This window comes from Nymphalis io, chromosome 13 (genome assembly GCF_905147045.1).
Source record: "Nymphalis io chromosome 13, ilAglIoxx1.1, whole genome shotgun sequence".
Classification (NCBI taxonomy): Eukaryota; Metazoa; Arthropoda; class Insecta; order Lepidoptera; family Nymphalidae; genus Nymphalis; species Nymphalis io.
In genome coordinates, this window is record NC_065900.1 from 11,328,336 (window position 1) to 11,386,419 (window position 58,084).

Consider the following 58,084-nt stretch of genomic DNA (forward strand, 5'->3'; position numbering starts at 1 on the left):
GTGTAATTACAGGCACAAGGGACATAACATCTTAGTTCCCGAGGTTGGTGGCGCATTGGCGATGTAAGCGATGGTTAACATTTCTTACAATGACAATGTCTATGAGCGTTGGTGACCACTTACCATCAGGTGGCCCTTATGCTTTTCCGCCAAACTATACCATAAAAAAAAACCTTTTTCTATGTTCTTTAATTTATCTTAAATCAAACCAAATCAATTTTTTTTGTTAAGGTAGACTTTTTTAAGCTATTTTGAATTGTCATGAAACAGGATATAGTTAATGAAAAGCTACCACAGATTCGTAAAGTAGATTCTACCAAACAGGCAAGAAACTCAGTAGTTTATTTTTTCTCTGATTAATTTCATATATTTCGGTGTACCGTGTATTGTGTTACGAGAAAGAAATTTTCGTATTTTAAGGTCGGAGTAATCTAAAACAAAGCAAGTTGCTCGTACATTGTCTTTTAAAGATACAATGCCTTAAATTATTTTCCATTTATGAATTGTATGTATATACAATATTATAGTTTAAGAAAGAACTACTAATTATTATTAAAATATATAATGCATACATATATAATGTTTAATTAAACTTAGTATGTATATTATTTGGTAGTGGTATATAATCCATTTCCATCCATTATCCAAGTAGCATTGCGATGAGATTATCAGGCCATCTTTTCCTCTCCCCTCCTATGCGATTTTTTAATATTTTCAGTCACAAAACTGCTTAAATATTTTCCATCCACCTTTTATATATGGAACCGCTTATATACTTGGATCTTACTTAACTTTCCAGAATTTTCTTAAATGCTATATATAGTCACAGAGCTGCTTATTTACTTCCATCTGACATTTACATATGAAACCGCTTATATACTTGGATCTTACTTCACTTTGCTGAATTTTCCTGGTAATACATGCGCACTTGATTATTAATCTATATGTCTATAGGGTATCAAAATGTTCTTAATTGACGAAGTGTAACCTTGCTTCACTTTTTATAGCATTGATAATTATCGGAGCTCCACGATTCGATATTAGTTTTAAAAATCTATAAAATTTACATTCACACATACAAAATTTTTAATAAGTTTTTCAATACTACTATTGTATATTTCCAAACCAATTAAATTATTATTAAAAGCATTTTATTTTTAAATTAAGAACGAGGAAACAATTGAATGAATGCTAATGATAACCAGAATTATAATTAAAATATATATAATCCGTGAACAATATCCTAGTGAGATCCAGCACTAAATCGTTTTAATATAAATTTCTCTGGATATGTTTAGTGGGCGGATAATCAATTAAGCCGCGGGTCACTTATAGTACTTTCTATTTTACGAGAAATGTATTTCTCTACCTAAAAATTCCAAGTGATTGATGTCCTTAAAATAAATTCTTTATTATATGAATTTGTACGTATAAATTTAATAGCGGATACTTATCTACTTTAAGCATCTTTGCACTGTCTCATATTAAAACTATTAAAATCATATTTGATAAGTTACGACATGAAGAACTAGTGAAAACTAGCGACTCTACCTAAGAGCCAGTCGAATAATTCATCAAAATAGCAGTACATAGTAGAGACCGGAACGTGATAGAAGCACTTTGAACATCGAAACCTTAACAATGCTGCGTCCACAATCTTTGAACAATTAAAGATTGGGGTATTTGTTCATCAGAATGCATCCAGATGTTTTTGCGTGATTTTGTAACAAATATCCAAATTCACAAAAGTTTACTTTATTTATAATATTAAACAAACTAACCGAGAGTAAGTTCTATTCCACAGCATATTTGACTCATAAAATAAATTGTCATTGAAAGTGTAAGTGTTATAATGTTTAATATTTATGAATACTTGAGATGAAATCAAAAATATATAATATGTATATTTTAAGCATAATTTATTCCACTAGTAGCATGATTTTTTTAAATCTCGTTGAGGTAGACAACCTTGTTACTATTTATTTTATCCCGAATTATCAATTATGAGTGAGCCATCGCATAAGCTCAAGGAATATACATTTCTAGCAGAATTATTCACACACAAAAGCATCTTGAGCAGCTATGGCCAAAATCAGTAGAAAGACATTATAATCATCTTTTCGGCAAATAACAATATACTCCTCTACTGTCCTTTACCTCCAGGCTGACTCCAATACAAATAAAAATAAAAATATTTTTTTTTTTTATAAAATAGGAAGACGGACGAGCATATGGGCCACCTGATGGTAAGTGGTCACCAAACGCCCTTAGACATTGGCATTGTAAGAAATGTCAACCATCGCTTACATAGCCAATGCGCCACCAACCTTGGGAACTAAGATTTTATGTCCCTTGTGCCTGTAATTACACTGGCTCACTCACCCTTCAAACCGGAACACAACAATAATAAGTACTGCTGTTTTGCGGTAGAATAATTGTAAACAAATACGAATCCTAACCGACGATCGCGTGCTTAAGCCCGGGCAAGCTACGCTAAATTGACATGTACTTAATTTGTTTTTATAATTCATGTCGTGCTTGACGGCGAAGGTAAACACCACGAGGAAACCTGCATGTGTCTAATATAACTGAATTTCTGCCACATGTGCTTCTAATAACTCGCAGCGTGGTCAAATGCGCTCTAAACCTGCTTCTCGTAGGAAGACCTTAGCCTAGCAGTGGGACATTCACAAGCTGTTATTTTAAGCAAACATTGTTGAATGAAAGACAAAAAACCGCTGAGTCATTTAGCTGGTCCTTCTTGGAGATCAGAAGTATCTTATCAAATCGATGGTAGATTTTTGACAGTTAATAAGTATGTGTGATGTTATTTTAAATAAACTAATCTTTGACTCACTTACCTACTATATTTTTACTGGATCACGATTTGCCTGTATGTGGGACCACCCAAGGCACGAGCCTTACCACCAAAAATATTAAACAATATGTACAGACAAACACCTTTATATCATACGTACGTTGACAGTTATCTGAATAGCGTCTTAATAAAGTCGGCGTTTTAATTTTAGCACCGAAACTTTATTGGTCCTTAGTTGTAATAAAAAGTATGTACTGAGCTAAAGAGGCGCCTAGCACTCATTTAATTTATCCAACTTTTATAATGTGAATCGTTTTCCCTTACAATAGACCATAGGAAAATGACGCGTATGATAATATGAGCCGTCAAGCTTAAAACAACATCGACTGTACGTACACCATTTATTAACCAAAAAAAATTTTTTTTAACGAACTCATTTTGTACACATATTATTATAACTATGGGTCTGAGACTGCCTCGTTGGTCTAGTGGCTTGATGTAAGGCCGCAGAATCAGAGGTCCTGGTTTCAATTCCCAGGTCGGGCCAATAAAAATTTATTGGGTTTTTCTGTCAGAAAATTCTCAGTGGCAGCCCGGAGTCTGGAAGTTGGAAGTGTGTACACTCCCGTGCCTCGGAAAGCACGTAAAGCCGTTGGTCCTACGCCTGAACTCTTTCCGGTCGTGCCGGATCGATGTCCCATCGGATTATGAGAGTTAGGGAATAGAGAGTGCACTTGTGTTTCCGCACACACTTGTGCACTATAATTTGTCCTGCGTAGTTGGCTAATCTCTCTTGAGATTGGCAGCCGTGGCCGAAATCGGTCTGGAGGACATTATTATTATTATTATAACTATACTGTATATTACTAAGGGCTATGTATCTATGTAATTGTAGACTTTAAGTAAATTTCAAGGCAGTTCAAATACACTTTTATTTCATATAAGTAAGGATTCAAATGGATATAATAAAAAAGGCTTTTTTTTAATTTTCTACGACAAATTGTTGGTCGATTCTTTGATATCATCGACTTTATATACATAACTGAATCCATTATAACTAAAAAAATCAAAATATGTATTAGTTCTACTTTTATTATAAACAGTTGTTATGATTATATGATTGTTATAATTCTTGTTTGTTTGCTTTTTGTTACAAATAATATTTTAAATAGAGTTTATATAAACTGGAGACTAACTTTTTTTTTTTAATTAACTAATTTATATATATGTATATATATATATATATACATTGAATTAACTATAGTTAGATAACAGTCTAAAAATATCTAACTGCTGCTGCTGATATAAGTCTTCTTGTCTCATGTATCTCCTGTGGAAATATTATTTCCAACATACGTAGATTGTTCACGATGTTACCTTTAGTTTTAAGCATAAGATAAATTATAAACACAACTGAAGTACTTAAAAACTCAGTACTACAGTACAGGGCTATTAATACTCATTTATTAACTAATTTCCTTAAAAAATCTTTCTTATTTAATAAAACATTCATTCATTGAAGTCTTAAAATGAGAATATATTTAATATTGTTATCACAGATAAAGCAATAACAAGATCCTTTCGCAATCCGTTCGTTAATATTCAATATTTTGAGTTACTCTGTTTCAAACTTTGAAATAACAAATAAAGGAAATTATTACATTTATAGTTTCGCTTGTAATAATATACATTCAGTTTTAAAGGTTAAGAATTTAACGGCTTGAGTTCAGTTCAAGAAGGATTTTTATAAAGTCATTTTTAACATTAAATTAAATATAACTATTAAAACAAATATAAACTACGGGACATTTGAGAAAATCAATAGTTTTTCTTCAATGAAATACATAGCTTATTATATACAATGAAATATATATGTTCATGAAAATTTATTTTTCGTTTACACTTTCGTATGTATGTAATTTATTATTTATAAGTATTAACATCAATTACGATAGTGAATCCGATTGAATTCTATCACAGTCAAAAGGCAATTATATCGTGGAATAAACAGAGTTAATATTTTATATTATTATTATTAGAAGGATATATTATTAGAAGTTCCAATAAAAGTGGCTGTAAAGTTAAGAGAAAACCGAAAAAGATGATTTTTTTTTATATTCGCCGGGAGGGCAAATGACTCTACTCAACCTGATGGTAATTGGTAGTAGAGTCCAAACGCGACGACGGCCGTTACAGACGGGAAAAACGTTCTGCACTAGCCACCTTCGCCTTGCCGGCCCGCAAAATGCCTCTTCACGCCTCGTTTGAAGGAACCCGGGTTATAAGTGGAGGGGAACACGTGAGCTGGTAAGGAATTCCATTTTTCGGAAGTGCGACAAAGAAAGGAGTTGCCAAATTTCTTTGTTCGCGATGGAATTGATGTCACAGTTAGGCGGTGACATCGAGAACCAGCTCGCGTGGACTTAAGAAGGAAGGGGGAAGCAGGAATTAAAGAGAATAATTCCTCAGAGCACTCGCCGTGATACAGTCGATAGAAAGCGCTCAGTGCTGCTATCTCAAGGATGACAACAAGGATGACAAAAAGGGAATAAAGAGAAGAACTTATCATGTAATTCTTATTCAAATAAGTATTAAATAAGTAATGACAGCAAAATTCTAACTAACGTAACGTAAGCTAACGTCATAGACTAAAAAAATCATATACAAGTAAAGTTTACTCTTTTTAGCGTTGGGCATATATCTTCTCTCTGCTTTGTACTATATATATATATATATATATATATATATATATATATATATATATATATATATATATATATATATATATAGTATATATATATATATATATATATATTTGTTAAAATTTGTATCTTATATGAGATTTTTTATTATTTTAATATTTTTTGTATATGTCGTAACTGTTTTTCTTCCTTAGAGTAAATAAATAAAAAATAAATTAAGCTAAAAAAATGCCATTTTTAATAGTTGACTCTCAACAAACTGTCGATGATATTTGAAGCGGTGACTGTGTTGTATATATATGAGACTGTATATATACGTGAAATTGCTGTAATTAATATCAAAATCAACAAACGTATCAACTATTTGCATTTGCTTTGTAATGTTTCATTAGTGTTGTTCAGTAACGCGAGAAATTAACGACACGGTGCACGCTCTAAGGGACAAACGCTAACTGTTATTATTTTCAAAATTTACAGCCTCACAGGGTTTATTGTTGGTATCGTTTTATTTGAATATATGTTGTTGTTGGTTTTTCGCTTTTTTATGATTTTTAATTAACGAATAATTTCAAAATTCCCACTTAATTAATCATTATCATAGTGAGCTTTATTAAATGTTGCCTTATTATTTTTATTTCAGCGTAATATTATTCCTAGGTGATAATTCTAATAATATTTTGGTATTATTTCATTTCACATGTATTAAGTATTTTAAATATTATAATTACTAGTCGTTTACTTTAAATACTATAATTACTAGTCAATGTGGCATATCACACGATATTTCATGATCGTGTTCCGTCTTTAGTTTATTATGTATTAATTTTAAAAAAGTGTTAATACATGTATTTATTTATTTACTTTGAACTTAGCTAACTTTTCATGTTTATTTCATATAAAAATGTTACGCCCCTTAACAATGGCATCATATTATTATTTTTGAACTTAAGCTTAGTTAATTAAATTAAAAAAATATACATAGTTTGTTATCCTACTACACAGTGCACAGTGCACTTTACTCTCTGATGACTTGAAACAGTTTAAAAGCAAAGTAAAATATAATAAAAAGTTTTATTTACATAAAACCTCTTTTAAATGATTAATCACTTTAATCTGTGCTCAAAGTTATTCAGTGCACATCGTCTTAGTGCACGTCAGGCGACCTTTTTTCATATGTGTTATTTCAAATAACGCATATTATACTATGTCTGAAAGGCATTGTTTAAATTTCGAAGTGTAAACGAAATTTTTGTTAACGAAAAATGCTTATGAGTATGTCTTTTATTTTGTTAAGTTTTAATACATTACAACGTCAAGTGTGTCATCATTTATTATTTCCCATTTATTTTCAACTTCTTGTAATATTCTATAGATATTAAAAAATCTAAATATACTATGTACAATTAAAAAAAAATATACAAATCGGCCTTATAATTTTTGGGAAAGTGGGATTTATTCTAATTCATTTCATACTTAGAGTGGGGTAGAACGTCGTGAGGAAACCTGCATGTGTTAGACAAAATTTCACCTCATGTGCGACCACCGCGTATTGAAGCAGCGTGGTGGAAGCTTCTAGTCTAAAGAACGGTAAGAGCTTATTCCATATTACCAGAGTAGAGGACATTCTTGTTCAGCAGTGGGTCATTTACATTGATACGTTACGTATTTATATAATTTAATATAAGACATACTTTTGAATTACATTATTTTCGAAATAATTTTTCATATATCTTTTTATATTTTTGAATTAAAAGGAACATAAATCCTTTTATTTACGGGTCTTATCTTTAAAGTCTTGGAATTTCTTGAAAAAAAAACTGGGTGATCTATAGAAAAACTTAAAGGTTAGAAATGTATTTTTAAAATGATACAAACTTCATAGAAAAATGTTTTCCTTTGCTTTGAATTTATTTAAAATGATATAATCTTAAGTTTGATAATAAACTATGCAGTCTTTAAAAAGTCCCACACAAAGTCACAAGTACAGTGTAAGTCAGATGAACACTGTCGACTTTTAATAGGATATCCAAGTATTTCAATAATATTACGGACGTATTTAAAGCTATGTCACATATAGAAGTCGTTAGTGCGTGGTCAACCTAACGCTTTGACGCGTATATAAGGCGGGAAATGGCTCCGGCTTAAGTAGATACCTGTGTGCCGTTGACAGTGGTGGCCGAAAAGGATTAAAACTTGAAGTGAGTTTAAAATTTCGATATTTTTAAATATTACTACATTTAATTATTTATATTACACTCTTAATTTCTTTTTTTTTTTTTTTTTTGTTATTTTTATAATTCCTTAAAAACTTTTTATACCGTAAAGCTAATTATATATGTAGATTTTTCTATGTATATTCTCTTAAAACATTATGAATCATGTATGAAGGGTTAAAACCGAATTATATTTATATTTACTAAAAGTTGGAAGCTAAAGGAGTAGACGCGTATATGTTAAAAACGGAATTTTCAAATTCATTATAATAAAGATGATTTTGAAACATAAATAAAAGATTAGTATTAATTTGAGAAAATTAACGAAAACTTAAATACACATTCAAAAACTTATTATTGACTTGATATTTATTTTAAAATTAAAACAATATTGAGATATCTATAACAAATTTAATTAAATTTTTAACGGGTTCTTTTATTGTTTAATATAGGTAGGCAACATATCCTATGATAAGATTTTTAAAAGTAAATGCAATATTGAAAAGTATATTATTATTTTTTCATTATTTATTAAAATTATTAAGTAAAATTTTTAATAAATGTCTTCAAATCCAGAGTAAAAAGGTTTCTTCTTCAAGCGTGCTACATCCTAGACCGTGTCGATGCTTAACATCAGGCAAGTCAACGGTCAAACGTTGGCCTATTAAGTGAAAAAAAAATAACATCCACAAACTGCACTATTACGTAATATGATAATTTTTTAAATAATTGTTTTACTAATATTAATATAGTGCGAAATTTTGTACTTATGTTAATCAATGTCGGATACAATTGCATGATATAAATAAAAGCTTAGAAGTCGATTGTAGCGGTCTAAACTTGCAAATGAATTGTAAGCCATTCAACCTACCTTGTAATCTAATACTTCACTAAAAGTAAATATGAAATAAAAGCCTATCTTTTTAAACTTTATGTCATTTTCCTTACTTTGGCAAACTAACTAAAAAAAAACTAATTATTTAAAAAATTATAATAATCTTATATATGATTTTAATAATCTTGTTTTGAATATAATTTAAAAAAATAGTTCATGAACACTCGATGAAAGTAAATTTTTAAAAATCACTAATATAAGGAGATATAATTTATTCTTGCAAATTTCGAGTGGTAAGTAATTGTTATGGTTTTTTGTATGAAAAATTGCGATCGCTATACAAGCTATACTTAGTATTGATGCGTTCCGATTTGAAAGATGAGTGAGCCAGTGTAACTACATTTGTGTGCATGAACATGTCTGTTTGTCCTTAGTCTGGGTGTAATTATCTATATAAGTATGTATTTATAAAAGAAAAGTAGTATATGTAGTATATCAGTTGTCTGGTTTCCATAGCACAAGCTTTGTACAAGCTTAATTTGCGATCAGATGGCCGTGTGTGAAAAAAGTCCCAGGATATTATTATTATTATTATTACTACAGGCACAAGGAACATAACATCTTAATTCCCAAAATTGGTGGCGATTTATAAGGGATGGTTAACATTTCTCGCACCACCAATGTCTATGGGCGGTCGTGACTACTTATCATCAGGTGGTCCGTTTGCTTGCCACCTACATATAACATATATAGGTATGCCACATGAGAAAAGTATATAGAAGTTTGTATATAGAAGCCAGCTCCCTGTACATAAAGACCTGCTAGCTGCCATTTGTTTTCTGTTTCATCTCACAAGAACGTACAAGTACATAAGAATATTAAAATCATTCAAGCGATAGTTTCGTTTACGAATATATCTTTTTAATTACGATTCGAAAGCTTGTAAGAGCTTTCTTGAATTCATTTTAATTTTCCAATTTCAATATTACTGCGCACTTTTGATTGCATAAATCAAATTATATCCATATATGGCGTAAAATTCATTTCCAAATATGCTACTCACGGATTAAAAAAAGCTAATGTCAAAACGAGATGAATGACGCCGGCGAGTGATCTATGTTCTTACGGGCACTTTAAATTATTGGCAATAAAATAATTACTTTTATATCATAAAAAGTTTAATAAAATTGCTTCAAACAATATCGTTGTAATGTAAATATTATATAGATATTTTATATACAATACACAACAAGGTACAATTTTATATAAATCTGTTATATAGCGACAATAAATAAGTTAAATTTGAATTAACAAATTTTATTATATATTTATTGCATTAATATCAGGAATGTGCGTTGGTATTATTATCTAAAAAATTTATTATATACATAAAGTTTGTACAGATATTTTTATAAAATAGAAAATTATAATAAAAAGAACAAAATACACATTACAAATTTAAAGCAGAAACACGCCGTCTAAAAGAATGTCCTGTAGCATTGTCCCCAAGACGCTGGCACTGTTGCCTCTCTGCACCGCTAGACTCAGCCTTTGGGCTAAATAAGCGCCAGCTCTTGGGTCACCAGAAGTGTGGACCAGTTTCTTAGAAATATCTTTTATGATTTTTATAGGACGACCACGGATATAATATTATTATTTAAAAAATATAAAATGTTGAAAAAGTAATCTGTTAAATATCGTATGAAATGTAAAATAATAGAAATACTCAGTATATCCATCCAGACAGATACAATTTCGAGGATAAAAAAGAAAAATAAAATTGTAGTCATTTAATCTATGCTCTAATGACATTTACATACTATATTTGATATTATGCATTTGCACCTATTAGGAATGCAATCATCGATGCAATTTTATTACTTTCGCCATAATTATGTAGCTATTATGAATAATATCTAGATACAGCTATTAATAGTAAAAGCTACATATCTAGCGCTTATGTACAATCGCTAAATAATTACATTGTTTTAGCTTATATATAAAATATTATAATTATTATTTAATAAATTTTCACACGTCGACTAAAGAGAGCTAATCAGCTTGAAGGCTTAATTGCCTTTGTAGTAGTGTACCGTTAGCAGATAAATTAATAAACAAATACTTTTTATATTTTATTATTTTTACTGCGTAGTCATCCTCATCATTGCTTTAATGCAATAAATCATTTATGTCAATGATAATTCGTTCTGATATTGTGTACAAAGCCTCGTGTGTAACCTCAACGTACTTTTTCTGTTCAATAGCATGAAGACAAACATTTATCCATACATCTACACTCTATATTTATGGTATTAAATTTTCCCTCAGCTAATGTCATTACAGCATTTATATTGTCATTCTTATAGCCACTTGAATTATCATTTTCTTCCATATCATGAACTAATTAGTAAAAAAAAAACACAATGACACTTCTAATGCTACTTATGCAAGCGTTCGAGACACGTGGTTGCTAGCACAAACTAGATTGTTCCGGTTTTAGTGACTATATTTTACACTACAAAAAAATAAAATTACAAAATAGAAAATAAATTTTGAGAGACACCAGTTCAAGTTATTTTAATAAATTCCTTACATTACATTTATTTTTGTAACTATTATAATACATTGGCTGTAACAATTACACTCAAACAACACCGCTTTTCGTTTTGATTTGGGACATTTTTATTTCTCTATTGGGAACAATATTCCGAGTTAAGAGTATTTTTACATGTTGGACAAGGAATTAGTACTTCAACTCCGAATACTTTGATTAAAATTCGTACAAATAACCAAAAAGCGAGTAATTCTTTAAGTTTTGCTATTTAATAAATTTAATATTTAAGTTAAAACAACCAATAATATATAATGCATATTACTCAAACATTTTATTCAAGTAAGGCATAATTAATGTTCATGTAGAATCCTTACTAAAACATGTTATAAATAAGGAAATGAGTATGTATGTTTGTTACGTTTTCACGTCTTAACTACTCAACCGATCATCATGAAGTTTTGCATTTATGTTTTTAGGGGGTATAATCAGTAGAGGGCTGAATCCAATCAATTTTTCAATTTATTCATCGTACAGTTCTATTAAAATAAAGAAGAAATTAAACCCTATCAAAATAAATAAAGCATTTATATAAAACTACCTTTATTCATTTCAGTAGTTTAAGATGATGATGATGACTTTCTCTTGATTATAAAAGAGATAAGCCCACTGGTAAGGACATATTATAGAACACGAGTGTGTGCGTAAACACAGATGCACTTTCAATTTCCTTATGTTCATAATCATTTTTTGATTTGATTATGACCGCAATCCGACACAACCAGAGAGATTTCAGGAGCAGGGTAACGGCTTAACGTGCTTTCCAAGGCACGAGATTGTACACCCTTCTAACATTAAGACTTGGAGTTGCTACTGAGAATTTTCGCCTGAAAAATCCAATAAGTATTTTTTTTTAATTTAAAAAAAAATATTACGATAATATATTCAACTTATTCAACGCCAACAGCTTACCCGATTCTCATGAAATTTGACACGCGATTAACATTTGACGATGAGAGGATAAATTACTATTAATTCTGATCCAATATTTAGTACAAGCCATAATAGATAGAGAATACTACATATATATGTACGCAAGGGTTATATATATTTGACTGCCTCGTTGGTCTACTGCCATACATATACATACATATAAGGCCGTAGACCCGGAGGTCCTGGGTTCAAATCCCAGGTCAGATCAATAAAAAAATATTGAGTTTTTCTATCGAAAATTCTCAGTAGCAGCCCGGAATCTGGAAATTGGAAGTGTGGACACTCCCGTGCCTCGGAAAGAACGTAAAGTAAAGTAACGTAAAGCCGTTGGTCCTGCGCCTGAACTCTTTCCGGTCATGTCGGATTGCCGTCTCATCGGATTATGAGAGTTAGGGAATAAATGTGTACCTGTGTTTGCGCACACACTTGTGCACAATAATATGTCCTAAACAGTTGGCTTATCTCTCTCGAGATTGGCCACCGTAGCCGAAATCGATCTAGAGGACATATCGATCTAGAAGAGATATATATATATATATATATTATATATATATATATATATATATATATATATATATTATATATATATATATATATAGATATATATATATATATATATATAGATATATATATTATATATATATATATAGATATATATATATAAATATATATATATATATATCTTCGTTTGGAGAATAATGTACTCGTACATTTAATTTCTTAAACACTAATCAAAGTAACTAACGATTAAATTCTAAACGACCATTGGTTGCCCATTACGTCATCGGCTAAATTATCAATTGGGCTAAGGCCTCCTCTTCTTCTTGAGGATAAGGTCTAGAGCTTATTCCACTACGCTGCTCCAATGCGGGTTGGTGGAGTAAACTTGTGGCAGATTTGTATCCGACACATAAAGATTTCCTCACGATGTTTTTTCTTCACCGCCGATCATGAAATGAAGTTTATACAACATAATATGTTTATACACAAATTAAGCACATGAAAGTACAGCGGTGCTTGCCTGTGTTGAACCCACAATCTACGGCTAATATTCACGTATTCTAGCTACTGAACCATCTCATCTCTTTATATTCGTAGGAACAAGTCTTTGATAAAAGCTATTATTAATAAAAGGATAATTATACTAATGTAATAAACAAATATAAAACACTGATAAATTACTAAAATACAATTTAAATACTTGTCTTTAAATATATTTTCGTATTGTTATGTTTTCCTCTTACTTTTAAGTTGTTGGATCATTGCTTCCATCACTTGCTTTAAGATTTAATTATATGTATTACCTAAAATCCAATACGCTTCGTATGTTTTTCAAATAATTGTATACGCCTACAAATATAGCTAAAATATTAAGTGATTTTAAAATCATCAATTGTCTATTCGTTACGAAAAAAGGAACTACTTTTTTATTCTCTTAGTTTTGAGCCCAGGATCTAAATATGTGCAGATCTAGAAATTAGCCACTAGACTAAGCATTATACTTGTTATATTGGAAGCGTATTGTGTGTTGTCAGCATGTATTGTTCAACGTTCAGAAACGCTATTAATCGACTGGTAGGCGCTTTATCATTATGATGTACGCTTTAAGAGATAACACATTTCTAAGCACAGCAGTCCGATGACAGTAATATTTTATTCGTTTACATAATCCGTTTGAAAACTAAACTTACACTGTAAAGACTAACAAAATTTTCGATAAATTAATAAAAAAAATTCACTAACGGAAAATAAGTCGCTGTATTCGTCGAAATATCGTCAAATCTTACGACCAAAGATGTTAAATTGAGAATAGTTATTCTTAAAATGATATATTTTATTTAATAGAGTAATGATCTGATTATTATCATTAAATATATATAGAAGAAAGAAATATACATTAAAAAATCATACTTGTACAAAAAATTAAATCATTCAAATTTTATTTGTTTTTAATGAAATTAAATTTTCACCGAGCTTAAATAAGCTAAATCTGATTTGTTAAAACTTAAAAGCAATTTCTAATCCTGGCCAGTTAAATTTCTAAATCATCGAAGTTGTTCTTAATAAAGAAACATATTATAATTTTTTTATTACAAAATTTCATTGATCGTCAACCCTCCAGATCGGAGTTTCTACAAAGGAGCCTGAAAGAATTAATAACAAAAAGGATTATCCATTGGCAGAAATACATTGCTTATAAAAATAAACATAATATATTTCAATCAGCTTCAAGATTAGGGTCTTTAAAACACGTTTATGTTAAAGGACAAACATAGAAACAAATCATGTTTTTATGACATAAAGTTTCATTACATGGGTTAATGGTTTAGAAACGCATAGCGGACAAAGATACAAATATTCATTATTATTAAGAAAAATACGAAGATATTTTGTTAGACATGTTTTTGTCATAAATTATGACAAAAGTTTAAACTATTCGTGTAGAGAATATTTTTTTTAGATAACATAAGGAAGTATTTACAATCTGTAAAATCATTCGAAACTTAATGCCTTAAGTTTTTCACTATAATTTACTGGCAGTAAATTATAGTGTATATAATTTACTAATGTATATAATTTACTGCCAGTAAATTATAGTGTAATGTTAAAAAATATTTTTTAAATGTGTGTTAACTATAAAAAGTATAACATTTAATGGTATCTCCATTAAATATCCCATCATAATCGAATAAGTCAATCTTTATACATATATTTAAATACTAAAAAAAGGTGTAAACTTTAAAAAAAGCTGACATGGCCCAGGGGTTAGAACGCGTAAATCGTAACGGATGATCGTGGGTTCATACCGGGGAAGCACCACTGAATTTCCATGTGCTTGATTTGTGTTTATAATTTATCTCATGCTTGACGGTGAAGGAAAACATTGTGAGGAAACCTGCATATGTTTAATTTCACTGAAAATTCTGCCACATATGTATTCCACCAACCCGCGTTGGAACAGCGTCGTGGAATAAGCTCCATACCTTCTCTCAAAGAAGGGGCTGGCCTTAGCTCAGCAGTGAAACATTCACAGGCTGTTACTGTATTGTACTGTACATCTTTATACCATGATACAAATATTATACTTTATATAAATAGCTGAAAATGTTAACAAAATTAATCTAAAAAAACAACTTAATGATAATATTCTAAATTATATTTCGTTGCCGAATTAAAAAATAAAATAAAAGAAAAATCGATATTTAATTCATGTTACAAAGCATATTTATACCTATGTAATAATTACGTTTCAAGTCATTGCATAAAAGAAATAGAAAGAAAAAAAAGATAAAAATACGCATTATCTTTTCATAAATCTCACGAGATGTCTGTTGATGGCAAAAGACATGCAAATCCATTGTACAGATAACTGCAGCCTTCATACTGTCTGAAGCAAAAAATGTGTCCGTTTATAGTTGAAAGAACATCTCTTTTACATACGATATATACGCTTTTAGTTTTAAAAGTAAAAATACAATAAAAATCATATAAATTTTCCACAACAGGTCATGTTTGAGAGAAAGTAGTAACAGCAGAAATATGTGTCACTGCTGAACTAAGACTTCTACGTTTGAAGATAATATTTTCGACTTATTCAATATGTGAAAGAGAATTGAAGTAGAAAATAACAGCCCCTACATATCACACTACCAGCATTAGGCAGGAGGTCTCCTTGGGCTGGCCGTCCGTCAGAGCATCAGGTTAGCATGCGCAAGCAATCCCATGGCGCTCCTTGTTAAGACGGAAAGGGTATCGCTGGTTTTTTAGTGGGTATTCCGACCGTTCGGGGCGCACTCGGTGCCTCGGACACCGATGAGTCCCACATACCACATACTGTTCCCGTGGAGGAAACGCGTAATGCGTTTTTCCAGTGTGAAAAAAAGGAGGTCTCCTATTGAGGATTAAGTAAAAGAAATATTTTAAGCTAATGCCATCACTTGAAATTATGGTGATTGTTATACCAGAAAATAATTTATTGCAAAAAATAATAATATTATTAAACGTAAAAGTTATTGCTTTTTATCTGATTTGTCACTAATTTTATGTAATGTAATTTTTCCATTCGTATTCTGAAAATGTTGTAGAATAAATCAAAAATAATGTTATGCAAAATCATGTGCCATTTAAATGTTTAAACTAAAATTTGCACATATTTGGTTTTGTTATATAACTCTTGAATTTCAATAAAGTTGTAATAGTCGTTGAGATGTAATTTAATAGTCGGTTGTTGAACGATAGAGTAAAATTGGACCCAGTTAAAATCGACTTACCTTGATATACTATTTTAATGTGTGTATCCTTTAAGTGTTATAATTATTATAGTCAATATCGCAAATCACGTTTTCATATATCACGATCTTTTTCTGTAGTGCGTTTTGATTTTATTTCCCAGAATAGAATGAGATTACCGTGTATCTAACAAATGCTCTGTTGTGATTTTTCAGAGTTCAGTTTATTTAAAAAAAAAACACATTGTGAGTAAATGATTTTGTTCTTATTTTAAATATCAATTTTTAATTTATCCATGAATTTTAGTTGCTTAGGTTCATTACAAAGTCTAGCTGCATATAAAGTTCAAAATAGTTATTTTAAAAAGTGTAGCTATTTTGCTACTTAGCTAAACCAAACACATACAAAAATGAAAAATATTTGAATATAAAATATGAGAATTGAAGCCGAGATGGCCCTGTGGTAAGAACGCGTGAATCTTAACCGATGATCGTGGGTTCAAACCCGGGCAAGCACCACTGAATTTTCATGTGCTTAATTTGTGATTATAATTCATCTCGTGCTTTACGGTGAAGGAAAACATCGTGAGGAAACCTGCATGTGTCTAATTTCACTGAAGTTCTGCCACATGTGAATTCTACCAACCCGCATTGGAGCAGCGTGGTGGAATAAGCTCCAAACCTTCTCCTCAAAAAGAGGAGAGGAGGCCTTTAGCCCAGCAGTGGGACATTCACAGGCTGTTACGGAAAATATGAGAGCCTACGGTCACCAGCCTCCTGATTGGTTATGTAAGAATGTTTTGTATTCCATAAACCACTGATACCCTAAGTCATTTACTGTGGACTCAAGAAACCATATATATACCCAAGAAAAGCCAGTTAATTTAAAATATATACTGTTAATATTGATAATACTGAAATGCTATGTGCATTGCCATTTCCTCGGCTATTTATCTCACACAATAATCTGTGTCGGTAATAAAGATAGCATTTAATTATGCGTTAATCAAACGCGATGAATTTCCATATTCGGTGTTACGTCTTAGATTACAGTATTAATATCCTGAATTAGATTATCTTAATTAAAAATGACATAATGTAAATATTATTATTGTCAATTAGCACTTATGTTCTTCTCTTTCGGGTGGTTAAGATTAGAGAATCTGATATATTTGTTGATTCAGTTAAAACAAAACTTTAATTTTACCAATTACTCGGAATTAGTATTTGTTAATTTTTATTCAGGTATTAATTTAATTGTTAAACTAACAGCTTGAGGTTGTAAATGTCCCATTGCTGGGCTCAGGGCGCCTCACATTTTTGAGAAGGTCCGCTTATTTCACCAAGCTGCTTCAATGCGGGATCAAAATTTAATTAAATTGTTGATAATTGACTGTTTAATTATGCTATATGTATCTAATGAGGTATAAATATACAGTTGACAGTAATTTTAGTGTATATATGATGACCTTCCTAATAAAAGCTTTTTTCGCACAAGCTTAGATGTACTTTTGTAGTTCAATGGGACTATTTGACACGAACATTTATCATTATCAACTAAAGGAATTTTCTGCAAAAAACCCAATATTTTTTACTGGCAAGACCTGGGGTTTTAACCCAGCACCTGGGCTGTCTTATATCTAGCCACTTAACCACCGAGTCATTCATAATCATAAATCTATTACAAATTTTAACGTTAGATTATTAATTACCACGAAAAAGATTATCAGATTTCTTTTCTTAAACGATAGGATATAATTACTTACATTTTATCAAAACAAAGATACTGTTTTAATGAATAAATTATAAGTTACTTGTATATAGGCGCGTAATAAGAATATCAACCCATACAGAGATAAATACGACGCAAAACTATGAATTTTTATTTACATTTGTATTTGCCTGTATTACATTACTTAGTTGCCTGTATTTATTACTGGAGTTTGAAAGTAGAGATAAGAGTTTAGATTTAAACTGTTAGTTGTTGATTTTCTTTTCAAGTATATAAAAATATTTTACTAAATATTAACTTTAATATCTTCGTAAATATATATTTACATATATCTATAACTATTTTATTAAAGAAAAAAAAAACACAAATAAAAGTTCGTTATAGTCGGTTTATTTTTTCATAAAAAATATTTTATAATATGTTTGTGTTTCTGCACGAAAACTTTGATTAGACGAAAGTGTTTGTCTTGCTTAAAATTATACCATTTTGGACGGGTTAACTTGATAAAGTTACAGACTAGACTAGAGGATATTGCACCCCTTAAATATACATTTTGCACAATCTTTTCTATTGCGACCCCTTTATCTACCTTATATGTAATCTCTGTTTATATATATATATATATATATATACATAATGTAAATATTATGTAGCCAGTCGTACTTTATGCATCATATATTACTTTTAGAATAATTTAATTTATAATATTTGATGTATTTTTACTTATCTTATTTGAAGAAATAATAGTAATCATATAGCAACTCAGTAGGAGTTGCTTGCTGAAACCCGTGGAATGTGTTCACCAATCCGGAGCAATGTATTAGTAAAAGCTCCAATCCTTGCCAAGCTGTGGAATATTTACTCGTAATATCCACTTAAGTTACATACTTAAGTATTATAATGTTGAGAATTGACTTACTGAAATACATTGACACGATATTATTATTAACTAAATAATTAATGGAAATAAAACCGCAAATTATATCAAAATAAAAATATCCCAGAACCATATAATTTTTTTTTATATTGATAATATTGGTGTAATTTTAATTATCGTAATGTAAAATTGCATGAGTGCTAAATATATAAATAAAAGTCCATAGTAAAATATTTCTCCAAAAATATGGCAATTGCAATTTGGGACGTTGTTATACTCTTAGTCAGGTCACCGTTGCCTTAATTGGACTTTGATAACATTATTACCGGTCAAATATTCCTATATTGCACTATAAAGGTCATTATTTGTCATTCATACATCAGTGACAATAACGATTCCCATCCAACGGGTCCCACTAGACCCCGAATGGCACAGACAAATATATTTCCTGACACCTATGCGTTGATTATTCTTTCAATTTATTGTATGTATTAAATGATAAGTAAGACCCAGATAAAAATATATAAGACCAAGCGACCTATCTCAATATAATACAGCTTAAATCATCAAAATCGGTGAAGCTGCTTATCAAATATTCGGAATTTAAGCGAATGAATATACGTTTCGAACATTATGGACAGAACATATTTTTTTTTATTCACATTAAGAAATTTACAGTCAAACAGGAGGAAAATTATTCACACAGATTCGAAAGAGTACTTTTAGTGTGGGAACCGGGTTATGAATTCTTACTAACTAAAATTACTGCAATGGCCGTCTTTGGCGCGGATCGGAGAGGTTGCAGAATGGTGTTGACATAATGCATCCGCGGCCCTGTTGTCTGTGCTGTCCAGTGCTGTATCTCTCTCGTTGCTAGGAGAGGTCAGCGAAAGTTATCTCCCCCCATCGCACTCCTCACTAGTGCGTATAGTAGTACGAGATCATCCCAGCTGTCGTCCTCCTCAGAGCCATTTAAATAGAACATGCGAGGCCCCCACTTCACGCGTCCACGGCCTCAAGATTAAGCCCGATCTTTTAAGCCTCCAAGCGTTGCAGCTGTAAAGGATCGAGACAATGCCTTCGCTTCTCTGCCGAGTAGGATCAGCTTTTTCCAGTTTCAGCTCCACCGTCTCCATATGGACCACGATGATCTCACAAAAGCACCATCACGGCTCTTACTTAAAGATACACCGTTGCATCATCATGATAAGAGCAAATTCTTTTCTAACGAATCATCAATCAAGGGCCCTAAATGATCTAAAATTGTTATTTTAATATTTGTATACGAACTAAAGTAATTACAATTAAAACAAATTATTAACTAGGTCTAATTATTATTCATGGTTTAAATGTGTTCAAATGTTTGACCAATTATAATCCGCGTTCTACTTGTTTTATTTGACGAGTTTGCTGAATTATAAATTGCATTTACTCAAAATTTCATGCCATCTATTTACGATTATAATATTGTATCATAAGCGTTAAATATAAATAATTTATTTATATTAATAGTTTCTTTAGAAGCTCCTTTTAAGACAAATTTATATACAATTTTATACATAACAGATCGGGAGGGGGGCGATTTGCTTCTAGGATTTTCACCGTTATACATTATAAAAACAGTAAGCCAATTTGTTGATTTATTTGACTAAATCACTACATATTATAAAACAAAGTCTGAACACGATAAATAAAAATAACTTAACGTAAAATTAAAATTTAAGTTTATAGGTTGTTGTAATTCTCATTAGCCGCTCGAAGTTTCGAAGTCAGCGGTGTTTACAATATAACATGAAAACTGCGGGAAGTCCGTTAAGCCTACGCCTGAACTCTCTCCGCTCGTGTCGGATCGCCATCACATTGGAACATGTGATCAAGGGAATAATGAAACACACACATAGCTTCAGCTATTCTCTATTTATGCATCATTATTGTAAAAAATATTACAATGTAGCTATTAAACATAACTAGGTTGATTCTGAAACCACCCTATTAAAAGGTTCTAAAAAAAACACTCTTTTTATATTTATTTGTATCTTTTCATACTATATATTAGTATATTATCACATCACAAATTTTCGCATTATATGTATTATATTAGTTAGCTTTTTTATATACAATAAACCTTATTTTGAGTTGTTGTATTTTGGTTATGAAAATTTCAAATATTATTATGAATAAAAATACGCCTTCTTACAATATAATTGTTGAACTTCATTTATTTATTGTTTCAGTATAACTTCAGCTAAAATAACAATCTGTTACCGAATTATTGTTTTTAAGAGATGTTTATTCAATAACATCAGACCCGACGAGGCATTTCGACTTAATAATGAATGAGATTCTAATTGGATGGTTTTCATTGAAAAGATTTATCAAACTTCAAACCCCAAGACTATTGTTTACATATTTTAAATAGATGTAATAAAATGAAGTAACAAATTATTAAAATTATTTAATTGTTAGTCATTGCTAGCTAAATCAATTAGATGGAAATTATCTTACTAATCACAAATTCAATTTTTTTACATGATACAGATTATATAATTGATGGTTACGTAAAATCAAAATATTTTATTAAAATGTAAACAAGTAATACTCTATATTACTGAGTTCTAATTATAGACTTAAGGGGTTTATATGATGTTATCGGATGATATCAGATGACGTTTAAAGAGTGCCTTCGTACACTAACACTTTTTCTATTTGAAGATAATTTACATATATTGAGGTGACTTATACATAGATATTGGCCCTAAATACAATAAAAAAATATTACTTACTGTATACTTAATAGAAACTCTTTTGTTTTTATTTTTATATATTATTTATTTTTAATTTTTAATCTTTTGTATTTTTTTCACAGGAAGAAAGAATTCAAAATGATCGGTAAAGGCGTGTCGAAGTCCAGCGCAACAGTGAGGGCGATTTTGGTGCTTTTTCTAATTGTTTGCCTCGTTAATTGTGCAACAGGTAAGCGATTTACTTACTATCTAATCTTAAGTAAAAACGTGATTTAAAAAATTATAAAAAAATATTTAATAAGACAGGAAAAATTAAAAAAAAAACTATATTCACGATTCAGTTATTATAAAAAGAGTGCTACCAATATAACGTATATATCATTGTATTATAATTTGTGTTTCAGAAAGAATTAATTCGTAGTAGTAAGAAATTATATTAAGAAGTCAATAATAGCATCAATGATCAATATAATGAAAAAATATTTAAAACGTAAAAATTAATAAAAAATTAACAAACTAAACAGACATGATATGTCTAAAAGACATACCAGCGATATATATTAAAAATATTAATGCCAGTAGGAAATATTTTCATAGGAACAATAAATAGTAAACTGAAAAGCAAAACAACAAAATACAAACAATATTTTGCCTGCAAACGACGTATAATCCTTATAACAATATACATTATATGATGAAATACGTCTCTAAATTAACTTATACACATGTATGTGTGCACGCTTGGAAGTATTAACTTATGTAAAAATGTTCATACGAGCGCACAGTTATGAGGTTGGATAAACGACTATTATTCCTTGAAGTTCTTAAGTATTTCATTTGCTAGCTTTTAAATGTAATCATTTACATTAAAACTTTTTTTTATTTCTTAATGAATAGGTAAGCGGACATTGGCATTGTAAGAAATGTTACCCATCGCGTACATCTCCAATGTGCCACCAACCGTGGAAACTACGATGATATGTCCCTTATGTCTGTAATTACACTGGCTCACTCACCATTCAAACCGGAACATAACAATACCAAGTACTGCTGTTTTGAGGTAGAATATCTGACGAGTGGGTGGTACCTACCCAGACGAGCTTGCACAAAGCCCTACCACCAGCAACTGTACCAGTCTGCAAATATATATCGAACCGAAGGCGTATGAATGCCAAAGGTACACAGCTGACGTTTCGTACGATGACGATCAAGAAAATGCACTTCTTGAATAGATAATTAACAAAAGAAGTCAATCCAGTTATTTGTATGACATTTATGTTTTTAATTGACTTGGTGGTAGGGTTTTGTGCAAGCGCGTCTGGGTATGTATCACATATCACATGTTCTACCTAATAAATAATTATGTAGTGGAAATAGATGGTACTGTTGCAGGCGCCCAGAGATTATTTTAATTTATCAACCATTTTTCTATTTAAAAACCTTTTTTACTATTCTCAGATATATTTTTTTATGCTTAATTTCGAGCCACCCATCTCGTAATATTTTTGAAATCAGTATATTTTTATTATTCATCACTTGTTAACTATAGTAATTCAATTTTTTTAGTGAGCCCCTTTAACTACTCGCTGCTTCAACCCGCATTGGAGCAGCGTGGAATAAGCTCCAAGCCTTCTCCTCAAAAGGGAGAGGAGGTCTTAGCCCAGCAGTGGGACATTAATAGGCTGTTACGGTTCTGTTACTGTTACTACTCGAGACGGGCAGTTAAAGGAGCACAATTGATTATAACTGACTAATGACCCTGAATTACTCTGTCTTTAATAGCGATAGTTTCAATTACTGAGTTGTGACAAGGTAACAAAGAGGTGGACAGATTTACTTTCACATTACTAGTTACTCCCTGCGACTTCGCCTGTTGATTGGGGCAGGCGCTCGTCATCTTCATGTCCTTTTCTACATCACTAAAAACGTGTATAGAAAACTAGTTAAGACGTGAATAATATAAACAAACTTTCGCATTCATAATATTAGTAAAGATGTTAATTTCAAAAAGTTTTAAATAAAAAAAATACCAACACGCTTCGTTATCACAATATCTGGCAGACGCTTTATGTCTCTTGTAATTTAATATTATCGTCTCTCAGACGCCTTGTTTATCTACGGTCTATATCAATCCAAATGTATAGTGCACATTTGTTAACTTTAACGAAATTAAGACGTTCAACTACGCATTTTATATAAAATATTTTAAACCTGCACTCTCTATATCCTTACTCTCATGTTACGATGGGATGGTAATTCAACAAAATCGTAGAGAGATCCGGCGCGGAACCATTATACATTGGATATATCATATTTTCTTCTTTACTGGATTGCCGATTGCTTAACTCAAAACTGCTACTAAAACATCTTGAACAGGAAAACTCGATAACACCAAAATTGAAAGCCAGGGTATCCACGAGGATGAACGACTCATTCTCGTTAGAAACGAAATGGAAATATAAAATTAAATTTGATTAAAATCTACTCAGATAATTCCCTTTCGATTTATCTATTGATCGACTTATATTGTCATTTATAACATAACTATTACGTTAAAAATCCAGTACGTAAAATTAATAGGATGTCAAATTTAAGACTGGTGGTAGGGCTTTGTGCATGCTCGTCTGGGTAGGTACCACCCACTCATCAGATATTCTACCGCAAAACAGCAATACTTGATATTGTTGTGTTCCGGTTTGAAGGGTGAGTGAGCCAGTGTAATTACAGGCACAAGGGACATAAAATCTTAGTTCCCAAGGTTGGTGGCGCATTGGCTATAAGCGATGGTTGACATTTCTTACAATGCCAATGTCTAAGGGCGTTTGGTGACCACTTACCATCAGGTGGCCCATATGCTCGTCCACCTTCCTATTCTATAAAAAAAAAAGACATACTTTATTCAAGTAGACTATCACATACCCTTTTTAATCTTCATTTTGCAATTTTAATTTTAAAATAAAGCTACCTAGTTCGAGTAGATTCTACCGAGAAGAACCGGCAAGAAGTGGTTACTACATTTAGTTGCTATTGTTTTAGCTTTTGATTAGAATCTTTGACTCAACTAATGCATAGGTAGCTCCCTCGTTATTTATGTAATCCACAACAGTCTTTAATGTTATTACCACATAAGACGTATGTTTCCGTCACAACTTATACTTAAAATATTAGAGCAATTTAATACTTGAATCGCGATGTGGGATGGAAACTATTTCTTGTTCAATACATATGAGCGGTGGTGACCATGATGATGGCCTATTCTCTCTATCTATTTCAAATTAAAAAATATAAGGTTTTCATTACTATATAAATATTTTCTGACTTCAATATCTCTAATAAACGGTATTTTTATATTATTTCCCTTAAGAAATTGTATTTCTTCATTCTCTTCGAATAACAAATGGATTAGACTAATATCCATTACATTTTCCATTCGTATATAAACATTTTATTAAGAAAAATCGTACTACAAATATGCCATTATAAACATGTAGGAGAAAGTTAAGGAATATTTCAATTAAAGAAAACCATTATACTGTTAATGACTTTATAATTATGAAAGAAGAATTATTATCGCTACAACTGTGCTTAAAAAGACCAAGATAGCTTAGATAAAGGAAAAAAAAGTGCAGCGTCAAATCATAGATGAGTTTCAAGTTTTTTTTTTTTATAGAAATTGATGAAATGACACAATAAATCGTAATTCTAATTCATGTATCACCAAGTCGCAATGGAGCTGGATTGTCAAATAAGCTCCAAAATCTCTCCAAGGGCATGAGACCTTTGCCCAACCGTGGGACATAAATTCTCGAGCTACTCTTTTAGACAAAAAATGTAAGACTAAAAATGCTTTTTTATGTATATAATTAGCTTATCAATAACAGCCTGTAAATGTCCCACTGCTGGGCTAAGGCCTCCTCTCCCTTTTTTTGAGGAGAAGGTTTGGAGCTTATTCCACCACGCTGCTCCAGTGCGGGTTGGTGGAATACACATGTGGCAGAATTTCAGTGAAATTAGGCACATGCAGGTTTCCTCACGATGTTTTCCTTCACCGTAAAGCACGAGATGAATTATAATTACAAATTAAGCACATGAAAAGTCAGTGGTGCTTGCCCGGGCTTGAACCCACGATCATCGGTTAAGTTTCACGCGTTCTTACCACTGGGCCATCACGAGATGGCCCAGTGGTAAGTTAGCTTATCATTGCCAGCTTATTATCGTTGCGTCATTTAAATAAATACAACAGTTATATTAAGCTTCTTATTTCAGAGCTTAAGATAAAATCATATTAACATATTAGATATAATTTGAAAAAGTTCAAAGACCCTATTTTTAAATTAGAATATTTTTATTATAATTGATCATGAGCATTTATTTTTATTTTCACAAGTGGCATTGCGTTGTTTTTTTATCGTTATATATTATTATATTCCACGTGCATGGGAACCAACACACATGAGAGCAGTGTTGAGAAATTTGCTCCAAGCCTTCTTCTAAAAGAAGAGGAGATCTTAGTCTGTGGAATGAGGATACAATTCTACGCCCAGTGGCCTTTACTAACTTATTTGACATTATTTAATTTATATTGTTATCAAAGAACAAAACTCACGTACACGATTATTTCATAATGTTATAAGTTCTGCTAGTTTTGACAGCGCAAACATTTGATTATTGTTTAGGAAATTCGTTTGACTAACAATTATTGAGTTATGACTTTTTGGTAACTCGCTTAAACGATTCTATTGGTTTATATACTTGTGATTTTCTTTTCTTTTATTGTTTTCCTTACTCTATGGAATCTTTATTATTTACACGACTGTTGATGTATGCGTAATAAAGGCGTTCTCTTACACACATATATAAGTTTTTGATTTTTATTTTATTTTTGAATTAGTTTAGTTTCTATATTCCTGTTATTGATTAATATTTTATATCAAGTAAATTTTTCAGAGAAACTTAGCATGTCTATTTTTATAGAAGCGCGGATAGTATTGATACAATCTGTAGTTCATTATTTTAAATGTGATGTACTTATTTCTAGATTCAACTTTCCCTTTTAAAGGCATACATATACGGTATGCGTTGAGAGCTTAATTTTTAAAATTAAATTAATACCAATTCTCAAAAGTACAAACCTGCTTGAATAAGGTATAAACCTCATTATCTGTAGTCCAGTCATATCAACTTTTTATATAAGCTTTCCGTATATATTATTTTCTATTGAAACGATTATTATTAAATGACTAATAAATAATAATAATAAAGTCATAAAACATGAGTGTTTACGATTCATATTAATCCTCGCGTTTGATATGCGTCGTTTATATGACAAATATTTGCTGAAAATTTATTACGTCACATGAAAACTTATGATATTTTCCCAAGTAAGTAGGTCTGATGGCCGAACGATGGACCAAAAATAGAAGATATTCATATTTAGATATTCCTGGTGCTTTTTGGATGATGTTTGTTCCGAAAATGAATATTAATATATAAGACAATGTAAAATAAATTAATATATTTAAAAATGTACTATACATCAAATAAGGATGTTATAAAAAATATTAAAGAAATGTTATTGTTTCTATAAATTTTTCTTCATCATGAGAGCTCCTTTGAAGGAATGCCTATTTGCACGCGCTCCGTTTTCATACTTTTAATAATATTGAGCAATGTAGTATAAACCAACCACCTAATTTTCTCCCCAATACTTATCAACTTTAATAATGTTATTCATTGAAAAAAATTATTCGTTTATTTATATCATAGGTTGGCTGTACAAAAAAAACACCTGATGGTACGCGGTCACCACCGCCCATAGACATTGGCACCTTAAAAAATACTAATTATCCCTTATATCTCCAATGCACCTTGATAACTAAGATGCTAATTATGTTCCTTGTGCCTGTAGTTACACTGGCTTCACATAACCTTACCAACCGGCACACAACAATTAGTATTGCTGTTTGGTTGTAGAACATGTAATGTATGTTATTTAGCCAGATTAACTAAGCTAGGGCTTGGTATAGGTTGGTGGTAGACCAGCAAGCTACAATATCAATTATAAAGATAAAAAAAAATAATCCAATAATGCTACTGAATCAAAGCAAATTCATGGACGAACAAAATGTAAATAAATAGAAAAAATATAAGTTCATTATAATAATATATAACAACGAAGTATATTGTTAACGCGCCACTCAAGATAAAGGGAGTAGAGAGCAACGGAGGACAATGACGACATAATCATCACGACGTTTGACGTCACGACAAACGAGTCAGTCTTACACCACAGGTGCGCTGTTAAAAACGAACGTAATTTTCCCATAAAAGCAACAATGAAAAAAAAGCCTCGTAACGAATGCTAGGAAATAGAATATGAATAGAAACTTGGAAAAAATTGTATTCAATTATTATTTGCATTTATACATTGAGTCATGTGTGTATATTAATTAGTTTTTATTAATTAACTAAGGTCGTGGACTTCTCGGTAAAACTGTTGGTAAAGACCTAACGTGTGTGTTGAGGTAGGTCTGAACACGATATGCATAGAGTAACGTAGCCACTAATTGTATTCATTCTATTTTTTTTTTTATTTACCCGTGGTGCCAGTACCAAATGGAGTAGGGACACACATTCATACAGTTCGTTAAACAGAGAAATGTATTACACAACAATGTTTTTTTGTTTGTAATAAAGTTACAGAGTGATTAATGATAGTAGAACATCTGATGAGTGTGTGGTAAATTCCTAGACTTCTCTATTTAGAAGTATTAATTATAAAATAACAACCCAATGAAATATTTTAATGTGGTAACCCAATGCTATTTTAAATGCAACATTTAATTTCAATGGCATATTTTATGTGGATCTTTATGATTTCAAGCGAGCTACGACTATTTGTATATCCATCGTTTATATATAATATATGTCTTTGTACTGTAATACTATACTTATGAATATTAAAAAACACTAATCATGTCTCACTAAAAACTCATTTCCAATGAGTAACAGATTAAATATTTTGCGTATGATTTAAAACACACTTCTTGCTAATTCTATACTATATAGAAGTAGTTCATTTATGATTATTTTTAAACTTTTTTACTTTATAATTGCATATAATCTTTTTTTTTAATATTTAACCGTAACCGTAACAGCCTGTGAATGTCCCACTGCTGGGCTAAAGGCCTCCTCTCCTCTTTTTGAGGAGAAGGTTTGGAGCTTATTCCACCACGCTGCTCCAATGCGGGTTGGTAGAATTCACATGTGGCAGAATTTCAGTGAAATTAGACACATGCAGGTTTCCTCACGATGTTTTCCTTCACCGTATATTAATATTTACCTTTGCTTATAACATTTAATGTCTAAACTACTCATAGATATCTTAAAAATAATATTAAACAAATAATCATACAAAAACACATTTATAAAAAAACGCTATTCAACCAATAAAAAGTTCACGTAATACGAGGTGAACAATCCCACGTTTCAAATGCAATTTGTAGTATCGTAAACAACTGATGGCTATTACATTTTCCGTGTAATCGGCTTGAAAATAATTCGAGAAGGCAATTTTCCCAATACAAGCTCAATAAGCATTTAAAATGACGTTAAGCTGCAGGACGCCGATCTTTATTTGTTAAAAGCGGAACAATATAATGTTCTTATCATAATTGGACTTTTTTTTTTTTAATTTTATCTTTAATATTTTAAACCTTTATTTTTGTAAGGCTAGTTTTAGCTAATTTAAAATTAGATTTTTTTAATTATTATAGTAGGCACAAGTCATATTTAATAATTATTTTTCATTAAGTTTTTTTTTATAAACTTATATAATACTGGTGGTAGGGCTTTGTGCAAGCTCGTCTGGGTAGGTACCACCCACTCATCAGATATTCTACCGCAAAACAGCAATACTTGATATTGTTGTGTTCCGGTTTGAAGGGTGAGTGAGCCAGTGTAATTAAAGGCACAAGGGACATAAAATCTTAGTTCCCAAGGTTGGTGGCGCATTGGATATGTAAGCGATGGTTGACATTTCTTACAATGCCAATGTCTAAGAGCGTTGGTGACCACTTACCATCAGGTGGCCCATATGCTCGTCCGCCTTCCTATTCTATAAAAAAAAATTAAAAAAAATGGTGTCATGGTCTAATAGCTAACAAGAGAGTACTAAGTTACTAATTTGTTGGCGTCCACACTTACCAAAATATAAAACTTTGATGTGTAATATAACGTGTTAAAAATTGCTAGTAGTCAGCTAGTAGTTTCACTTAAAATAATTAAAACCACTTTTACAGTGAAAATGGTGTAACAAACAAAACAATATTATTATGTTTCAATAATAATTAACTAAACTAATACAATAAAAAATATGTTGTAATTTTTAAATAAATTAAGGAAATTATTATTTTACAGATATATTTTTGTCACGTAATTAATTTTAACTGTAATTCTTAAGATTAAAAATAAATACACTTTGTCATTAGCCTTTATTAATATTGCTTTTTAGGCTGACATACAATTTAAAATGGCGGCAGCGTTTGTTAATAACGCTACTTAACCTTTGAACGTAATGTACATATTCATTTTCACACAATTTTCATACGGATTTATGTGATCCTTATTGGATTACAGTTGTATGACAACTCTCATACTGAGCATAATAAACAAAAACATAATTTTTAAATATGTGTTTTTAATATTAATATTCGATTACACAAAAAATAAACGAGGTTTTTTTTAGTTATTCATTTATACCTAACAAATAGTTCGTATTTGAGCAAAATTATTAAATTAAAGTTCTTATTTCAAATACAAAAAAGAATAAATAAAGCTATAAAGAGAAAAGCCTCCAAAATTTTGTACGTAAGATGCTCGTGCCAATTTATAATTAAATACAGAATATAAACTACAATGACAAACTATTTTATTATGTTATGTGAAAAAATAACCTCTTTGATTTGGCAAATTTTCCGCCATCTTTTATATATTAATTTATTATCTATTTAATCCACAGAGCAGAGAATTAACAGTAGAGGTAGCAAGGCATCGAATCTTATTCAGAAAGTCAACGGGTGGCGCAGCCAACGCGGAGGTATGGCTTCATACTGTTCAACACATGGCTCAAACTGCTTGTAGATAGAATTCTAATTCACTTATAGTTAGCATCTGCACATTCGATGTTGTTATATTAAGCCGACTTGGTCTATTGGATAAAACGTGTAGATTTCAACTGAAGATCGCAGTTTCAAATCCATGCAATCACAACTTACTTATTCACTATCGCGTTTTTGCAACACATATACACATAACACTAGAGCAGTGTGGTGGAATAAGTTTCAATCTTTCTCCTTAAGGGAGAGAGAAAGAGAGGAAAACCTTTGCTCAGCAATGGAACGTAAAAAGGCTGCTACTTTTACCATCTGTAAGCAAATTTATAGGATTTAATCATTATTATATAGTTAAAGAAGTATTCTTCCACTAAATATAGGAAATTTTTCTTACATCCTGCTGATGATTAATGAACTAACTTGTGTCCATTTGTCACAAATAATATATATAAAATATCACTTTGATTTATTTGAGCCATGTGAAGCAGTATGATGTACAAAAGCATGTGCTTTGTTGTAAATATAAGATTCAATGCACTGTAGTAAATAAAACTCACGAATTATTGCTACCTCTGTCGATAAATACTCTGCGCTTGTAGTTAAGGGCTTAACAAGGTAGTCAAATAGAAATTATCATTTTATAAAAAGCACCCGGCCATTTATTACTGTGCATGTATGCATTATAATTATTATGTTTTCCATTGAAACAGTTCAGCCTTGTTGAATTGTTTCGCGGAAGTTTTAACATTATTTATTAACTCAAGTGCATTGTCAAGGCTGATCTTTATATGCGTTTAATTAATTTAAAAAATTACAGATATAGTTTTTTTTTTAATGTTACCAATTTAGATTTCGAATTTATGTTCTTATTTTGAAAATATTCGAATCAACAACTTCACTAATGTTCATTTTTGACGTCGAAGATAAATATTAAGGTTTAAAGTCTTAAGTCTATAAATGACAATCCAATATCGGCCAATTAGGCTTTTATCTTAACGCTCAACGACGAGTTTGAAACCGTATTCATTATAAAAAACGATGTCCGTATAATTTTTAATTTATTATTCTTATAATATTGTAAAAAATAAATGTTGTTAAATCGTTTAGCGGGTAGCCTTTGTTCCTTGTATTCGTTAATTCACTGGTGGTAGGGCTTTGTAGGTAGGTACCACCCACTCATCAGATATTCTCCCGCAAAACAGCAGTACTTGGTATTGTTGTGTTCCGGTTTGAAGGGTAAGTGAGCCATTGTAATTGCAGGGGCATAATTTTTACATTTCTTTTTACATAGTTTACATTTCTTAAAATGCCAATGTCTATGGGCGTTGGTAACCACTTACCATGAGGTGGCCCATATGCTCGTCCGCCTGCCTACCTATTCTATAAATATATATAAATTAAAAACACTAATCTAAATGCGTATTATTTTTTATAATATGGGTAGACGAACGCCAATAGACATTGGCGACGTAAGAAATATTAACCATTCCTTACAAGTTTACCAACCTTGGGAACTGAGATGCTATGTCCATTAGTATTTACACTGGCTCACTTACCTTTCAAACCGGAAGACAACAATACTCGGTACTGCTTTGGCGGTATAATTTGTGATAAGTGGGTACCTATCCGGACAGGCATGCATAAAGTCCCACCCCCAATTAATATTTCATTTATAATATTACTGTGATAAAGATGTAGCCTTCAACTCTGAATGATTTTCAATGATTTTAACATTTGTAATAATAGCCAATAAGTGTTCTTATCGATTGATACTAACTCATTTATTAAGGTGAGTGCAGGTACTGGACGCACTAGACATGCAATCTAAACATTAATATCTTAAGTGACGGCTCGTTAGAAACTATTTATTTAATGTAATTATTCTGTAAAAAGTAAAAATCTATATATTTAATCAAACATTTTCATTTAAACAAAATAACATGTGTTTTTTTTTATGATTTAAATATATTAACTATTTGTTTATTTAAAATATAATACTTATTACATTATTATTATTTAACTTCGAAATTATATAAATATATAGGTGTACAAATAAGTTTCCGAAGGTTTTTTATCGAAAATTGGGCTTTTCTCGTGTCAGAACGGAACCGTTTATTCAAGGTTTATTCAATATTGACATTAAATCAATTATAATATACTTAGCGTTATTAAAGTTTGTTTCACACACATCAAAACAGCTTAGAAAATTATAACAATACAAAAAAAACAAAAACCGAAAATTTGACTGACTGACTTTTTTAATCTACTTAACAATAGCTAGCTTCTAACTCCTTTCGTCTCTTCCAGTTTTCTGCTGACGGTACGGGCTAAAGAGATCTCGGTGATAAAAGCTTTTGCCAGTTCTGTATTCTTGTTTAGCATGGCCGTTTACAGTCAAATTGTGAACCTCTTTATATATGGTGGTTTTTAAAAGACAAAGACTTGTGCAAATAGGGAATTATTCGTACTTAAAGTAAATCAAACATTATTATAGTAGCACATGAGTAGAACAGTTGAGTAGAACTCTTTATTAAATTTATCTCTTGGCATGAACGTATTTAGGATAAATTATAAGAATCTAAACAAAGAAAGGCAATATAAATTATGTCACCATATAACTACACAGGATACAGTTGAATTCGCTCAAAGAAATTATATTCATAAAAATTTACGCCTGGGAAATCATTCATGTTTATACGAAATAATGTTTATGACAAAGCGTTTGAAATTTGAAAATTTGTTTTATAAAAGTAGATACTTATAATACAGATTTCATTTAAATCTTAAATTAATGTTGCTATTATTAGATTTATTTCGTAAATCAAATAAAACGTATTTCATTTTAGACCGAATTGTTTTTTTTAATGGTACTAATATTTTAATTATCTTTATAACAAAGTATTTTAAATTTGGAATTTATGGTTCTTACTTATTGCAAAGCGTTGCTTAGTGGGTGTTTACCTAAACACTGACTTGGCTCTTTCTCTCATTATTGATTTGTCATTCGAATGAAGAAGACACAACATTGTTTAAATAATCACCCGCTAAACACCTTTATAAATAAGGCTGTTTATTTATAAAACTTGAAACATAAATATTTTAATCTATGTAGTTTATTATTGATACACGTGGTAAGTGTCCTACACAAAAAAAATAATGTAATAATTGTAAAAATCCCTAACATACCTATTTATTTATTAATATACAAAAAAATATCATTTTTGTCAGAATATTATTAAAATTTTAATTCAAGGTCTCTAAAAATTCTATAAAGTTCGAAATTTGAATTTTATATACATAATACAAATGAGATACTTTACATTATTTCTAAAATACAAATATTTGGTATAATCATGATATGTTTAATAGTCTACAAATGTCATGTCATATAATACATTATAAGTACATTCTAAAAGTAAACACGATAACAATAGCCTCTACAGTTGCTGCACACAGACTCGGGTCAACTTAGTTACAGTTATTAGCCAGGTTATGGATGCACATTACGCAGACACTCCCGTAGTGCATCTAGAGATGACAGCTTTATGAGGTACTGTAGGCTATTGTACTATGGTGATGTTTTACGTCTTAAGTAAAAGTACTCTCTGTGCCGCCTTTATCTGATACTATTTCTTTTATGATTAAAAACAATCGGTTCGGTTTTTTTTTTGTATTCTATTTTTAAATATATTTTGTTTTAAGTGCAAATTTCATTAATCGTTTCTATTATCATGGACCATTTCGCTTTCGGGTTTAAATTTGTTTTGTTTCGTTCGATAATTATTCATGACTTGGGTTCTTCAAAGAAGTTGGTGTTTAATCGGTATTTTTTAAATTTTTATTCGAACTTCAGGCAAAGTATTGGAGTCAGCTTTTGTTTATTGTTGTCAATATAAATTCATAATTTTACTAACGGTATAAAACTTGTGGGGTCCAACTAGGTACCAGTCATTCATTGTTTACTTCACCAACATAATATAATATTAAATCAAGATTTAAAAAATATATAACGTATAAGCGTAATATAAATTTAAATGTTAGGAACAGCAATGCAATATTTTATCTTTTAGAAACTTTTTCATTTAACTGTCTTATGGTATTTATTATTAATTAGTCCTTAGTATTAATTTATGTCATACAATTATTTTGTTTCAGGTTCATGCTTAAGCTATGGACACTCTTGCTGGGGAGGTGAGTAAATAGATATATATATATATATATATATATATATATACTTTTAATACTTACTATACATGTAATTAATAATCAAAGCTTTATTATTTTTTTTTTTATTTCAATTAATACTAAACTCTTCTTAAATAATTATTAATAATATCAACCAATAATCCGTAAACAATATTTATAGGTAAAGCTGTAAGATTTTAGGATATCAAACCTTATATAATGAAGATGAATCAATCATATACAGACTCATAAAATATTTGATGATTACAAAATTATTACATTAAAGCCTAAAATATTTACAAATAAAAATAAAATATGGTATGTGTATTACAACTGAACATAGCAGTCTTTAATAGACAAGAAAACATTTAATTACAGCATCAGTAACAAAATAATAGAATATTCAGCATCAATATTCATCTCATGGTTTGCGAACGGTTAATGAAAATCGTATGGAAAATCCTATGGAAATTATATGTGAATATTTCCCCACTCAAATGGTCTAAAAAGTAGAGTAGGATGCCCAATCGTGGGACATAAACGGGCAGTATATAGTGCCGTTGAAGTAAATAAAATATCCTTACTTTGATTATGAGTATTGGAATCACAACATTCGTAGGTCCAACTACTGCGCATACAATTCAAAAGTATGTCCTTCTATAAAAAAAAGAAAGGAAACTAATTTTTACTTTAATAACCATCAAATCGCATACGTCACAGCTTGTGAAGGTAATAAGTTTTAAGGTTCTAATTATTTTAAGGCCTAACGCCCTGCTTAAATCAGGGATTTGAGTTTTAGAAATGAACGAAACCAGAATTGAATATAAACTTTTTATATTTTTGGATATTTTAAGAACGAGTACGCATTGGACCTTATGTCTGGCTATGTACTACAAAATTAATTAAAATAAAGAGGGATATTAATCTTATGTTTTATTTATAACTTCTGTATATATAAATGACTGTCTCGTTGTCTCGTGGCTAGATTTAAGGCCACAAATCTCAAGCCATGGGTTGGCACCAAAGATTGGGCTAAAAAAAACGTACGTAAATCCGTTGGTCCTACGTCTGGACTCTTTCCGGTCGTTTCGAATTGCAGTCCCATCGGTTAGAAAGAGAGGAAATAGAGAGTGCATCTGTGTTTGCGCACTCAATGAAGTTGGCAGCCGTGGTAGAAAACAATCATTAGTTTATACACGAAAACAGCCTGTAAATGTCCCACTGCTGGGCTAAGATATCCTCTAGTTTTTTTTTGAGAAGAAGGTTTGGAGCTTATTCCACCACGCTGCTCCAATGCGGGTTGGTAGAATACACATGTGGCAGAATTTCAGTGAAATTAGACACATGCAGGTTTCCTCACGAAGTATACCTTCACTGAAAAGCACGAGATGAATTATAATTATAAATTAAGCATGTGAAAAACTTCAGTGGTGCTTGCCCGGGTTTGAACCCACGAACATCGGTTAAGATTCACGCGTTCTTACCACTGGACCACCATGGCTTTTTGTTTATTAGTTTATATGTTTTATATTAAAATATTGCATTAAAAAAAATAATGTAATCTTATAAATTACAAACGCTAATAATACCGACGGCGCACATGAAATACCATTTATTTATTATCAGCGTATTATATCTTTAATATAAGCTTCTTTAATCCATCGAACGAGTAATAACACATCCTTCGCACCGCACATCCGACGAATTCACATATTAGTCAAGTTGCAAATGTTCGTAAAGATTCATAAATATTTACTTTTATTTGATATAGGAATTGCAGAAGTTTATATTCTAAGACAGAGGTTTATTTTGTTTTTTTTTTTTTTTAACAACGAAATTTGCAGAAATTAATTATCTGTGTAAAATTTAAAGTTTTGTAATATAATTCTTTGTTATAATTAATTTCATTTGCTGAATAATATTTGTATTTTTACATTGAATTATAAAATAATATTGTCGTTATCAGATGTACAGCAATAAAGCTTTGTTACTATGGCTTTGATAATATATAATTATAAATAATGAGGATTAATAAAAACTCTAAATAAACGAAACACATCATATCGTAAATCTACTGTCATCAAAAATGGCTACCAGTATATCAAACTAGTGTTCATAACTCTGTATTTTTATTATAAGCCGCTGTATTGACCTGGTGATTTTTATCAAAGCCCCATTAAGCCCTTAATATGTCGACGTCCGATGCACCTGTAATATTCTACAACGATTTTGCCATAAAAGAATTACCCTACATTTATAGTAACGTTATATTGTTGAGACTTATTTTATATCATTTCTAATAAATGCTAATTGATAATAGAGTAGAAAAATTATTTCCATTTAATATAATTCTTCAATAAAAACAAAATAGATGAGAATTTATTATTTGTATTTTATAGTGCCAAAAAAAATCTATGCAGTACTAGTTTTTTTAAATTCAGTTGAAAAATATGTCACAAATACTAATAACGGATCGAACTAAATGAAAACCTATAACTTATATTTGTAAATAAAAGGATATTTTGTGCATTCAAAAAATCTAGCCCTTTAAAATAAAATATATAATACTTTATGCAATTCTTATACATTAACATTTGTCGTGTACATTCTACTAACGAGGATCCAAAAACAATTAAATAAAAAACAATACATTACTATAAAGGATCATGCCTTTTATATCCTATTTCGGTCCAATCTATCTTAACTTAATAACCCATAATATTTTGACGAATATAAAAAATAATTCAAAGTATATAAAATGATTTTGAATGAAATAAAATAACTTATTTAATGACGGCTGAAAATGTATTAATAATACTTAAAGACAGTTTAGGGTGTCACTTTAATCGCATTTGTCAGAATACATGGATTAATTTAATAATTAAAATTTAATTATAAATTCGCGCCGACACGTAACTGTGACGTTACCGACACGTTAAGGTGAATATTAAAACATCTGATGTTTAAGATCATTAGGCATTAATATAAACAAAATTATGTGAAATAACATTTTAATCTAACTTAAAAAAAACTCCTTAAAAATACAATTCTGGGCAGTTCATTAGTATCAAGTCACCTTAAGGGTTACACTATCTGTGCAGTCTAATTAATATATATATATATATATATATATTATTATATATATATATATATATATATATATATATATATATATATTATACATAGAACAATACACGTGATTCTTACACAAAGATTACGAGTTCAAAGCCGAGCAAGCAACTGTTTTCATGAGTTTTTTTTTTATGGTTTCAATTCATCTCGTGCTTGCTTGTATATAAAAACGTCGTGGGGCTGTATGCATGTGTAAAGTGAAATATTGCCATATATCTCCCACCCGCATTGATGAAGCTAGACGGAATATGGTATAAGACTTTTCCTTAAGAGGAGAACAAGGCTTTGCCCTCACTTTTAATATTCGTAATCTTCGTGAGCTAAGTATTGTTTTATTATTAATTAATCAGATATTCTAAAAATGTTTATTTCTAATACGTTTTAATAATGTATTTCAGCCCACGGGAAGCGTTCAGGCAAGGCCCCGGCTTCTGCTCCCGACTGGTACATCACTAGAATCCTGCGTCGCATGGCAGCTAGCAATGAAATGGTGAACTACGAAAACATATTTTTATTTTATTTTTATATTGTTATAAACGCTTCCTGAAAAGTTACGTTTTCGAAAAATACAGAATAAGCACACGTTCTTTATGATAGTGCGATATCCAGATTTAATTCGAATTTCATTCGCAAGAATATTAATTTTTTAAGTTACCAAACTTAATACAGAAAAAACAGATGTCTACATCATATAAAATTATTATTATCAATAATATCGGATGCATTGCGACTTTACGTTTATTATAAAATTAAATACTTGCGTGAAAATTTTGGTGATAAAGCGCCATCTATTATTTCAGAACCGTGCCCAAAACCTTGCAGGTCCGAACGAAATCGACGTCTATCGGGTGGAAGATGATGTTCCCTCATCTAATAAGTTTATGTAAGTAGCTTTCGACGTATTACAGGTTCGTGTCGCTAGATGGTGCTACTTGTCTTACTAAATATCACATTCAAAATTATCTTAGTAATAATAATTACTAATATAGATTTAAATTCGGCGATAATTCATTGCTTATATTCAAATAAATTACATTTTAATAAGGTATAAAAACCGACAACAGTTGTAGATTATCTGCTACAAAGTTTACAAGATTTTGTTTTTGTATTCAGTAATATTCGTGTTTTAAAAAAAATAAGATAAAAAATGAGGCGCAGCTAAACGAAAATTTGAAAAAAATCACGTTATCGGTTTTTAAGTTTAATGTTAAGTGTGTTATCATTGAAAACCTTTTCACTTCACGTATCAATATATATCGTACTCAGCTATGATGATTATAAATTCGATTCCCTCTTAATAACAAAATATGAAAAGACTAGAATAATAGTTAATCATTTTAATAATAGTTACGTAAAAAAGTATCAAGTCTTAAAAAATAATTACCCATAATGAACTTATAAAAAGAGAATATTTTATTTACATTGTATTTTTAAGATATACACATATTATAATTATTATTCAGGACCGAATCTGAAGAGGTACCGGTTGTTGTTGCCGCGAGAGGTGCTGAAGCTAAGCCTATGCTGGATGACGACATGCTGTCCAGACTTAAGATTTGGCAAATCATTGTAAATACTTTATTTAAATTTATCCGAATATTAAATTTATTATACAATTAATTTATAACAACAACAACGAATCAAGTGTTGCCATTTAAAATATGAATTTGACATTTAATTATTGTAATATTGCCTAAACAAAAAATCTATTCGAATAAAAAATGTTTTGGCGCTTAAATACTATCTAGTAGATAACTTTTTTATATTTAAAGAATGAAAGTTGTAATTAATTCAGCCTATTTTTTTACAGAGAGCAGCAGCCGAAGAAAAATGAGCTAACAAACTGGACTGACCCTTTATTTAAACAAAATATAACCACTTTCGTTTAATACTCCACGATATAGTCAATACAAGGCTGGGTTGTAATTGACTTTGTAATATATAGAATATAAGTATGTTTAATAAATATTTACCGTTGAAAATTGCTTATTTAATGTTTACATACATCTTAAATCGTGTTTGTCAAGTACTTGGACATTAATCATTTAAATTATATTTTTTTTGCTGAAATTAATTTACAATAAAATTATCAATATATATAATTATCAAAATATCAATGGAATATGAAATCATTTTGATTAAATTAAATAGTTTTTTTTAAATAATCTGTCAGTTTTGATTTTTTTTTAAATCTCTCATCCTAGAAATTACACCTCACAGCTACTTATTAATTACAATTGGTTATTTATTTATTTTGACTGTAATACAATCTGTGTCCATGTACTTAAAATACTTTTTCTATTATATCATTGTATACGAAAATAAAAAATTAATATATACACTTTGGCTCAATGTAATATTCCTTGGTGTTAATAATTAAAAGCCTGTAATATATAAGGCATATTAATTGACTTTAATTTAATTAAGCGTGAATAAATAGGAAAAAAGAAATCTACTATTACCTATAATCTAACGAAGCCTTTTTTATTGAACACGTCTATAATTGTTAGATAACTATCTATAATATTAGTAAATATTATTGTCGCCGCTAGAACAGCTCAACGTCCGACCGATTACGACGACAATTGGTAAATATTCACAAACAGGACATGTGCCGGGTTTTGGTAGTATAATATAAGCTGAGAGTTAGAGATTCAGAAGCTAGAACACATTGAGCCGGACCCAAATAGACAAAATTTAGAATTTAGTGGTAGCAGTGGGCTGCTACTGTACTTCAAGAAAGTCTTGTATCCGTAACAGTCTGTGAATGTCCCACTGCTGGGCTAAAGGCCTCCTCTCCTCATTTTGAGGAAAAGGTTTGGAGCTTATTCCACCACGCTGCTTTAATGCGGGTTGGTGGAATACACATGTGGCAGAATTTCAGTGAAATTAGACACATGCAGGTTTCCTCGCGATGTATTCCTTAATCGTAAAGCACGAGATGAAATATAATCACAAATTAAGCACATGAAAATTCAGTGATGCTTTCCCGGGTTTGAACCCACGATCATCGGTTAAGATTCACGCGTTCTTACCACTGGGCCATCTCGGCCATGACCATAGGGGTCCTGGTCTCTTCGATAAGTCGTAAATACGTGTAACGACAGGTACGTCATGAGATGAATTCGACTTTGACCAAATCATGAAAGTCTTGTACATATTACATATATATTCATGTATCTTGGAAACGGCTCTAACGATTTGACTCATATTTTGTAATTTGTAAAGGTTTGTCTTTTTTGAAAAAACACAATTTATCACAGAAAAAAAAACTAATTATTAAAGGCCGATAGTTTATATGTGAATTCAGAGACAGTAAATGGAACCTTTCTTATCAAAATTCTTCTGGTACTCCCAAATAACTAATTAGATAAACCGGTATTAGAAAACACTTTCATGGATATCGTAGTTCTAGTACTATCATAATTCTGATCACCTACCGCTAAATTTACTATCATGTCCTTTGCCCAAAGGTTGTCTGGAAGAGATCGCTCTCTTAGCGATAGAACCGCCTTTTGTACATACTCTTAATAGTTTTTTTTTTTTTGTGTTTGTAACTGTAAGTTTCTGTAACTCTTTTTTTACATTATTCTCACACGGCCATCTGATGCCAAATTAAGCAGAGCTCGTTCTATGGAAACCAGACACCTGATATACTACATATACTACTTTCATTTTGTAAAAGCATACTTATATAGATAATTATAGACTCAGGTCAAACAGACATCATGCACACAAATGTCTGTCCTGGGTGGGAATCGAACTCACAACTTTCGGCGCGAAAGGCAAGTGTCTACCAACCACGCCAACAGGCTCGTCAAAAAATACACCAAAAAAGGATATACTATTCTATTCTATTATAGAACTATAGAGTTGCAAATGTAAAAAGTATGCAATAAAGGTATCAGAGCAGAACATAACGCAAGTTTACTAAAAGCATCGTTCCTTTACCCTCTTTAAGGATGAAGGTAGTGTTAATTGTTCCCTTGTTGATGACGAACCGATTTAAATAATGAGCGAGAGCGATTAATACACCTATAAATGTCTCATAACGAAATATTTATTTAAATATTCAGGCAGGTCTTTTAAGTATTCTGAAATCTGATGGTAAGTACCTAAACTTTGGCATTGTGAGAAATATAAATCATTTTTATACCATAAATGTGTGGTCACGTTTTCTATGTATCTTGTGTCTGTAATTTCTTTGGTTATCTCGCGGATCAAAACCGAAACACAGCAATAGATTTTATATTTACTGGTGGTAGAGCTTTGTGCAAGCGTCTGGGTAGGTACCACCCACTCATCAGATATTCTACCGCAAAACAGCAGCACTTGGTATTGTTGTGTTCCGGATTGAAGGGTGAGTGAGCCAGTGTAATTACAGGCACAAGGGACATAACATCTTAGTTCCCAAGGTTGGTGGCGCATTGATGATGTAAGCGATGGTTAACATTTCATACAATACCAATGTCTATGGGCATTGGTGACCACTTACCATCAGGTGGCCCATATGATCGTCCGCCTTCCTATTCTATAAAATATACATATGTCACACATACATACATATACACATACATATATATATATGTGATGTGTGACATTTACCAGAATAATTATAACATTTCAAGAAGAGACGCATCAAAATAGTGTATCACCATAAGTCGGTTGTGACGTATAATTTATGAAGAAATTAAAGTATTTTTTTTAATAAGTTTACTTAATAAAAGCCCAGTGCCCTTTTGGTTTTGTCTTTTATATATCAGGTTGGCAATATTTCACGGGTGAGTAATGTTGTGAGTTCTTACAGAAAAGCACGGTTGATAATCAAATCTGTCAGTAAGTTGTGTCACGTGTGTTGTAAGAAATACTTTTTTAATTTTGTAATTTTAATATACAATTTTTTTTTATTAATGGTTAAAGTGTATAGTGTGTAGTGCCGTGGAGGGACGGGGAAAAGGGGGGATGGGCAGCAGCGTCCCCCCCCCATAAACATCTTACCCCCCTACTGCGCTCGCCAACACGCCTGCCCAGCGCGGCGAGTATGGGCAAAGCCTTCTTAATGGCAGATGCGCCCAAAAAAAAGGCCCCCAGTTACCGGCAAGCCCGCTAGGCCCGACCAAGGTAGCGGTCGCGGTATCAGCAGGGCAGGGGGTGCTAAGAATCACCGGTTCACGGCAGGCTACCGTATAAAACGACTGCACATGGCAACGTACAATGGACGCTCGATGAGGCTGGACCATCACCTCGCCGAATTAGAAGTAGAGTTAAGTCATATAAACTGGCATATACCGGGGTTATCTGAAGTCCGAAGACAGGGGGAGGACACGATAACTCTAGAGTCCGGTAACTTACTCTACTTCCGCGAAGGTGATAACCTCTCCCAGGGTGGTGTCGGTTTTCTAGTCAAAAAGGATCTCATTAGCAGCATTGTGGAAATCAGTAGTGTGTCGAACCGGGTAGCGTACCTTGTACTAAAACTTTCCGACAGGTACTCCTTGAAGGTTGTACAGGTATATGCGCCAACTTCGACATACTCTGATGATGTGGTCGAAGCGATGTACGAGGACATCGCAAAGGCCCTCAACGACACCTCGAAGGCCCACTACAATGTTGTTATGGGAGACTTTAATGCTAAAGTGGGAGTACAAGATAGCGGTGAATCGAAAGTCGGACCTTACGGCTTGAGCTGCAAAAATCACAGGGGGCAAATGCTGGTAAACTTTCTCGAAGCGCAGGGGCTTTTTTTGATGAATTCTTTCTTTCAAAAGAAGCGTCAGAGGAGGTGGACCTGGCGAAGCCCCGATAACGTGACAAGGAACGAGATAGACTTTATCATTTCGAATAAAAGGCACATATTTAGAGATGTTTCAGTGATCAACAGGTTTATTACCGGAAGTGATCACCGCTTGGTTCGAGGCACTCAAAATATCGACTTAAAAGCCGAAAGATCGAGAATGATGAGGTCTACTCTCCGACCTACCATGCTCCAAGCTGCTCAAGGCTCCGAAAAGTTCCAAATGGAACTTCAAAATCAATTTACCGCGTTGGAAACCGTAAGCAGCATTGATGAGGAAACCGACACGCTGGTCAAAATACTGCAAAACACATCCCGCAAGTGTTTTCTGCCACAGAGAAGAGACAACGCACCAAAACTCTCTGCTGAGACACTCGAGCTCATGAGAAAACGACGAGAACTACCATCGTTTTTGTCAGATAAGGCCTGAGATTGTCGAAGAAGTAGAAAGGTTTTATGGGCAGTTGTTCTCTTCAAGATCGGATAAACCCGTGGGAATCAGTATTGATGACCAGCGCGCCCCTCTTACGCGCCATTACTCCGAGGAGCTCCCGGTCGTTGACCAAGGCGAGATTAGGTCGGCTCTAGAACAGTTTAAAAACAACAAAGCTCCGGGAGATGACGGAATCACAACAGAGTTGCTTAAGGCAGGCGGGACTCCGGTCCTGTAAGAGCTAGCAAGCCTCTTTAATTCCGTCATCCAACATAGCAAGACCCCGGAAACGTGGAAAGGGAGTGAGGTGGTACTGTTTTTCAAGAAAGGTGATAAAACCCTCTTGAAAAACTACAGACCAATTTCCCTCCTGAGTCACGTGTATAAGCTGTTCTTAAGAGTCGTCAGGAACCGTCTCGCCAGACGACTTGGCGAGTTCCAGCCCCCAGAGCAAGCCGGCTTTCGATCAGGCTACAGCACCGTGGACCACATCCATACTGTTCGGCAGATTGTGCAGAAGACCGAAGAGTACAATCAGCCGCTGTGTATGGCATTTGTGGAATACGAAAAAGCCTTCGACTCCATCGAAACCTGGGCAGTGCTCGACTCATTGCAGAGATGTCATATCGATTGGAGATATATCGAGGTACTGAGATGTCTGTACAAAGCCGCTACAATGACTGTCCACATCCAGGACTGTAAGACGAAGGCGATCCAACTGCGCAGAGGGGTGAGACAGGGGGATGTAATATCCCCGAAACTGTTCACCAACGCATTGGAAGACGTTTTCAAGACGCTGGATTGGACTGGGTATGGAGTCAATGTAAACGGCGAGTACATCTCACACCTTCGATTTACCGACTATTTCGTCATCATAGCAGAGTCGCTGGAACAACTCACCGAAATTCTGCGTAGCCTAGGCGAGTCTTCCCGGTGTGTCGGTCTTGGTATAAACTTGGACAAGGACAAGGTCATGTTCAATAGGCATGTCGTGTCGGGACCGATATACGTCGAGGGGAAACCTCTCGAAGTTGTTAGTGAATATACCTACCTAGGACAGATAATACAAGTCGGTAGGAACAACTTCGAGAAGGAAGCCGATCGAAGAATTCGCTTGGGATGGGCAGCTCTTTCTTTTGCATATCAATGATATGCTCTCCCTTGGGAACATACATTGCTATGCAGATGATAGTACAGTGCATGGTGGATACCACGGACGCGCAGTGGCTGGGCGGGCGGAAACTGAGGAGAGGCGGGAGAATCTTGTCATTGAACTCGATAGGACGTTAGATCTCATCGCCAAATGGGGCTCTGATAATCTTGTTGAGTTTAATGCCAAGAAAACACAGGTATGCGCTCTCACGGCGAAAAAGTCAACATTTTCCCCTCTTCCCTCCCTCTGTGGTACTCCGCTGGTGATGCAAAGCAAAATCGCCATGCTGGGGATTGACGTTCGCTGCGACCTTAGTCCAAGGGATTACATCGAGGCTGTTATAAAAACAGCTTCACGGAAACTCGGAGTTCTGAACAAGGTGCGGCGCTTTTTCACGCCACAACAACTGTGCCTGCTGTACAAAACACAGGTACGGTCTTGCGTGGAATATTGCTCGCACCTTTGGGATGGCTCCGCTAAGTACCTACTTGAGGCCTTGGACCGGTTGCAGCGACGTGCCGTACGCATTATTGGCGACGTAAAGGTCACAAACACCCTTGAACCTTTACAATTGCGTCGTGAGATAGCAGCACTGAGCGCTTTCTATCGACTGTATCACGGCGAGTGCTCTGAGGAATTATTCTCTCTAATTCCTGCTTCCCCTTTCCTTCTTAAGTCCACGCGAGCTGGTTCTCGATGTCACCGCCTAACTGTGACATCAATTCCATCGCGAACAAAGAAATTTGGCAACTCCTTTCTTTGTCGCACTTCCAAAAAATGGAATTCCTTACCAGCTCACGTGTTCCCCTCCTCTTACAACCCGGGTTCCTTCAAACGAGGCGTGAAGAGGCATCTTGCGGGCCGGCAAGGCGAAGGCGGCTAGTGCAGAACGTTTTTCCCGTCTGTACTGGCCGTCGTCGCGTTTGGACTCTACTACCACTTACCATCAGGTGGAGTAGAGTCATTTGCCCTCCCGGCGATATAAAAAAAAAAAAAGCATTTGGCAACCTTCGTCAAGTCCTCAAGTCGTCTATACCGCAATGTTTGAAGACGAAAGTCTTCAACCAATGCGTCTTACCTGCCATGACATACGGTGCCGAAACGTGGACACTAACTGCGGGACTAGTCCACAAATTCAAAGTCGCTCAGCGTTTATGGAGTGAGCTATGCTCGGTGTATCTTTGAAGGATAAGATCAGAAATGAGATTATCTGGAAAAGAACTGGAGTCACCGACATAGCTTGCAAAATTAGCAGGCTGAAGTGGCAGTGGGCTGGTCACGTATGTCGTAGGACCGATGGCCGTTGGAGCAGACGAGTCCTAGAGTGGAGACCGCGAATCGGCAAGCGCAGCGTAGGGCGCCCTCCAGCCAGATGGACCGACGACCTTAAGAAGGTGGCGGGCACCAACTGGATGTGGAAGGCGGAGGACAGGGAGCTTTGGCGCACCTTGGGAGAGGCCTATGTTCAGCAGTGGACAACGATTGGCTGTTGATTGATTGATTGAAAGTGTATTTTACATAGAAACTGTAAAAAAAACGAATTGAATTTTTCACTATTAATATTATTTTTGGCATCTGAAACTATCCAATAAAAAAGGACGACAATAAAACGCTTAGCACTTATATATTGATAACTTTTAATGAGTTAAGAGGAAGATCCGATATTCTCTACCATTTTGCGGTAAATGGTTAGTGGTCCATTGCATATATATTCTGTACCCAATGCCCTTTTCTTATAATATAATTTATAAATTGAATATATTTATTTGATTTTTTATAAATGAAATATTTTTAACAACAATATCGTTTGACACATGCACTTTAATATCTAGTATGCGGTTGGCTAATCATCCTTGAAAAGGCTGCAGTAGCCGAAAACGGTTAAGAGAACATTATCATAATCAACTGTTCTAATGATTATAGTGTGTATATATCGACAATTCAGGTGAAACGCGGTGGCCCTTAAGTATAAAACTCGTTAATCTTAGTCGATTAATTCAAACCCAAGTACCATTGAATTTTTATGTGCTTAATTTATATTTATTATACAGCGTTTCGTTTATTCATCTCGTGCTCGGCGGTGAAGGAAAACATGGTGAAAAATTTCACTGAAATCCTGCCACATGTGAATCATCCACCACTCCGTAATAATCGTTAAACCTTTTCCTCAAAAGGGAGATGAGACCTTAACCCAGTAATGGGATATTCACAGGCTGTTTAATCATTTAATTCTAACGAATAATGATTTTATATTTTTAATGAAGGCGTTCAGGATATACGTCGAAGAATTATTGTCAAAGCTACAGTTTTGTTAATTAATTATCTTACTTCTTGCAATATCATGAACCAAGAACAGATCATTTGCTTTTTCACTTGATATATTTAACGATATAACGAATCAATGTGTTCATATAATTTTGAACAGACAACAAATAAGCCGACATTAGCTACAGCTAGAGTACAAGAGTCGGTATAAAATAATTACTTTCATAACTATATATTTTATAAAAAATATTATTATATGAATGCCTTTTATATTATCAAGTAAAATTCAAAATAAATGTGAAATTCGTTCATAATGTATCAGGAAATAGATATAAAATTCAACAACATTTTAATTATAAAGTAACTTTTAACATTTACATTATATAATCAAGAGCTGTAATTGTTCGAAGCGTTTAGAATGCTTTTCTGTAAACGGGGAGAGAAATACGAAAATCGTTTCCCACAGTGACGTTACAGTGATGTTAGCAGACTTTAAGAACCTTTTGTGAACAGCTTAAGAAACGAACGAGTAAATGTTTTCACACAGATTTGCGACAAAAGCGTAAAAAGAAAATAATTAAAATCCGATTTTAAAATCAATCAAAAACAAAATGCAGTAAAATAATGAAGTCCTAGCTCCTACTACGTGTTCTTAGTATTAACAAATAACGTTTAAATTTAAAAGTGTACTCTTAAAACGATGCCTTGTATTCTAAAATAGTTTAATCACTAACTTATATTAATTAAGAGGGACTTAGATTATTCTGATATTGAGCGCTATTATAAAAATAAACAACTATTTGATTATGGCTATAAATAATAATACCTTTTATATAGTTGTATTTTTATTGCCTTTATCTTCTTAACTTACCATCAGGTGGAGTAGAATTATTTGCCCTCCCGGCAAATATATAAAAAAAATCTGACTAGTTTATTAACAACTGCTCCAATAGCAAACCTTTATTTTTATTTTTAAAAAAATATTTTACTATTCACATGAAAGCCCTAAATATATAAAAATAAAACTTTAAAATATTTACTGTACAAATCATGACCTCTTGGAGTGGTGGTAAGAATATAGAAGCATATCCCGTTTGAATAGCAATTCTGATCCTCTGGGCGAAAAACGAAGCCTCCTGCCGCCAGTAGAGGCAATAAGGCGAGATGTTACATATTTTGAAGTTTTTGTACCATTACTATAATAAATAAAGCACATCAATAAATTTGTTTATCACGAAAACAAGTAGTAGAGTCGAACAATTTCAGACGAACAATACAAATTCATTTTTTAATTTCTTTTCTACATATAACGCTAACGCTTGTAAACAACTTATATTGTTCTCTGTAATAAACGACTCCTCAAACCTCTTACTTTAATATTTACTTCTTAAAAACATAGAAATTAATTTGAATAACTTTTATACATTAAAAAGAATGATATGAATGATTTGAAACTAGTGTTAATTTAAAACGAAAACGAATTTTAATTTATTCTGTTCTAAAGAAATCGCTATACTACATTTCAAGACAAAAACTTTTTAAAACGAATAATAACTGCCTAAGTTCGAGTCGGACTGTGTTCCGTATTTATGTTGACCATTTTATTGTTTATAAAACAGCAATACTTAATATTGTTGCGTTCCTGTTTGGTGGGTGAGTGAGCCAGTGTAACTACAGGCACAAAAGACAATTTAACATATTTGTTCCCAAGGTTGGTGGCGCATTGGCGTTGTAAGAAATGGTTAATATTTCTCACATAGTGACCACTTAATATCAGGTGGCCCATTTGCCCATCTGCTTACCTATTAAAATACTATTATAATGCATGTTATATGGGCCTATCACAGAGAAAGGCGGTAAGCTTTCAGTACGGAACTATAACTTTTTATTTCTTTGTTTTGACATGTTTAACCCCTCGAAGAGTAGTAATCGTCTCAACATTCTGGAACTTTTTCACGTACAATATTAAAAAAAAATACTAACAATGTCCCATTTTAAGCTTGTGTCAGTAATGGCTGACCAGGCCCTATGAGTCGAACTCTTTCTTGACCTGTAAAATGTTTCATAAAAACATTTCTATGGTATTCATATTCTTATTTATCTAAATATTCCATTATTTTTCCATTGATTGAATACATGAGCTATATTTTGTTCTATACCTCTGAAAACATGCATGTAAAATTTCATAATAATATATATTTTTTTTTTTATAGAATAGGAAGGCGGACGAGCATATAGGCCACCTGATGGTAAGTGGTCACCAACGCTCTTAGACATTGGCATTGTAAGAAATGTCAACCATCGCTTACATATCCAATGCGCCACCAACCTTGGGAACTAAGATTTTATGTCCCTTGTGCCTGTAATTACACTGGCTCACTCACCCTTCAAACCGGAACACAACAATATCAAGTTGCTGTTTTGCGGTAGAATATCTGATGAGTGGGTGGTACCTACCCAGACGAGCTTGCACAAAGCCCTACCACCAGTTTTTGCGGTAGAATATCTGATGAGTGGGTGGTACCTACCCAGACGAGCTTGCACAAAGCCCTACCACCAGTAAAGTAATAAAACGTTAAAGTGTAACAAACAAACTCACTTTCAAATTTATTATAATAGTTAGTTTACTAAAACCTCTGTACATTTAAAAGTCCTTAATGAAGTAAATGTAAATCAAAGATCAACACAACAAAACTAGTGTATCGTCTCAAACAACAAACGACATACGTTAAAATCTTATTTAATCTGTGAAATAAAAACAAGTGGAAACAACACGTGACGTAGCGCACTAGAGTGCAAAATACAAGTGTCTACGTCGGATCAAGAGCTGGCGTACGGACGTTTAAATTGAAACATTCGTTAGAACTGATGCATGATACATGGATATATATGTTAATAGAAAAACCATAAATTCGTGTTGCGGCTTCGCTTCACCGTGAATGTGAAAATATCGTTTACCGGTCATTTGTCTCACGTTGCCTCGAGTCGTGTGCGCGATACACGTTAATTACTTATTTCGTAATTAATACAATAGTTGAAATTCAATGTCTCGTTATTTTTACCACTTCTAAAACAGCTATCGAATCTAACAATTTGAAAGAAATAGTCATCACTCGTTACCGGCAGTTTTTTTTTAGTTATTGTACGTAGGCAGATAAACAGACACTAAAAGCCAGGCTTCATTCAGGCTTTCAAATTCTGATATCTTCAAGACTAGAGTAAACAGTCATCTTCTTGGCAAGCACTCCTTAGGCTTCATTAGTATTAATTATCTGGTATGATTGTGGTTAAGCGTAATCCTAGAGAAGATAAAATAAATAAATGAACATATATTTCTTACTTATTTTTTATTTTATATTTGCCGGGATTGCAAATGACTCTACTCCACCTGATGGTAAGTGGTAGTAGAGTCCAAACGCGACGACGGCCAGTACAGTCGGGAACTCGTTTGAAGGAACCCGGGTTGTAAGAGGAGGAAAATTAATAAAAATATTGTTATTATTTAAAAAATAATAATAATTTCTGCGACACGAAGACGCTTCTCGTACAATTTATATCGTTGTAACTTCTAGTACAATTTGTATTTTTCGTAGTGAAACGCAATCACCTGTGGATCTCAACACTTCCGCGTAATCGAACTCTGAGTTCGATACTGCCTGTTAACATTTACTCATATTTACACACAGTATCGCTTCCACATTCATGAATATTGAACTTTGACTTATTTAATGGGTACAGGTACCAATCACATATATTTATTCTACCGTCTTATAAGAATACATAACCTATGTGTTCCAGTTTGAAGGGTTAATGACCTAGTCTAACTACAAAATTGTATATAAAATTTAATTTCTATATTGAAATAATTCGTGCTAATATCTAAGGGTGATATGCCTATACTTACACTGGACCAACCGGAACGCAACAATACTAAATATTGCTGTTTAGCGGTAGAATATCTACGTTTGGCTTGACTGGGCCATTGCACCTCTAATATGTAACAGCTGTATAAAGATTTTGTTTTTGGCAAAATTGTATCCATTAAACAAAAATTAAATAAAAAACGAAATCAAAAACATAGTGTGCCTTAAAAATACAGATTACAAATTAACGAGCATACAGAAATCCAGACTGCTAAAACAGAGTCATCAAATTTTGGAGACCTCAAAATGGAATCTCGAACTGTGTCCCGTCTGGAAGACAATTCTCTCATCGACTATTCTTCTGATAAATAACATGATGTATTTTATCGTTCGGCTTCGAGTGAGCCGTCGTAATTGTAGACACATAACAGACACTTAGATCTTAATGTGGTTGACGTCACTTTGACGGTTTCAGTAGTGGTTTATAACCATATTAATTACCTTCAGATGAGGAACACCAAGACCACTTGGTGTTCCTCATCTGAAGGTAATCAGGTAATATAAGCAGCACATCTTGTCTTCCTATGCTTAATAAAGAAATGCTTATTAACTAATGAAATAAATAAAATATATATATATATATATACAAATGCTATGAAAAAATCATTTCATTATATCGTAGCTATAACCAATCAAGTCGTATTATCTAATAAAGTGAGCGCACATTGAAAGCACATTGGAAAATTATTATACATTTCTTCGTATAAAGTAACGCTATCAGATGCGCTATAAAAACGGCGTCGTTAACGTACCTCATTTCCTTATTCAGGTGTGGAGCTAGGGTTGTCACTACAAGAAAATTTGACACAACGATCAAATAGATAAAGGTCATTAATTACCTGATTATGTTTTTATTATTGTTTTAGTTAACATTTAAAATCCCCTCATAGCTTAGTTAAGAAATCTTGATATGGTAGCAATGTTTTTTTTAATATGTTAATTTTTTTTTCTGTTAAGAATGTATCATTAGTCTCTAAATGAGGTAAAGGTAGTAGTAGGCCTTGATCTCTAGAGCCCAGTCGTGTAGCATTGCCATTCGGTTTCGACAACCGTTTTTGAAGAATACATTATTAGTGCACTCCTGTGTAGTCGGCTAGTCTCTGAAATTTCAGAACCAATATGGTAAATATTTCAAGGCTTACATCCAGGACTTCATTGACGCAATTTTAATTTCAATAGTTGAACTATCAATTACATTTTGTTACTAAAATTGTTTAAGTTAGTTTCATAAATATGTAAATAAAGGTAATCAATATATTATATAATCAACTATACATATTTGATTTAAAAAAAAAGTAAATACAAATAAATTTAAATATTATTTCTTATCGACAACCCTTGAAAAATCTCAGTTGTGTCGTAAATACCGGAAAATGAAGCGCTGCTTCAGAGCGGGTACGATACTAACCTGTCCGTGGGTAATTGGAATGAGAATGCAACACGCCTGACATCACACCATTGATGCAAATTCTATAAGTGTTTTAAAGATAAAACTTCTGACTAAGAACAGATGATGATTTTTATCACATAGGTTTTCTCATTGAGTTAGTGGCTAACTTATAAGGCAGCAGACTCCGAAGTCCTAGGTTACAACCTCGGAAAATATTCCTTAACAGCGTGGAGATTGGAAATTGTGCTAACACTCCTGAGCCTCGGAAGGCACGTAAACCGTTTGTTAGGAATTCGCTGCCAGTGGCAGATCTGATAGTGGCAATAGAGAGCGCACCTGTGTTGCTCACACACTTGTATGTTAAAATTTATCAGCTGTGCAGTTGCGCGGTCCTTGAGATTGTCCGTTGTGATCGAAATTAGGTTTGACTTACCATGATTTTGATCTGTACCATTTCTTAAAAGTTATTTATTTAAACTCGATGGTAGGGCTTTGTGGTGTGGATGGTAGGCCTACGCCTATCTGAGAGGGTATTCCACTCACCATTTGTTTTACCGTTAAACTTCAATACTCTGTATTTTTATGGTCCAGTTTGAAGAGCCAATGAACCATTGAGCCATAATACCTAAGATTGTATGGTTAACAGAAAATTGAAGATGTATGGGAAGGTTTTGATGGCTTTAGGCGAGGATGACTACTTGTCTGTTTTCTTAGAATAAAAAAAATTAAATAATCACTGAAAAAAATATGAAATGGTTGGTAGCGCATTGAAGGTGACGAAAGTAATTTATAAATGGATGACTTGCCATCAATTGTCCCATTTGCCTGACGTCTCAAAAATATAAGTTACGTCATAACAATAAACATATATACTATTCGTCCATAAAATTATTCTATTTCTATCAAGAGTTTGATATTTAGAAACTTTTTGATACATTTTATAAACAAAGTCAAATCATACTTCAAATAAAACCACAATTCGATGTCAAACGTTTATTTTACAGTATCCGATGAATGTACAAAGGGAAGCAATTATTTTGCAACTTATTTTACACTGTTCTTACTTTTAGGGGAAATATTAAATATTATTTACAACTTTGAAAAAGTTTTTAAAATGAAAATGAAAATTTTCTGATTGAGTTTTTATTATTAATATTAAAATTAAAATTAAAAATTATTTAATTATTAATAGATAAGAAAACAGGTAGCAGCAAACTAGGACAAGTATATTTAAAACTGTTATATTATGTCGAGATGATGTTAAAAAGTCGAGATGGCCCAGTGGTAGAACGCGTGAATCTTAACCGATGAACGTGGGTTCAAACCCGGGCAAGCACCTCTGAATTTTCATGTGCTTAATTTCTGTTATAATTCATCTCGTGCTTTTCGGTGAAAGAAAACATCGTGAGGAAACCTGCATGTGTCTAATTTCATCGAAATTCTGCCACATGTGTATTCCACCAACCCGCACTGGAGCAGCGTGGTGGAATAAGCTCCAAAACCTTCTCCTCAAAAAAAAAAAAAAAGGTAGCGGAGGCCTTAGCCCAGCAGTGGGACATTTACAGGCTGTTACTGTACTGTTATATTATGTAAAATGTCTGTCTTCATACAAGATGTATTATATAGTAGAAACACATAATTTAAAAAAAAAAAACATTTTGTCTATAAGAGCGATGGTTTAGTAATTGTAATCAATTGAAATGCCGCGGATTTTATCGCGGCTTTTTTTTGATTGATTGAAGACCTAATATAAATCCGGCGGTGTGTGAATCTTGAAACATTTCTGTACAACACGATCCTATTATATTCATGATTTTAGGAAAAAAAAATAATTGAAAGCAAAATCTAAAGACGCGTGCTAATGCATCGGCGTAATAAAACTAATAACTTTTTAAATAAAAACGTCAAAATGTCATTTCGTACCATAGTTAAAAGAATTGAATAGCTTTTTTTTTCTAAATGCATTCAACGTTTGAAGAGTAATTATGGAACATAAATAATGTGATTTTAGAATTCATTGTTAAGTTTCTGTTGTATAATTAATTGTTTTAGCAAAATTCATAATCAAGCCACGCTATAGCTCATAAAAGGCTTAGATGACGTGCCTTAAATTCTTATTTTATTTAATATCCGATGGCTTCGAGTTCAATCCCAGACAAGCACTGAATTTTCATGTTCTTAATTTATGTTTATAATTCATCTCGTGGCGAATGTGGCGGATGAAAATCTGCCATGCGTATCCAAACCACGTATCGAAGCCACGTGGTTAAATAAGCTCCAAACTATCTCCTCAAAAAGCCTTAGCCCGGCAGCAGCTTATTTACTTTAAACTGGTTTGTAGTTACTTTCAACTAGACCTTGGATTAGGGCAATAAAATTTATTAAGTCTTTCTGTCAAAAAAAATCTCAGTCGATGCTTGTAAGCCTTTTTATTTTAGCATATTTATTACCTTTATTATTGATTTGCATTTGACGTCTTAGAGTCCAGGTAACTTGGTCAATGACCAGTTGACTGGAGTGACAGAATGAGTCAAAGTGTTAGTAATCTTCATGGGATTTCTGGATTCTGGATTCCTTTGTCAGTTCGAATTATATTTGGCTAGTCTGTCCAACTAAATTTAAAGAGGTATCACAACCCACGTTAGGCATGAAGGTTATAACAAACTGAACAAACAAAGGCTTTCGAATTATATAAGGAAAATCGATAATACAATTGACTTACTTCCGCTATGTTTGTTCAACTTTGGGAATTACTCTCTGAGTTCAAAACTTTTGATTTAATTGCGTGTGACGAGACAATTGTTGCGTAAATTACATGCTTTATATGAATAATATTTTTGTTCTTATATTTCATTTTATATTCAAATACATTTCTATGTAAATAAATCTTGAATGTTTTACCCGTAGTCGATTTTCCTCATTAACTTGATAAGTATTAATGTAAAATAAAAAAGTACATATTCTTTCGCTTCATATATTAAATTAAATCGGGCTTAATTAATTTAATGATCAATTTATTATGACTGCCTCGTTGGTCTAGTGGCTTGATTTAAGGACCCGGAGGCCCTGGGTTCAATTCCCAGGTTGGGCCAATTAAAAGTTATTGTGTTTTTCTGTCAGAAAATTCTCCGTAGCAGCCCGGAGTCAAAGTGTGTACCCTTCCGTAGCTCGGAAAGCACATAAAGCCGTTGGTCCTGTGCCTGAACTCTTTCCAGTCGTGTCGGATTGCCGTCCCATCGGATTATGAGAGTTAGGGAATAGAGAGTGCATCTGTGTTTACGCACACATTTGTGTACTATATCTCCTGCGTAGTTGGCTAATCTCTCTTGAGGATCGACCGCCGTGGCCGAAATCGGTCTGGAGGACGATATTTGTTATAATTAAAACAACACAAGTATTTTCTATTGTCACAACTATTTAAGTTTGTCTTACCTTTCACTGTCAACGTATTCGTATCGCTAATTTGTTACATTCGATTAGTTTATACATGGGCATTATACTTCAATACGATATTATGTTTAGTTATTCAAGTGAAACAGTCTTTTGTCATGAACTCGATAATTCATATATTTCTTGGTAAAATAGAATCACATTTCGAAATGAATGGATGGAAATTAATCAATAATTTATATATGTATATAAATTTATATGTTATTATATGTTTATTAGTTTTCACCGAGATGGCCTAGTGGTAAGAACGCGTGAATCTTAACCGATGATCGTGGGTTCAAACCCGGGCAAGCACCACTGAATTTTCATGTGCTTAATTTGTGTTTATAATTCATCTCGTGCTTAACGGTGAAGGAAAACATCGTGAGGAAACCTGCATGTGTCTAATTTCATTGAAATTCTGCCACATGTGTATTCTACCAACCCGCATTGGAGCAGTGTGGTGGAATAAGCTCCAAACCTTCTCCTCAAAAGGGAGAGGAGGCCTTAGCCCAGCAGTGGGACATTAACAGGCTGTTACTGTTACTGTAGTTTTCACCCGTATGTTAACTGGGTAGGTGTTTGGTAAAAAGTAAACTATATCCTTCTTTGGGATTCAATTCTTCATAATAAATTTCGTTTAAATCGGTTCGGTGGTGTAGCCATGAAAGCATAACATACAGGCATTTTTAATATTAGAATGATGTTACTGGTTAAAAGCCGAAATGGCCCAGTGGCTAGATTATTTTTGACAGAATTTTGAGATTTCGAATGCGATTAAGCACCATATGTTATCAATTTGTGTTTAAAATTAACCTCGTGCTCGTGTCGGACGAAATTCTGAATCTCCACATGATATTTTCGCACAAAGAAATGAAAAAAGCATTTAATTTCAATGACTGTACAAAATACATAATAATAGCTTTGATAACGTCGAGAATCATAATGAAGAAAACCTTTCTTCTCTATTTCAAAACGTTATGTATTCATAAGCACAGATAAAATAAAGATTATTTTGATAATAATTTTATACAATTTGTTATAAATATGAAATAAGGAAACTTCAGATAACGTATTTGATCTTAAATAACTCAGCCGAGTAATCGCTAGTAATCAACTAATGAAGCATGCCTCATTAGGATCGCAAAATTTGCAATAATTGTATTAAAGTTTTAACAAGATGTCATTACTTGATAGAGGTTCAAATTATCTTTGCCGTGTGGGTGTAATGAAGGTTCAAGATCTATTTATAAATAAAATGAAAACTACTTAACACAAACCCAAGATGATCGAGAAGACAAATCTCTTATAACAAGTGAATCGTGAACGAAGACTGGGCTTGAAGTAAGTAAATGACTTATTAAGAGGATTGATCGCAAGGAAAACAACGTGTGCAAGCCTGAATGAGTTGGGTGAAATACTACGAATGTGTCGTCAACCCGCAACGGAGCAACATGTGGGAGCTTCTCTCATGAGCAGGCCTATGCTTTTCCTTTTTTATTTACTTCCGTGTCTCAGAAACACATGTCACTTTCGCCCAAAAGATTATATATATTTTCGAGGAATTGATTTT

At 32.4% G+C, this 58,084-nt stretch overlaps 1 protein-coding gene across 2 annotated transcripts; it reads left to right on the plus strand.

The window, feature by feature from the left end:
* The first annotated feature begins 7,681 nt into the window (after positions 1 to 7,681).
* LOC126772740 (neuropeptide CCHamide-1) lies at positions 7,682 to 40,127 on the plus strand. Of its 2 annotated transcripts, XM_050493272.1 has the most exons (8): positions 7,682 to 7,718; positions 21,817 to 21,923; positions 30,714 to 30,791; positions 34,963 to 34,998; positions 38,523 to 38,614; positions 38,925 to 39,007; positions 39,588 to 39,693; positions 39,935 to 40,127. In XM_050493272.1, the coding sequence occupies exons 2-8, from the start codon at positions 21,833 to 21,835 to the stop codon at positions 39,956 to 39,958; spliced, it is 510 nt and encodes a 169-aa protein (XP_050349229.1). In that variant the 5' UTR covers positions 7,682 to 7,718; positions 21,817 to 21,832; the 3' UTR covers positions 39,959 to 40,127. The 2 variants fall into 2 exon arrangements, with proteins under 2 accessions (XP_050349229.1, XP_050349230.1); XM_050493273.1 differs by lacking the exon at positions 30,714 to 30,791.
* The last annotated feature ends 17,957 nt before the right edge of the window (positions 40,128 to 58,084 follow it).

Excerpts from the sequence above, each read along its gene's own strand:
- LOC126772740 (XM_050493272.1), top strand. The coding sequence starts at position 21,833 with ATGATCGGTAAAGGCGTGTCGAAGTCCAGCGCAACAGTGAGGGCGATT. Across the intron at positions 21,924-30,713 it reads CCTCGTTAATTGTGCAACAG|AGCAGAGAATTAACAGTAGA; the intron begins GTAAGCGATTTA and ends TTTAATCCACAG. Across the intron at positions 30,792-34,962 it reads GTGGCGCAGCCAACGCGGAG|GTTCATGCTTAAGCTATGGA; the intron begins GTATGGCTTCAT and ends ATTTTGTTTCAG.